The sequence below is a fragment of the Carassius auratus genome, unplaced genomic scaffold (genome assembly GCF_003368295.1).
Source record: "Carassius auratus strain Wakin unplaced genomic scaffold, ASM336829v1 scaf_tig00038440, whole genome shotgun sequence".
In the NCBI taxonomy this organism is placed as follows: domain Eukaryota; kingdom Metazoa; phylum Chordata; class Actinopteri; order Cypriniformes; family Cyprinidae; genus Carassius; species Carassius auratus.
The window spans coordinates 1-60,000 of NW_020526439.1; the positions used below are offsets into that span (position 1 = coordinate 1).

At 36.6% G+C, this 60,000-nt stretch overlaps 4 protein-coding genes and 1 long non-coding RNA gene across 8 annotated transcripts in view; 1 reads left to right on the forward strand and 4 right to left on the reverse strand.

Moving 5' to 3' along the window:
• Positions 1-3,023: 3,023 nt before the first annotated feature.
• Positions 3,024-11,413, reverse strand: LOC113083492 (RNA-binding protein 14-like). Of its 4 annotated transcripts, none has more exons than XR_003283282.1 (5): positions 11,321-11,413; positions 9,394-9,746; positions 7,268-8,261; positions 4,853-4,930; positions 3,024-4,445 (listed from the first exon to the last, which is right to left on the reverse strand). XR_003283282.1 is itself a non-coding variant. In XM_026254549.1 (4 exons), exons 2-4 carry the CDS (start codon positions 9,740-9,742, stop codon positions 6,684-6,686), a joined length of 1,650 nt encoding a protein of 549 aa, XP_026110334.1. In that variant the 5' UTR covers positions 9,743-9,746; positions 11,321-11,413; the 3' UTR covers positions 4,460-6,683. The 4 variants fall into 4 exon arrangements, 2 of the variants coding, with proteins under 2 accessions (XP_026110334.1, XP_026110336.1); XR_003283281.1 differs by having other exon boundaries at positions 4,853-6,990; XM_026254549.1 differs by lacking the exon at positions 3,024-4,445 and having other exon boundaries at positions 4,460-6,990.
• A 4,088-nt stretch (positions 11,414-15,501) lies between these two features.
• Positions 15,502-33,135, reverse strand: LOC113083491 (serine/threonine-protein kinase D3-like). Its single transcript, XM_026254548.1, has 18 exons — positions 32,975-33,135; positions 32,526-32,686; positions 24,310-24,448; positions 24,093-24,224; positions 23,153-23,307; positions 22,114-22,318; positions 20,789-20,866; positions 20,552-20,657; positions 20,338-20,461; positions 19,288-19,365; positions 18,956-19,169; positions 18,358-18,386; positions 18,081-18,260; positions 17,835-17,996; positions 17,482-17,580; positions 16,697-16,964; positions 15,890-15,975; positions 15,502-15,795 (listed from the first exon to the last, which is right to left on the reverse strand). Exons 1-18 carry the CDS (start codon positions 33,027-33,029, stop codon positions 15,610-15,612), a joined length of 2,457 nt encoding a protein of 818 aa, XP_026110333.1. The 5' UTR covers positions 33,030-33,135; the 3' UTR covers positions 15,502-15,609.
• A 3,387-nt stretch (positions 33,136-36,522) lies between these two features.
• LOC113083490 (uncharacterized) lies at positions 36,523-42,226 on the forward strand. Its single transcript, XR_003283280.1, has 4 exons — positions 36,523-36,542; positions 37,932-38,097; positions 40,390-40,474; positions 41,723-42,226. It is a non-coding gene; the product is annotated as an uncharacterized LOC113083490 (long non-coding RNA).
• Positions 42,227-43,075: 849 nt separating this feature from the next.
• Positions 43,076-55,362, reverse strand: LOC113083488 (kinesin light chain 2-like). The gene is made up of 14 exons (XM_026254547.1): positions 55,095-55,362; positions 52,748-52,988; positions 52,281-52,584; positions 50,682-50,898; positions 49,485-49,674; positions 48,438-48,611; positions 47,009-47,108; positions 46,653-46,702; positions 46,035-46,102; positions 45,849-45,957; positions 45,526-45,663; positions 44,897-45,021; positions 44,755-44,812; positions 43,076-44,426 (listed from the first exon to the last, which is right to left on the reverse strand). Exons 2-14 carry the CDS (start codon positions 52,973-52,975, stop codon positions 44,343-44,345), a joined length of 1,845 nt encoding a protein of 614 aa, XP_026110332.1. The 5' UTR covers positions 52,976-52,988; positions 55,095-55,362; the 3' UTR covers positions 43,076-44,342.
• Positions 55,363-56,629: 1,267 nt separating this feature from the next.
• The window catches only part of LOC113083487 (phosphofurin acidic cluster sorting protein 1-like), a 16,323-nt gene continuing 12,952 nt past the window's right edge, over positions 56,630-60,000 (reverse strand). The window contains exon 23 of the mRNA XM_026254546.1: positions 56,630-60,000. This exon is cut by the window's right edge and continues 411 nt beyond it. The gene's annotated coding sequence lies outside the window, so the exon portion shown is untranslated.

Here is a 60,000-nt window from a genome sequence, read left to right on the forward strand (position 1 = left end):
AACATTTAAAAAATTTAATGGTTAATTTTTTTTTTGTGTATATATATATATATATATATATGTGTGTGTGTGTGTGTGTGTGTGTGTGTGCCGATGGCAATCGATATTTAAACAATTTCCAAACATAACATAGCTTCCTAAACCAGAAGTGACCATTTGACAATTTTCTCAAAATATTAGCATCTGAAATACAAGGCTGATATATTCAAAGAGTCTTTTTCTGTCTTGACAAACATATCTGAGCTTGACACCTCGAATCTGTGGTTTGCAGAGATCAATCAGTTGTTCTTGACTGACGTCACCTCAGACCGTGGCACGAGCTCCACTAACGGCTAACGTCACCTGTCATTTTTTCTGTCAACTAGATGCTGTTCAAAAACGTCTTGTTAACCTAACTTCTCGGCATTCACACAGGAAAAACTCGAGTTTTAACTCTAAAAAGCGACTATTTTTCCGTTTAAAGCACAGGTAAGTTCAAAGCGTAGGCTACGTGTTTTCACATAGTACATTAGAATTACGGCGCGCTTTTCTGAGGTAACGTAATTTACAACTTTGAAAATTCAACGATTGTCTAAGGCAGTATCCGTGTTCCGTAAAGCGATTATTTATATTGGTTTTATAGACTCATATAACACATAGACTGATTAAAATTAGACCTAACTTAATGAGGGCGGGAGTGTGGTAAGACAACACGAGGAAAACTGCGACTGGAACCAACAGCTGTACAACATGTAAACTCGAAACGATAGTAAAAAATATTTTTAAATCGTATCCAAGCGTTGTATAGTTTATTCAGTACGATTTGCTTTCTTCAAATTTGCTTGGGTAATCATAAATTCAGTTGCAATACCAGTCGCTACAGTCAGTCTTACTATAGTGAAAGAGCTATCCTTACTATGGTAAATGAAAAAATAAAATAATAATAATAATAATTAAAGCAGTTGGAGTAGTTTAGTTTAGTTATTTCGTGCCCATATTGTTAAACATATAGTATTTTAGCTAAAATTTTCCACAGTAAATGTATCTTATTGGGTATGATTTAAAAATATATAACATGGTAGCCATCATTCACTCCAAAACTAAAGCACTTATAAACACTATTTTCATAAAGTGATACAAACTGTGTGTGTATATATATATATATATATATATTTTATATTTTAGCTATCAAAATAACTAGTAACCATTGAATTTGGTGGATCTATATTTGCCAAGTAATATAACAAAATACTATAAAAAAAAAAAAAAATTTCCCCTCAAAGTGACTTGATTGTGTAGCAGTGATGTTCAGCAGTCATATGAACATACCTTTCTCTGCTGTTTCTCCCAGGCAGGGTCCAGCAGAAGGTCCCTGTCCCAGTCGTCCTCCTGAGTCATGTAGCTTTCCGTAGTAGACATCATGTAGGTGTTGTTATACTGCACCTGCGTCTCAATAACAGTCGCCATCTTTTACACTTATCCGTCTAACTCTTAATATTAGAAGTTAAGTGCCTTGCACTCTAGATCATGAACTCTAAGTCCTGTCCGTGTGTAAGTGTATGACCGTGGAGGAAGAGGCCAGACTCCACTCGTCCGAGGTGCCTGTGTGGAGGTGCGAGCAGAACTTCTGCTGCCCAGTGCTCCTGTCCTGGTCAAAAGTAGCACACGTGACTGCACCCCAATAAATAAGAGATCTGGTTGTGTGGGTGTTGGGTTATGCTACCTAAAAGGTGTGAAAGGCGGGTCTAACTGTGCACTGGGCCAATAACTGGAGGCTCTTTTAGTGTAGGGCATGGGAATGATCTCATACACGCCTCCTGGTGCCCTCCACTTAGCTAGCACCTGTTGTCCTTGGCAGTAGTCTAGATCTTCTTACCCAAGCAGCAGTTCTGGGGCCTGCTGAAATGACAAGAGCTGACCTTATGGATTTAAAATAGGTGCCCAAGCAGATCCGGGCCTGTTAGAATCCCTGACTGTCTTCCTCTTAATAAATAGTAATGCCTGTATCATCTCTATACATGCTATGGTTACTACACACAATAGTCCTTTTTTTATATTTAAAACAAATAGAGACAAGTCTGTTACAATGAAGATAAAAGACCCATTTCAAGAAAAAAAAAAGTATTATGGAAAAATGTAAAATTATTTAAGAATACAACATTAAGAGATTGAGTGTGCAATAATTTACTTATTTAAAAAAAAGAAAATGAAATCATTCTTACTTTAAACTGATGACAAGTAAATGAGTACAACAGTGTATGCTGTCATAGTTCTAGTTTATTGCAGTAAGCATGCGATGCCAAACAGTGTTCATGCAGAAGCTGGTGTAGGAGAGTACACTTTACCAGTCGCAAGGTTTTTGCAATATACACACATTAACAAAGCATGCATATATTCATTAGAAGGTGGTAAAACATTACGACCAGCTCACATCCTGTCTCCTGCAACAGAAATTATTCTTGTTTCATACATGAATTATAAAAATTATGCACTTCCAAAAGTACTGGAGTAGGCTTTTCACTCAGTAGGGGATATCCTTTTATAGAATCAAAGGGAAAAAGGGAAAATAATAAAATACGTTTTCTAAATATAATACGATACAGACAAGAGAGGTTGTGTTATTGTTATATTGTCCAGTTTAAACAATAAGGTTGACGATATCTAGAGAGGAAGTGGACAGAAAGAGCATTCTGTTATCCAATGAAAATTTTGGAGCGTATCATCTATATTCTTAAGAGGAGACTTGAGCTGGAAGAGCAAGTATGAGAAGGAGGTAAGTCATTTGCTTACGAACCAAGAACCACATTTAATAACCACAATTCATTTTAGAAGCTTCTTCTTGAAAACCTGTGATAAACTATCTGCTGCAGACACCTGTCGTTATTAACGATGCTACGGACATCATGGAAATCTGTCAACTGCACATCTGCAAGCCAAAGATCTTAATACCGTTAACATTGGGAGTACCAGCTACTACTTCTCTCTGGCATAAGAGACATCTTATTTCAGGTAACGAACAGTTCCTTTACCTCCAGAATAAGATTTAAAACTGAGGTCATCTGTCCTTTCCCCTCATTCCTACAGGCAAAGTTAAACAGACACTATTGACAAGAAGCAATGCAGATGTGTGTGACAACATATGGGAAGATGCTACACATCATCAGAAAAATCAAGTAAAATCAAGAACAACAGCACGTTCTAGTGAAATAAGCCACACTTCACTACCATGCTCCCTCTAGAGGAAAGGTCCTGTAAGTATCCCTCCAGTAGCTCAGGTTCAGCAGTCATTTTTTCTCCCAGCGGAAGCTGCTTGTTTTCTAGGACATTCCTTTATCGGCTATGTAATTTACCCAGGTAGGCGGTCTTAATCTGTGCCACCTACTTATTATACAGACAGCTATTTCAAACACAAACATTATAACAGACTCTCATTTGAACAGGTAACGCAAGGTAGCTTTAAAATTAACTCCTAAAATTGAATGTCTTTTCATCTGACAAACAAAAACCAAATATGGTAAGTGGTTTGTCTATAACTAAGCTGCTGCTCAAGAATTGTTGTCCATCTAGGTAACAAAAGCGTATGTTTATGATAAGAATGCTTTGTTGGTTTACGGCGGAGCAGTGTATAACAGTCAAGCACTGCTTGATAAGGGTTTCCAGTGTCACTGAGCCCAAATGAGAGTCTTGCGAATAAAATTTTGGCCAGTGTCTCAGGTCCAGTCACAGAGCTTTTGGGGATGCGCTCAAGCAGTGGCTAACACTGAACAAACGTAACAACTAGCACTGGGGATGCGACGAGGGCGGCGGTGAGCTGGGCGTTAACGGCGAGTAAACTCGAGGAAGCCTGGGGGCAAGGGTTAAATCAAATTAACAACAAAAAAAAAAGGCACATGGAGGGGGCGCCAGGTGAAGTCGACGATGCTGACTCACAATCACTCACCTTTGTCACACACTTTTATCAGCCACCCTTGTGAACTTGTTTTAACACTCATTTTATGTCTTTCAATCATTAACCAGCAATCCCACACATTCATTTGCTTACGGACATTGTATCACCACACTCTCTCCAAAGCTAAACCAGCACATAAGTTATTAAAGCACCAAGCACCCATCCATTACCGAGACACATTAACCACAGAAGCAGTAAACGGTCACCCCCGCCGCGGCGCCGCCCCCCTTTTTGGCAGTGACAGAGAGTAGCATAACACTGGTGTTTAGAGAACCAATTGGCTATGGCAGTGGTAAGGAGAAGTGAGGAATCTACAAGAGGGGTGGGGTGGTGGCGAGGAGAAATAGAGTGGATACACGGTCAGGCGCAAACGCTATTGGGGAGGACGACAGGTAGAAAGGGGGCGAGGCACAGTGCGTTTACCTGTATGGAGAGAGACTTTCCCGTACACTGCGCGACGCTAACTTTCTTCCCCCCAAACCAGCGCTGCGTATGGTGTCCACAGTTCCACAGGGACCTAGTTCAGTTGGAACAGTCACATCAGACAGCGTTTGTTTTTGGGGGTAAAAAAAAAAGAAGATGCATGCACAATGGAAGCAGAAGTGAGCGAAGCCTTGTGGGAGAGATCTTGAATTTACAATTGCAGCCCAATCACTTACAAATAAAGGAAATACAAAAATGGTTTACAGTGTGAGTGCCTCCTGACACTCACACATAAACATGTTTTACAATATTCTTGCATCATAAAAGCATGTCAAGGATAGTCATCATTGTAGCACACTCCAGTTAAAGAAGCTGCATGGGGACTATGGGTGGTTAAAAAGTACCAAAAGCTGGGTTGAAGATTTTGCTGCTCCTGGGGAAGGGGTTCAGTATGGTGTGTGCAGCTGGGGGGGTATAGAGTGGGGTTGCCCCTAGACTTACCCCATCCATAGAGAGGGGTGAGATTGGGATCAGTCTCTAGTCCTTTAGCTTCTTTTCATGGCTCCGATTCATACGAATCTGGGCGTTTCACAAAGGAAAAACAATCATGAAACATCAAAAAGCAAGAACAGCTAAAGCTCCAAGCAAAAGCTCTTGAGTTCCCTCTTTAAATGATCAGGCAGGCTCTTTATTTGAAGGCTTTTTATAGTCGTAAAGATCATGTACAGATCTTTAAAGTCTTCTCTTCTGAGAACACTTGCGGCAAGAACAGTTACCGTGATATGAGCTACATACATGAATGTCGATGCAAAACGTTTTCTAAGGTCACATTCACATTCACACACTGGCATCCTCAGCACATAGGTGTGAACAGGGGCATGGTAAATGAATGAAATACTGTCACTAAATGAGAGGTAGATGCAAAGAGAGATGGAGAGAGATGCAGTGAGGGTCATCTATGGAGTTGCAGCAGCGAAATGAGCAGGAAGACTGAAAGAAACTGATAGGAATCTCCCAATTCATTTAATCCCAAATCACAGCACCACATTAATATACAGCACTTTCGTGTAGCCTTAATCCAGTTTCACTTTATAAGACTACAGATAAAAAATAAAAAAAAAATAGCAAAACTTTAATACATTTCTCCACTTAGGCATAAGAATCGTAGGCCACTCATAATTTTGGCTATTTGTCTAGAAAAAAATGAGAATTTTGGCTATAAACAGTCACTGCGAAAAAGCCACAAGAAAGAACATGTTCTCTCTCTTGCAGCTGTAAACAAAAGTTAAAAATTAAAAGTAGTATGTATCTTTAAATGGATAATTGAGTCCCTTATTACTGTTTATAAAAACATGATAGCATTAATAAAAGACACTTTACAAAAACAGATTCTACAATGCATCCTGGCAGTTAAGTTGGCGAGCTCAAAGACGCTCCCGTAAGACAGATCCCAGCAAAAGCTGACTAGCTACACCTTCCTCTGATTGGTTGCTTCCCATACATCACCATATCTATGGAAGTAGCTACATTAAAGTCGAAGGGGAGAGAAGTCACAGTGTCTTTCAGCTTTCAGGATGGGTGGACAGGGATGGAAGGGTGGGGTTAAAGGTCATCACTAATGTTTCTCCCATCTGAGGTGTAAGGGATGCATATGTATTTGCGTGTGGATCGAAGTCGCTTCCCTGTGCACATGTACACGTGTGCGTTCCTGTCTTGACAACCAATGGAAAGCATACACGCTACACCACAGTCCCAGAGAAAAACAAGAAACACACACACAAAGACACATAAAATACTGTCCAACCCTGGTCCTACACTTCACACACCTTTGGAGTAAACATACATTCAACTCATTTCAACATTTTTGAAATGCATCGAAATCTAATGTCTTAATAACTATATGTATACGTAAACTGGTTAAGTTCATATTAACTATAATCAAGCAGTATTTAAAAATATCAAGTCCAGTATTCATTCATAGACTACAAACACTTAGGAATATAAAAGTTAAAAAGCATTGTGGCTAGTGCCTAATCTACCCTTCAAAACTAATTGGCAATAGATTGAAGGTTTCTTAAAGAGACAATGTGTTACATTGGTTACGTCTGCAGGAATGAGAGCATGCAGTTTCCCTTTTCAGCCCTGACTACACTGGGTGTGTGTGAGATCAGAACCAAGGTTAGAGACTCCAGTCTGTAGTTAAAACCGACACAGCCACCGTCTTAAACCCAAGCACGCACACATCATAAACATACACCTGTGGCTTCTTTCTAACACGCACACACAAACACGCAGCACAAGGAAAGGAGAGGCAGAGAGGACGTGGAGCACACTATCGGAAGGGTGTTTCAGGGGTGTGTAGGGCGAGTTCGGGGCGGCGGAGGAGGGGCTCCTTGTGCGACGGCGGAATCGGCGGTGGCTCATACACGCGGGGTGTTGCCATGGCGATGGCGGCAGCGGCAGGCACGGGGGTGGCGGGCATCACTGGCCTGAGGGAGTCGAGCGTCGCCTGAGTAGGCACACCAGGCAGAGTCTGCAGTGCGGACATCGCTGCGAGGTGGTTGGCATGCGGATACGCATACTGGTACTGTGGATACTGCTGCAGCTGCTGGTACTGCTGGTAGTATTCCGCATAGTATCTGGGAAAAATGGAGGAGAGGAAACACACATGCACATCCACGCAGACAGGGAACGAGAGACAGAAATCACACAGACGTGCATATAAAGACATATACATACACACACACACACACCATTGGACAGGGAGAGAGAGACAAACACAGAAACACATTTACACGCGAACACACATACACACATCACCGCTACTGTAAATCGGTACTTCAACAGCCAGCATTTGAAAATTGATAAACTTCTGCTGTATTATCTATTGAGTATCTTTTACTGCAGTCAACTCACCTGGCTACAGCTTCATCCTCCTGTGCAGCGGCTTCCTCTCGACCCGCAGGCGTAGGCAACAAGGCTCTGCGCTTGGCCCTCTGGTACATAAATGGTTTCATAACAGGGTCTGGCAGCAGCGGGGCAGATCTTCTTAGCGGACTCCGGTCCCTCTCTCCAGACTTTGAGCTAGCCTGTTGCTGTTCAGCTAGAACTTGCTGTCCTTGTGCAAAGTAGTGTGCCCTTGCTGCCTCAAAGATAGCTGCTTGGTCAGCTGCCCCAAAACCCCCGTAAACCGGCGAAGTGGTGTAGAGAGTTGGTGCTACTGTATAAGCTTGGTTGACCGCAGCAGCGGACGGTACCTCCATGCCGTGCGCTGCAGCTAGGAACACTGGATTCCCTAGATGAGACGTGTAAACTTGTGGACCGTATGCAGCAGCGGCAGCTGCGACTGCGCCGTTTGTCATCTGCCCGTAGAGAGCTGGGTTAACGGAGCCGTACATCTGTGCGGCAGCTGCAGCTGCACTAGAGTTGAGTGCCTGATTTGCAACTGCCCCACTGTAGAGCTGATTGGAAACCGTCCCGTACAACTGACTAGCTAGTGCACCGTACACAGCTGGCGCCACTGCAGTCCCTCCTTCCGCCCTTGCACCAGCAGCTGTAAGTCCAGTCAAAGCAGCATACGTGGGGTCAAAGGTTGAGGTGTTGTACACGGAATTGTGGACACTCTGTTGAACCTGCAGTGGAAGGCCGGCAGCTGCAGCGGCGGCGGCGGCTAACACAGCCGCTTGGCTCTGGTACTGCTCTAGGGTGGGTTTACCAGCTGGGCATTCACCTGCATAATGACCCTGTTTACCACAGCTGACACATGGGATTTTCCCAGTTGGAGTCTGCTTACTTGGCTGAACTTTGGACAGCTCTACGGAGAGTGGTCTCCCTTTGAAGGAGGTCCCATGCAAAGCTTCAATTGCCTGCAGTGCATCCTCCTTGTTCTCCATGTGTACAAAGGCATAACCTTTACAAAAAACAACTTAATTATCATGGGGCACTGGTAGTAAATGTTAGAATAGTTCAGAGTGGCCAACCATGCCCTGGAGAGCTAACTTGTTTCGACACATCTGCCTGTCAATTTCCAGTAACCCTGAATACTTTTAAATAGCTGGTTTCTGAATATGTTTGGTTTTACTGGTGCATAGATCCGATACTCTCTAGTCTCCATATCGACTCTGATACTGACGGATCTGAATCAGTCAAACGAAACCGCTCAGATGTTGTGCGTATTCTATTCTGTGTTATTGTTAAGTCCCACAAAGGGCACAAAAATATTAGAAAGCCATAAAGCTTTGGTGCACTATATTTCAAGTGATCTGAAGCTGTTCCATTTAAATCTGGTAAAAGAAAATCTCTCTTTCCTTTGTGCTTTGAACTTTCCTATGCAGAACACTGCAACTCCGTGTTGCTTTAAGTAAATCATTCAGCGCACTGGATGTGCATTTGTGCTGCCCTGTACTTTTGAGCAATGAAAGATTATTAATAGTCCTTCTTGTTCTGTTATATCTATTATATATTGCTGCCTTCATTACTGTGCTATACATTTAAAATAAATCTTAAGTCTTAATTTTTATAGTATATTTATATGTAAATATAATTAATTGTTTTTCAATGTTTTTAACAACAACAGATGTAGTCCTACACTTACTAACTTTTATTTGTTCCCCAATAATTTTGTTTGACTAAATGTTTAGATTTTATAAAATTATTGTACGCTCAGAATTTTTCTAGAGTATCTATTGCTGAATTATTTTGAATAACTTCTGCTGTATCTTTTTGCGGAATTATCCACTAATTTAGTTTACAATAGTATTTCAATCATAGATTGTAATTTTATATATTTTTCCATTTGTTATTTTTCATAAAATTGAAGCTGTCTATATTTAGCAGATTGTGTTTAACACACAAAAGTAAAGAAATTGTACATTGATAAAAAAAAAATACCGCGCTTGTATCGGATTTATAGATATTCAGTATTTTTGGGTATCGGATGGAGTTGTTTGTCAGAAAATCCCTAGTTTGATTAGAGATAAACTCCAGGAGCAGGGCTGGCTACTTTTATGTTAAGTTTCAGAAGCGACTTCATACTCTCTTACCTTTCACCTTATCGCACTCCAAAACTTTGCCAAAGGTCTGAAAGAGCTCCCGAAGATCTTCTGTGGTGCACATACTACTCAGATTACCCACAAACACCTTCGTCGAGTGGAGCGGGCGTCCTCGGGACTCCTCGACCACAAGGTTGCGTCCTTTGAACTCTCGGCCATTGAGCTCCCGGATGGCACGCTCAGCAGAGCCCTCTCCTTGCAAGTGTACAAAAGCAAACTGTCTCAAGACGCTGCAGCTAACCACCTGGCCATACGCCTCAAAGATGGCTGACAGTTCTTCTTGCGTGGTGTCCAGGGCCAGATTCCCTACGAAGAGCTTAACCGTGTGGCCCTTATCCATAGCGCTGAAATGAGTGAAAGATGTGATTTTAATAACTGACATATAATGTCATATACATGTGCATACAATTTGAGAAGTGAAGGGTACACAATTCCAGGGGCGTATGCCATATTTGCGGCAGAATCATGCAGTTAATCAGCCAGAGACTCACCGCTCCTTCAAAACAATCCAAACGTGGTGCATAGGCCAAAAGAGATTTCCAAAAAGTAAAATACTTGGAGTTTGTTGCATCTATTATCACATGTCTTAATACTGCAAAGCTTGCTTTGACAATCTGTATCGTAAAAAGCGCTATATAAATAATGGTGACTTCACTAGATTTGACTTATGCAATACGGCAAGACATATTATGTGTTTTATTTAATTAATAGTGCATCATACACTTTGTTTAGGTAATGTGGGTTTATCAATCAGACATGTTGTCTTTGTCCATGTATGTCCCCCCACAGAGAATTAGGTAAACCCTAGGTTTTTGTGAAATGTTATCGTTATGCAATTCTCTTACAAAAATGTGGCTGTACCATGGTACAAATAGGGCATCAGATATTAAATATTATTCTATTGTCTTGTCTGAAGCATAGCGAATAGTGATATTTATCGTACTCTGGTGATTCGTACAGTACAGATTTACAGACACGTATAACAAAATAACAACAGTACTGTTACCTTGTACTTTTTCATTAGTTATCTCCCATTAATTGGGAAGAGAAATACATTTACACATGCAGGAATAGGGTAATTTTTAATAAAAAATGGGTCCCTAGTAAAAACAGCATATTGTTTGTGTGTTTTTTTAGGTGTGACCAACAAAAGAAAACCCTGAGGACACTGTGTTTTTCGTAACTATATAACTATAACATACATATCACACTTCATTTAACTAAGACAACGTAAAAGAAAAATTTTCAGCACACGAAAATCTAAGTAAAACATCAAGGAAACGTTTATTGAGCACAGATCAAATGAATTAGCTGCGGTCGTCACAAAGCCATAGCAGTCTGGTGACGCAGTGCACGCAGAGTAAACACGTTCACTTCCTCAATGTAGAGCTCACGGAACTAACACACACACAAACGTCTCTTTAGGTGATTACTGCTTAAAAGCAACCCTGAAAACGACGTAAACACGATTTAAACACCCGCTCGGACGAAATGTGTGAGAAACGCTGACTCGCAGCTCGCGCTTTGGCTTCGACAACGAGACTAGCGCGTGTCGAGTGATTCACTCAAATGTTACACTTCTGACACCAGATGTTTACATAAAACACTCCGGACGCTTCCGTCATCGACACCATCAGTGTCTGCTATCTAGGTTTATATATATCCATCATATACATGTGCGTATTTGCTATTCATCCCCTCCAGCCGAAATCTCTAGATGACTCATTTTGTTGGGATTTTTTTGGGTGTCCCCGCGCTCGCGCCCCAAACCCTTCGCGTTTCTCTATAAATCACACCGCGTGCTCGTCTATAGTCTCGCTTTTCATCGGCCGTCGTTAACTACTGATCCTATAAGATAAATTAAGGTATTACTTAAAACATAAACATATATAGAGAGGGAAATAATCTTCCATCTTACCTAAGCGGAGCGGGGTTTCAAAATGGTCGGTTCACTTCCGTTCTTTAGAATCGCTCTCATTCTTCAGCAGTGGGCACTGAACGCATGCTGATGCACACACACACACACTGAGACCGCGGACTGTGTGTGCATCTGCATTGCTTACACACCATGCATCATCTAGTTTTTTCGTTTTAAACAGGAATCTAACAAAACTTAACTGAAAGCATAGAGAGACCTTGCAGAAATGCTTTAAATGCGCCACAGATCTTCAGTTGTTTTCATTGTTTTATTTGCTATATATGCACAACCAATTCTAATTTTTAGAAAGTCAGATATAAATATGTGACGCTAGACCACAAAACCAGTCATAAGGGTCAAATTCTTGAAATTGAGATTTATGCATCATCTGAAAGTTAAATAAATAAAATTTACATTGATGTGTGGTTTGTTAGGATGAGGCAATATTTGGCTCAGATACAACTGTTTAAAAATCTGGAATACAACTATACAAGGGTGCAAAAAAGCTAAATATTGAAAAAAAAAAACTTTAAAGTTGTCCAAATGAAGTTCTTGGTAATGCAAATTAATAAACAAAAATTAAGTGTTTATATATTTACAGTAGTAAATGCACAAAATATTTTTGTGGCGGCTTACGAAAAATAACCATGGTTTTATTATAGTAAAACTGTAGTAACCCATGGTTTTTTGGCGTGTTGACTACCATTTGTATAACCGCAGATTTACTACAAATACCATGGTTAAACTATGGTTAATTTAGCAAAACCAAGGTTAATTTGTGGTTACCATTGTGGTTTTTTGGTTTTATTTGTAGTAAAACCATGGTTAATTTTCGGGGCGGAGCCAGACATTGTAAATATTCAGGACCACTGTTCATAACATAATATTCATAAAACCACTGTTGTTATACTATGGTGCAGTACAGTTCATAGAATTAACCCAAATTACCCCAAATCAAAGATGTTGTCATGTTGTTCCAGACATGAGGATGAGTATAGTTTGAAGAATGTTGTTAACCGAACGGGTGAAAGTAGCCATCGTCTTCCGCTGTATTATTTCCTGCTGTGGAAGTCAAATACGGTCAACTGGCTGATTACCAACATTCTTCAAAACATCTTCTTTTTAGTTCAATAGAATAAAGAAAATCATACATAGCTGACAAATGTGAATTTTTTTTTTTTTTTTTGTCAAAACTGATGCTTTTTAGTGGGATCTATCATATGATTTACATGTTACACCATATAAATACAATACAGTACGACATTATTTGATGTCCAAAAAAAACTTTTTGTTAGTGGGAACACAATTAAACAAGTGCTAACTTTATTTTATTCATTACAACTGATACAAAAATGACACTTTAGGTTACTGCTGAAGGTCTTGTTTATAAGAATGAGATATTCAGAATATTATTATTATTTTTATTTTGTAATAGCATGCGCTTTGTGAATAATTTATAATATTGTATTTTTATTAATATATTAGTTTATATTATCTATTTAAAAAAGACAATTTTGAACAAAAAGCAGCAGTATGTAAAATCAGACTAAAGTATGAGAGAATCACTGTGATAATTGCATTTACATATTTACACATGGTTTGATTTCTGTGGATGCATCAAAACATGCCTCAGAATCTCATTCAGTTCAATCTGAACGTACATTGATGACAGGCACGTTCTGGGTCTCTTATCATTTATTCATGTCCATCTGCGGTCCCTGATGTGTGGGAAGGTCTCCTCCTCACCCCATCACAGATCAGCAGTGTCCCAGCGACGGGCCGATCTCTCTCCTCCCACAGTCACACCATCACAGCCACAGATCAGTTTGGGGTTTTGAAGCAAGCCGGCGGAGCGGGCGATGACTCCACAGACCAGCCTGAGACAGCGGGTGTTAAGCAAACCATCACACGGTCCACTGAAGGACATCAAACAGCAGGGAGACCGCTCTGGACGGACTGAGTGATTTCAAACAGCTTTACACACACAAACACTCAACAAGAAGGGGGTGTTTCCCCTGCCCCAAATCATCCTCCCCAGAAACCACCACTGTAGACCGACCAATCACATCCCACACCTGGTCATGTGACACATGACATCATAACATTCCATAAAAAATATTGATAATACTATTCTTTGGTGAAGAATTAAAGCAGCATGTAACTCAGATATATATATATATTCTGTTTTTAATTCATCTAAAAAAAATTGGGGTGTTTTTGCCTGTTTTATTATAATTTTTTAATACACATTAAGTTTTTATTCATTTTATCATAGTAATAGTTATTTTAGTACTTAAAGTCAAACTAAATGAAAATGAGAAATGTACATGTGCCTTTAATAAATTAAGTCAATTTATTTTTAGATTTAAAAAATCATTAAAAAATAATTTTTTATGTTTTTGTATAGTTTAGTTATAATTCTACACAACTACAATATATGAATGCCCTTTTCTGCCACGGCCTAAAAAAATAAAATAGGTAGTTGTGACTTTTCATCACCCAAATCTGACTTCCCAGAACTAATCCCCCGACTGCGAGTTATAAAGTCAAGCCAGCTCACAGTTCTGATATTTTCCTACAGTTTCAAGTCAACATCTTGCCATTTTGACTTTATAATTTTAATCACAGATTTCAAAGAAAAAAAAAGTCAGAATTGTGAGATAAGTAACCTTTTTTATCTCATTTAGCAAAAACTCCACATGCGTGTAAAGAGCACCACTAGCATTTCTCTGCTCTGATCTCTGCTACAGAAAAACTAATGCAGTGTGCCTTTTTTGTGTGATATATTGACACGCTTAAGCAAAACAGACACTATTTTTAGAATCAACACCCAGAATGAACAAGCAGGAGGTGGTTAAGAGCTCAGAAAAGTGCTTGACTCAGCGGGTCTTTACTGCTTTAACACAGCTGTCACGTGACATCTGCTCACAAACTGCAGCTGCGCAATCACTCCAGTGACATGGACAGCTTTAAGAGCTGAAGAGAGTAGACATTTAAGTGTTTATTAGACACAGTACCATTTTAATCATCCTTTGTCAGTTCAATTAAATCTACAGCGTAACAAATGCCTCTTTGCTAATATTGAATGTAGTCTCTAATAATTAAATATATATGTATATTGAATGGAATTGTTATAATATATACTATATAATAACAATATATAATAACACTGAAAAGTACCCAAAAAACTACCCACTCTAATTTTCGAAGTTTAATTTGCTCATAAGCTGCATGCATAATAATCATTTCATGCCAGCTTCCTAAATGCAGACATTAAAAACTATAATGATGTCCAGTAATATTCCTGAATATGTTTGACACTTTCTATAAGTTTATGAATGGATTTCTATAAATTAATTAATATATAGTAAGTGCAAGACTAAAACTGCATGTAAAAATTATAACTGTGCAAATCATCAATGTTAACACGTTTTGTTGATTTTGCTGGTCATTTTGATTTTCTGAATGACGCTGCAAGTTACCCTACTGATATCCTTCTCAAATATATATATAACGCAATTAAAGCTCATTATTTAAATTGTTATTTAGCATTCATTATAGTTACTTAAAAACAAAAACAACAACAAAAAAATCATTATAAAGTCATATCCACACCTTTGCTGTTCTGTTTACAAATAATCGCAGGTTGATACTTACAAGCGGAAGCTCCGTGCTCAGAATTTTCTTATAAAATAAAAGTCCCAGGAAATGACATTAGTAAAATAAAAGTCCCGGATAATGGGTTAATTGGATATAACTGGATTATGTTTGATTTAAACATTAAATATAATAAAATGTAATAACAACAAATATAAAATCTAGAACTGACAGTAACAACTTCAGCTGAAAAGAAGTCTTGTAGTTAAAATGGTTAGCCAGAAATTTTATAATATAATATAATATAATATAATATAATATAATATAATATAATATAATATAATATAATGTAATATAATATAATATAATATCATTAAATGTAAAATTTAAATTTGTGCATTTAATATATGCATTTAGCAGACGCTTTTATCCAAATCGACTTACAGTACATTCAGGCTATTTTTTTCTATAATTATTAATATAATAGAATAGAATAGAATAGAATAGAATAGAATAGAATTATTAATTCTATTAATTTGACGTCACTTACAGTTTCTGAGAAAATAAACCCAAGATTAGCCTTTTTCTTATTTTATTGAAAAATATGTCACATATTATTAAAGCACACCAAAATAATTAGATTTACAACACAGCAGATTCACAAAGTTGCTGATATAATACAATATTCACAGTTATATATAAGTGGCTGATGGCTGTTGCTTCTGCTCTTCGTTTGCTGCTGCTGCTAAATGTTGTGGGAAACTGAGGCCTTTCTCCAGAGCGTAGGATCTCCAGCGCTCGTCATCCGCCTCATGCGTGAGATAACGATATCCCATCCGCTGCTCAAACTCACGCAGGTCACACCACATCTGGAAGTTCTGCAGCGGGAGAAACATAAATCACTCTGCACATCCAGTCAGTGCATTTGAATGCCAGTACAATGTGTTTTATTTCTGGAGTAAGTCAACAGACCTGAAACCAAGGATGACCCATGGCTTTGCCAACACTGAACCTGCGTCTCACCACCACCTGCAGCAGGTTATTGATCAGGTTCACCGCTGAGAGACAGACAAACGAGTTAGCAGGAAGAAGCTTAGGAAACCATCGGACATAGAACTATGGAGGCTTTGCCCATTTCTGGGAATGGAATACATTTTTTTTTTTTAACTACAGATTTTAGTCTCATACTTTTTTTTTTTACTTTTTTTTCACACAAAGTTCTCTCTAATACTTCTCAAACTCTCTTCTGCATCTTGCAATTCGGGAATTTTTTTTTTTGCCAAGTTGCAATTAACTTTCTATTTTCTAGGGTTCTATTAAAAAAAAAAGTAGGAGTAATTTATTAAGAGTCATTTATATACTATATTTTATTTCAATAATATTTACTCTTCAATATTTAATATTTTAAGGGGAATTCATGGTACTATACAATATTCACCTATTATGTATCACTTATATATATATATATATATATATATATATATATATATATATATATATATATATATATTTAATATTATTTTGAATTAATACAGTATTAAAGTTTTGCATTTAGCTGTTTAGACATCATTGAAGACTACATCGTTGCAGGTGATTTATGGATTGCATTTTTTCTTTTTTAAGCCATTTAAGCCCTTTTCTAATTAAGCTCAGTAAAAATAAGTAAAACTCAAAACGTTAAAAATTGCAAAATGAATTTAGTCTAAAATGACAAAAGGCTACTATGTATAGATGCATTTATGTATGTGTGTATATGTGTGTTTATACATGGTCTCTTACCCTCCAGGGAGATGAGGGACCACTGCTGGCGTGGATACATGAACGAAGCGTTGGTGATCTGTTGATTAATGTCCTCGTCCTCGTTGAAAGGGAACGTCCCACTCAGACTGACGTATAAAATCACCCCAACAGCCCACATGTCCAGAGAGCGATTGTAACGCTTGCTACAGATGACCTCCGGAGCCAGATACGCCGGCGTCCCGACGAGAGTGTGCCGAAACGACTTCTGGCCGATGATGCGAGCGAAACCAAAGTCACACAGTTTGACCTGAAACAGAGACATTGCATTCGATGCATTCATTTATCATTGCATTCGGTTTTTGCATTCCATGGCTGGAAATCAAAACATGATTATAGTATCGTGCTCAACAGTTAAAATATCTCGAATGGATTGAAAACTCATTAATTACTCACCCTCATGTCATTCCAAAGACCTCTGTTCATCTTCAAAACACAAATTAAGATATTTTCGATGAAATCCGAGAGCTTTCTGACCCTCATTAGACAGAAACACTACTGTAATATTGCCAGATCCAGAAACACAGCAAGTTTATTGATGTTCTGGGAACATTACAGTAGTGTTTCTGTCTAATGAGGGTCAGAAAGCTCTCGGATTTCATCGAAAATATCTTCATTTGTGTTTTGAAGATGAACAGAGGTCTTTGGAATGACACAAGGGTGAGTAATTAATGACAGAATTGTCATTCTTGAGTGAACTAACCCTTTATTAACCCGTAAAAACATTGACAATCTTGAGTAAAGAGCCATATAAGAGTGTGTCAGACCTGAGGAAATGGTTCAGGGGAAGCCAGCAGCACATTTTCTGGTTTCAGGTCACAGTGTGCAACGTCCCTCATGTGCAGATACCGCAGAGCCTCCAAAACCTGCAACACCAACCACAGATCAGCAACAGACTCAGACTTTATTACTCAGATTTGTTATAATATTACTGTATTTTTACTTTAAGCATAACATGAGCGTAACAGACTTATTAAAAAATTAAATGTAAAACAACCATGAGATACTGTTCTGGAAAAAAGCCACTTTCTTGGAACATTAGCTATGATTTTTAGGTAGGCTCCTCCCAAAAATGGGACTAGCATTATTCAGTGTTTTAAGAGCGAACGAGCTTCTTTACCTGAGTGACTAGAAAGCGAGTGGTGCGTTCAGACAGACGTCCGTTCTCGTGTGATAAAATCATCTCTAGCATGTCGCTGTGGAGCTTCTCCATCACAACGAAAGTGTTTTCCATGGTCTTAAACATCCCTTCAAGATGAATGACTCCTGGATGAGACAGTCTCTGAAACACACACACGAGGAGGACAGATATAATAACCACAAGTGTTTGATTTCTGGGGTGGGGGGTGGCATCTTGAACTCATACCTGCAATATCGAGACCTCGTTTCTGGTCTGTTCCTCGTGTTTAGTGGGAAATCTTGTTTTATCGATGACTTTGACCGCGACCGGACGTCCCGTGTGTCTGTGAGTGCCTCCGTAAACCACCCCGAACTGACCCGAACCCAACACCTCGTCAGAGAAGATCTGGTAGAGCTCACTGATGTCCTGCGACACACACACCAACACACACACAACATCAGACGCTTCGTTCTCTCTTTGAGACACAGTGGTTTCATTTTAATGATCAATAATGGAGTCCCACCTGGGTCTGGTCACCGTTCTCTCCGTCACCTGGCAAGAGACGAGGTGGCATTTAATTTGAGGATCAGAGAAGATGTGGAAGTTTGTTTCTTTTGGAGAAATGTAGCATTACATCAGTGTTTCATCAATGGGTGCTCTGCAGTGAATGGGTGCCGTCAGAATGAGAGTCCAAACAGCTGATAAATACATCACAATAACCCACACCACTCCAGTCCATCATTTAACATCTTGTGAAAACAAAAACTACATGTTTGTATAAGAAACAAATCAATCATAACAACGTTTTAACGTTAAACCGTTCAAAATATGAGTCCATAATCCATAAAAACGATCTTAATGATGGATTTTTTTAATACAAACATGTAGTTTTCGGCTTCTCAAGTCATTAACTGATGGACTGGAGTGCTGTGGATTATTGTGATGTTTTTATCAGCTGTTTGGACTCTCAGTCTGACGGCACCCATTCACTTCAGAGTACTGCTACATTTCTCCAAATCTGTTCTGATGAAGAATCAGACTCATCTACATCTCTGATGACCCGAGGGTGACTAAATGTTAATTTTTGGATGAACTTAGAGTGTATTTGATCTTTTACTAACCGGTGTTGTTAGTCGTGTGGCACACAGTGCCCTGCACCGGTCTGAGAGCCTGATCGAGAGCTGACTCCCATGATGGACCGTCCTGATCCGCAAACACACAGTACACCAGAGACACGGTCCCCAGCTCGAACGAGTGTGTGCTGTTACCTGCTAACACAGGAACAGTGAGCTGAGCCGGACCTCGAACCTGCAGCACCTCTGACAGAGAGATCTCCTGAAACCAAGCACATGCAACTAGATCAATAACTTCAGGAAAGCCCTAAGACTAATGTGTCTAACCTTGCTGTATTTTGCGTTGTGAAGTGATAAATGCATTCTAAAGACTTGCAAACCTTGTAGTATTTAGTGCTGATTTCATTCGGGTACAGGGTGATGCTTTTCCCGTCTAATACCCAGTAGTGACGTTTTCTCTGCAAAGACAAAAAACATTATAGAAATGTATATAAAATATACGAAGGATACAAATTTGTTTATTTTAATGATACAAAATATTTCTATTTCTAACAGATGATTTACTTCTGAATTTTAAATTCAAACAATCTTGAAAAACAAAAAATTAAACAGAAAGATCTTCTAGATCAGAAGGATCAATGATGCTGAAAATTCAGCTTTACATCGCAGGAATAAATTACTTTTTACAATATATTCATACAGTAAAAAGGTTAATTTAAATTATAATAATATATCAGAATATTTGACTATACTTTAGACCAAATGAATAAAGCCTCTGTGAGTAGGATTATTAAAAATTTATACTAATTAATAATTACAATTATTTTTACATTAAATACAAACACATGCATGTATATAGTTAAGAAAATATGTAATGTTTATATTAAATATATTTATGTATATTATAAGTTATATGAATATAAATATATACATTTAAATACTTTCAAAATATATACTGTATATATATATATATATATATATATATATAATAAATATACACTGAACACATACATACATTATGTAAACAAAAACTTTTATTTTGAATGCAATTAATCATTTGTATCACTAATATATAGACATATTAAAATAATACAAATAATAATAATAATATGACAATAATAATATAAGGATGACAAAAAACTTAAATAAAAAACAGTCAAAAGAAAAATTTTAACAAATTAAGTACATATAAAGACAAATTAAAATAATAATAAATAAAAACAAGAATGTCAAAAAACGTAAATATTTAAATAAAATAAAAAACGTCAAAATAAAAACAAATCAAAACTTTTGAAACACTACAAATGTTTTTTTTTGCCAAACCCCAAACATTTCACCTGTAGTCTATATAAATAAAAATAATAAAATAGAAATAATCTGCAAATAAAAATACACAATATTAATTCTCCATTTGAATAAGAGTCACTCACATGTGTGTCAGTGTTGGTGTGATGGATCAACCAGCCTTTCTTCAGCACTCCACTGTTTCTTCTCTTGCGGTGTTTGACTGATTGCACCACTCGCATCAGAGGAATATTACTGCTGAAACACGGCCTGACACACACACACACACACACACACACACACATGAGCTCAGTCTGCAGCGCTGCATTGATCAGGAGCAGGTGTGATGTGGATCCTTACGCGACGGATGGCTGCAGCGGTGTTATATCTATGGTCGGAGGGTCTTTATATCGCAGCTCCTCATAGAGATCATTTAATGTGACCACTTTTGTGTTCTCCTCAGGCTCTGAAAATACAGCACAATTTCATTGCTCTTTTGTTGATTTTGATTGCTTCCTCGTTTGTAAATCGCTTTGGATAAAAGTGTCTGCTAAATGACTATTGATTTTTGTCCCATGCATACACAATCAAACTGACCTTCTCCGTTTGCTTTCTCACCATTACACTCGGGAGGAACAAGAGTCATGCACCTGCGATGACAGTTGTACTTACAGTCTGCAGAGAAACAGAGAGAAAGCAAGAAGTTATTGCTCTTTCACAGCTCAGACGACTTAAAGCAGAAGTTTGCAGTTTCTGAGAAACGCTGTTGAAAGTGCAACAAAATACACTTCCAGCCAAATGCCAGTAAGGGGCGTGTCCACTCGTGATGGGGGAGGGGCCTGTTGAACAGAATGTTCATGAGTCTGGGGGCGGAGCTCTCAAGATAGGCGCGTGTCTGTTTTGGTAATTTCAAATATCAACAGTGTTTCTCAGAAGTCGCGTACTGCACCTTTAAAGGAATAGTTCACACAAAACTGAAAACTCATTTAATTTATTTCTCACCCTCGTGTCGCTCCAAACCCATAAAACCTACATTCATCTTCGGAAAACAAATTAAGATATTTTTGATGAAATCTGAGAGCTCTCTGACTCGACATAGACAGCAACACAACCTAAATATTCCCAGACCCAGAAACATAGCAAGGGCATCGCTAAAATAGTCAGTGGTTCAATTGTAATTTTACAAAGCTACGAGAATACCCTTTGCAAAATAAATATAATGACTTCCTTGCTACGTTTCTGGACCTGTGAACATGTCGGGGGGGTATTCCAGAAATACAGATAAACCTTTTGAGATATTTTGGATGAAAACTGGGAGGCTTGTGACTAGTGGTCGACCGATATATCGCCAATGCCGATATATCGGCCGATATTTGGCATTTTTCAAATATTGGCAAATATATATATATAATAATTATCTTTACATTAATTATAAAACATTATTATAACAAGTTAATGTTCAATCTAATCTAATATACTTAGATTTTATTGTCATGGATCTGTATTTTCTTTACTATATTTCTATAATAAAAAAATAAAACATATATGATATTTCTTCTTATATAATTAGCATCAAACAAACAATATAGTTCTTATTCTCAGTGATTAAAAGGATAAACAAAAAAAAATGGCAAATGATTGCACAACCATCAATTAAATGGCGATATGTGGTAAGATGGTAAGTTAACCCTGCTTTCTGGAATCCATCCCAGTTTTTTCTATGGAGGGTCAGAGAGCTCTCGGATTTCATCAAAAATATCTTAATTTGTGTTCTGAAGATTAACAAAAGTCATACTGCTTTGGAATGACACGAGGGTGAGCAACTAATGACAGATTTTTCATTTTTGGGTGAACTATCCCTTTATTAGTTCTCAGTATTAACTTGGACACTGAAAATGTTTTGAAAGAGATGTTGTTCTCACCGGAGCATTGCATGCCCTGTCTGAAGAGGCCCTTGAGCAGCCGGAAGCAGTGCATGCAGACGGTGGGTTTGGTGTAGGAGTGAATGTGGAAGGTGTGAGGGACTCTCGGTCGGGCCTCCTTCCCCTCCGACAGCCCCACAGACACCGGCACGTTGACCCAGGACGGAGGACGCGAGCGTGTGCATGACGGCTTCGACATGCTGATCTGAGGAGGAAACAAACCATTTCAGAGATCATTTTAAACACCTCACAGAAATCAGCTGCCATCTGTGAAACTCCTCTTGGTTATGCATGCACAGCTCCTATCTGTTAGAAAGAGGAAAACATAAAATTCTCGAAACGGTTCAAAATTTAATATGTGAAAACACCAATGAAATCTGACAACAACTGTATCATAAAAACAGCTAAAATTGCCCACAACACACTGCATGGTGGACAAAGATTCAATTAGAACTACAAACACGCATATAAAGTGTTTAAGAACTACAAACATGGCGGACATGCGAGACTGACGGACAGCCAGAGAAAGGGGTTTACGTGATAAATAGTGTTTCTCACCTGATTAAAATAATATTTATTTAATATTATGCACGTTATATTGCATCTGCAGCAACACTGGCAACCTGACTCTTCATTTCTCTCCAATACTTAAATGAAATGTGGATTTTCGTTTACTGTGATAAGATGATTGACAGTTGTGTTTAAACAGTGGCTGTAGATAACAAAGCCACAGAGCGTCTGTTAAAGACACAGTTATGACGTGTCCCAAAGCTTGCCTACTATTCTGCTACATACTCAAAAGCATGTACTTTTTCTTCACAAAAAAAAGTACATACTTTAAGGGCATAGTATAAGTAGGTGAACTGGGATGCAGCATGACTGTTTGTGACGCACTGATTTCACCCATCAGGGATTGGCTCTTTTTGCTCAGAAGGCGGGGCTTTGTTCGATAGAGCTGCCATACTGAGTGTTGTCCCCATTCAAACCTATTAGAGCGACACATCTTGGGTATTGTACAGTGTTTGGTTAGGATGGTCACCTCCTCCAGGCTCCCGCCGGTGTGACTGGAGAGCGTCGGGGTCCGGGGCCGACCGGGGGGGAACAGAGACAGACTCGGGCCGCAGCGGCGATACACACGAGAGCAGTCGTTGGGCAACTTATACGCACAGCGCTTGTGGAAATCCAGACCACAGCCTGCAGAGAGAAAGACCAAGAAAAACTCTCAAACACTTCCCTTTTTTAGATTTGTCAAAACTTTTAAGATAACAACATAGTGAAACATGTCATAGAAACTTAGCAATAATAAAATACGTGTTCAATATTGATAAATAATATCATTATAAATAATACATAAACATAATAATAAATATTAAATAAACAAATAAGCAATTAGGCAATAAAATAAAATGCAAATATCCAGTATAAGACTTGATAAATAAATATATTGTGTAATAAACAAATAAGCAATTAAGCAACAAATAAAAATGAACATTAAAAACTTTTTACAGAAGCTAAGCAAAACATCTAATAACTTTACATATTTTTAAACAAATAATTTACAAAATACATATTAAATAATAAATATATGTTGACTTAAACTAAGCCAAAAAACAGAATAACCTGATATTATAAATATTATAAAAATATTTATTAATTTACATGATAAACAATAAATACAAAATAGATTTTATATTAATATTGTACACAAGATAAATATTGTATAATAAACAAATCTCTTCATAACACAATAAATATAATGTTCTAAACGACATAATTTAACAAGTAATAACAAGTAATAAGTAAAATCAAGCATCATGTCATAGTAACTAAGTAACGTAAATAAATAGGCCTAATACATTTATAAAAAAAAAGTGAATTTATAAATATAAATAACAAGTGCTAAACAAATAAAGGCAATTTACCAACAACACATTGTAAATATTTTGTACATGACTTTTAAGTGTTTTGCGCAGTCGTACCTTCACATTTTAGACCCTGTCGGACGAGTCCCCACAACATCTCACCGCAGTAGTGACAAAACGTAGGAGAGCGATACGAATGGACGACCAGAGAATGAGGACGGTACTTCATCTCCGTCAGTGAAGCTGTTCCTGAGTGATCAACGTGATTGACAGCTGTCAGCATCACCTGCAGTGAGAATAGTGTGTGTGTGTGTGTGTGTGTGTGTTTACTGACCAGCCAGCACCACCTCCACCAGATCTCCGTTGCGTATGTTGTGTTTTTCAGTGAGTCTCTGTAAGATCTGCTCTGTGTTCGGCTCATGTCTGAATAACAGCAGCTTTTCACCGAGACCCACGACACTGCACTCTGGAGCCTTAACACACACACACACACACACACACACACACACACAGTAATTTTTATAAAACTGACGAAATAGCACAACAAAACTTAAACAATATTTAAAATATTATAATGCAAGAAAAGTAACAACAAACATCGTCATTAAGATATAATATATATTATAATAATTAGATATAAATATTGTAATATATGTATAAACAGTGTAATGCATATTAACAAAATAAACAAATAAAAAACAACAATAAAAATACTGTTAAACATCATAATGAACTGTGTTCCAATCGATTTGATCCCTACACAGTGTTCATTGCTCTCTACTCCCTGAGCCGGGGTTTACTTCACTTCAGAACATGGGCTGGAATTGGGAACCGCTGATGTAGCCTATTGTATTAATGTTGTCTCTGGTATTCTTGTCTGTGAGCATAAATGTGTTCAGGGGTTTGGCTTTGGACGGCGATTGCAGGGAGAGTGGGACGGTCGCTTTCAGTGCTATTAGGCTAATGCTAGCATTTTCCAAGATCTCCGATTGCACCTTTAACAATGACAGTAAACAAGAGGGAGAATATGAGCACGTTTTTAGTGCCATCAAAACAAAAGTACCACCTCAAAGACATCGGCCAAACAGAAAAACTTAGCGGCCGATGTCAATAAAATGCCAAATATCGGCCGATATATCGGTCGACCACCAGTCACAAGCCTCCCAGTTTTCATCCAAAATATCTTAAATTGTGTTCCGAAGATGAACAAAGCATTAAAGCATTTTAATGCATTTATTAACCTTTAAATCAAGTTGGTTTTAAGAGGTTGTACTATATTTGTTAAAAAAAAAAAAAAAAAAATTTGGCCTTTAAGAATACTGCAAACTCCTGAACCATCTCACGTCGAGATACTGTGCATTTGAGTAGTTTTTCAGTGTTCGATTGTGTCTCGATGTGAGATGGTGCAGGAGTTTGGAGACCATTGATTACAGAAACACTTTATAATGTCTGTTCTCTTCTACAGTGCATTTCTTTAGATCTAATATAATCACAACCGCACACTCACACACACACACACGCTGGACATTAACACCACTTTAAGAAGCATGTACAGTGGATATAAAAAGTCTACACACCCCTGTTAAATTGGCAGGTTTCTGTGATGTTAAAACTATTTTAGGAAAGGAGGAGTAAGAATAAAAAACTAAAATAATGTGATTGCATAAGTGTGCACACCCTCTTAGAACGAAGGATGTGGCTGTGTTCAGAATGAAGCAATCACATTCAAACTCATGTTAAATAGGAGTCAGTATACAGCTGCCATCATTTAAAGTGCCTCTGATTAAACCAAAGTAAAGTATAGCTGTTCTACTAAGCTTTTCCTCACATTTTCTCAGTAACATCTTACAGCAAAAGCCATGAGCCAGAGCTTCCAAACACCAGAGGGATCTAACTGTTACAATGTATCAGTCAGGAGATGGGTACAAAAGAATTTCAAAGGTATTAGGTATACCATGAAACAAAGTTAAGACAGTCATCATCAAGTGGATAAAATATGGCTCAACAGTGATAGTACTAAGCACTGGATGTCCATCCAAATTTGATAAAAAGATGAGAAGAACACTGTTCAGGGAGGCTGCCAAGAGGCCTATTTGGTACTTTTTGGTCTAATTCTAAAATAATTCTAATTCTATAGTTCTATAATCATTCGAAAACGCATGTTTGGCCAAAAACAACACTGCACATCACCGAAGGAACACCATAGCCACAGTGAAGCATGGTGGTGGCAGCATCGTGCTTTGGAGCGTTTTTTCTTCAGCTGGAACTGCAACTTTTCTGCAAAGAAGAGTGGGCAATATTGCTAAGTCAAGATAACCAAATGGACTGAGTGGTGTAATAAAATCAAAAGGTGCTTCTGCAAAGTTTTAGTTTAAGGGTATGCACACTTATGCACCACATTATTTAAGTTGTTTATTTTTACTTTCTCCATTCCCAAAAGAATAATTTTTTATTGAGTTGTACAGGTTATAGTTCACTTTAAAGATGATTTATCTTGGTTTGATTGTATTTTACATCACAGAAACCTGCCAATTTAACAGGGGTGTGTAGACATTTTATATCCAGTGTACGTTCAGTCTGTAAGAGTCTGAAGCCGCAGATCTTATCATGATCAGCATCTTCAGACGAGGCTGAGTGTGCGTCAGATCACGATGAACCACTGCGTAACTGATGGCTCTTAATGTCAATCATTGGCTTTTCAAATCTAACGGATGTGAGTCAAACTGAGACTCTCCTCAATAACTCGATAACACCTGATACTCCAGGTCTCTCAACTCTGCACATGAACAGTGCGAACTGTATGCACTAATTGATCAGCAATATTTTTAGCTAATTATATTGAGACTACAAATCACAGAGTGCTTTAATATGAAATATTAAAAATTTTCCAAATTCCATTTTTTGTGTGTTTACATTTTTCTAGACTCTATTTGAAAGGTTAAATACAATTTTATTAATCAAAAGACCTGTCTAATTAATTAAATTTAATACAACTTACTATATTAAACAGCAAGTTTAACAAACTAAAATTTTTAAGGCCCTATAAAATTTTTTTGTTTTTCTTAAATTCAGTTTTATTTTGAAACAAATTCCTGTTTTCCATTAATTTTCTGTATTCCATTTTAAGTGGTTTTATTGCATATTAATAATAAAAAGCATCTCTTATTAATTGATGTTTAGAAAAAAAAAGTTTTATTATTTTGTTTCTTATTTTTTCTTTCCAGAAATACTGTGTTGTGTATTTACATTTTTCTACTAAACAAATGTCAGGGAAATCTGTTTTCTGTATATTCCAGTCTGCGCCATTCATTCACACAAAGACAAGCAGAACATGCAGGATTCATAATTGAATGGTATTTTGGTGGCTAAATATTCACATACACTAGTCTATATCATGTTTTAAATGTACTGACATACTTTTATTTTTTAGATCCATCCAAAATTTGGCAAATTCCACTTTATACATTAAATTTAGTTTTTATGACTAGATTCTGCGTTTCTGTCTGCGTTTTCTGTCACATTGCAGAAATCATTGGGCTCTAAAATTGCTTAGGCCAGGCCTACCTAAATAAATAAAAATGGGGATCATTTTGACAATATTCTGGTCTTTATGCAAAACTTCTCAATAACAAAAAGGAAGCAATTTTGTTTTAATACATTTTTCATTTCCATTATTATGTATTATTGATTGATTGATGTGAATCGGAGCACTTTAGGGGCAATCCTTCAATGATAGCGCCAAAACTGCACATGGGATTTTTAAAATAACCGTTTTTTGTTTTCCTGTTTTAACGTCTACTTACTTTAAATACCACAACATTTCACAATCACAGTAATTACTTCATCAGCTCAGTATCATATTCACTTGGTTCTGCCAGTTATTTTTTTGTAAATTAGGCCTTCCTCTTCCACATCGGCTTCAAACACATTCAACTTCCTGTTTGAGACTTAAACACTCAGAACCTCGGCAAGCAAACTCCCTCTCAACTAATACTCTAGTCAAACAGACAAAAAATGTGAAACTAAAAGCACATCTAGAGGGAAAAATATTTTTTTCTATATGATACATTAACGGTAAGGGTTCAGGGTGTTAAACCCACTTGAAAGGTCTGAAAACGTAACGAACACAAACACGTGATCGAGTTGCATTTCCGTTCCACCGGTCGCTCGCGAGCTGGTCAGGGTGTCGCTTTGATGTGGTGCTGGCCAGGAGTGAGGTGTTTACCTCGTTTTCAGATCACTGGAGCTTTTGGAAACACTCAGGATGAAAACTGTCAAGATAAAAAACTGGATACGCTTCACATTCACCTGCAGAAAGGTCGTTCATAAACTGCGCATGCGCAAGATGCTTCATCTCTGACATTTACGAGTTTCGTTTCCTCAGACGGATCGTAGGTAGATATCACCTCATCCGGCGGTCGTTTTGTTCTCGGTTTCATAAGGTATCCAGTTATTACGACGTGAGAAACCGCTGGAAACTATTCATGTGTCCGTGAACTGTCCGAATGAATCTAACTTAACTGAATCGCGAACATTTTTTTTTTCAAAACCGTTTGACCGATTAATCTGATTCGCGATTTATGAATCTCGACTGGTACGATTCTTAACAGCTGACTGAAAACACTGGTCATATATCGTCAGTTAAAATGATTCTCAAGTCATTATACAGTATATGTATCAAGGCTGTAACCCTGTCTGGAACAGGTCTCACTTTATTTAGATTTTCTCCATATGAATAGAATACAGCATACAATTACAGATACCACTGATATATTTGGTTGATACACACACATACTGTAAGACTTCCATATCTCTGGTTGATCAAGGGTCCATGCAGCAAATAGAAACAAAACCAGATTCAAACTGAGGTATCAGTGCATTTTTTTATGATTTTAAAAGTTGTTTCTTTCATCAAGGCTGAATTTATTTGATCAAAAAAAAAAAAAAAAAGTTTCATATTTTAATATACTTTAAAATATTTTATATTCTTGTGAAACAAAGCTGAATTTTCATCATTATTACTCCAATTATTACTATGCTGATTTATGATTTATCAATGTAAACAATGTTTTTTTTTTGTGAGGAAGACTACCGTGTTTGAAACCGTGTTTATTCAAAATAGAAATTTTGAGTTTCAATTCAGCCTACACTACTATTCAAAAGTCTGGGGTCAGTAAATTGTTTCTTCTTTAAAAACAAAAGAAAATAAAAATAAATTAATACTTTTATAAAGCAAGAATGTGTTAAATGGATAAAAAGGTATAGTAAATACGTATATTGTTAGAAAAGATTACTATTTTGAATAAATGCTATTCTTTTTATCCTTTATTCATTAAATAATAAAAAATAAGTATCACAGGTTCCAAAAAATAATTAAGCACAACATTTTCAATATAAATCAGCATATTATTTAGAATGATTTCTGAAGGATCTTGTGACCCAAATGGCTGGAGTAATGATGCTGAAAATACAGCGCTGCATCACAGAAATAAATTAGATTTTAAAATAGCCTTAATGGGTGTTTTTTTCTGAATATTTGATCAAATAAATACAGCTTTGAAGAGCATAACAGACAAAAAAATAATTAAATATTTAAATGATTTTGAACAGCAGTTTAGGCTATATATATAAACTGTATTAATGCGCCACACACAACTCTTGTTGTCTACAGCACGCTGCCACGCAACCTTTCTAATAATAAAATAGTTTTGATACTGGATCGAAATATTATATTACTCAACAACGATGAGGTAAAATCGCTGTTTTTAAACTCACAGCTTAAAATGTTTGTAGAAAAGGTATTTCACAAACACAACTTTCATCTCTCTCTCTCAAAATGGCCATATTTAAAATGTAAAAAAACAGCTGACTAATATTAAATGAGTTGCAACTTCCATATGTTACATTGCTGTCTTGTTTCAACGTTAAACTGACGCTTCGCACTGGAAATCACTTTTAATAATTGGGGGGGGAACTTGTCCCCCTCAATGTCTATGGTGGTAACGGCCCTGATTTGTATATTATTAGGCTATATGGGACCCTGGACTGCAAACCCAGTCATTAGGGCAAATTTCTAAAAATTGAGATTCATACATTGATGATTAAGGGTGCCCTGATTGATATGCTACCAAACACAATCAGCTGATAAACGTATTGGGATGATTGATTGGCGGTCTCTAAAAAGACTGATCTCCGTCTCAATCTCTGTCTAGCTGAGGTGAAATAATTGTAATGATTTAGGTGAGGTACAATTCATATTTTTTAATTTAATAACTGATAAAGTAATTTGAACTAGTTTCTGTGAGACATAATTTCACATAATTTTATCATCGCACACTCTCTCTTTATTCAAATCACATTGTGTTTGCTCTATAAATGCTGCGCAGTGACACAGGAATTGTCACTTGCACTATCAAGGCAGAGATATTACTTATTGAACCAATAAAAACTACAGTTTGCTACTAGACAGATGTACTGTTACTTCCTCTGCAGACAAAAATCTGGGTGTTATATTAGACAACTTAGACAACTTAGAAACATTGCTAAGCTACGAAAAATGTTACCATTGTAATGCACTTCTAGGTGGTTGTCCTGCTTCTTCAATAAACAATCTACAGGTAGTCCAAAATGCAGCGGCTAGAGTCCTTACCAGGTCAAGAAAATATGATCATATTAGCCCAATATTATCCACCTTATTTTGCAACACAGAAGTAAGTAATTTTTTTTTTGAATGTGTGCGAGACTTTCAGTACATTAGTCGGTATTGGTAAAAAATAAGAAAAACAAATAGTGGTAAATGGTAAAACTATTTGTGCTACAAACCAGTATGTTTATGTTTATGATGGTATATTAAAATAACATGATAACAAATACAAGTTTGCAATATCAAGCAGCATAACGGACTGTTTTTGTGCATTAATTGATACCAAAAGATGCACACATTCAAGTTAATGGACGTGTGCACTTGCATTAAAAATAAGGCGGATGGTGAAGCCCTAGAAAAAAAGGGTGTAGCGAAAACCTGTTTCACAGTTAACAAGTATTCTACATCCTAAGGCCAATTTTACAACCAGTGCACATCCCACACAACTGCATTTCACAATGCAATGCACATGCCTTGATCTTACATTTTCAATGAGCCGCTAGTGATAAATAAACCATGTTTTATTTATTTCCTCTTGATTGTGTGATTAGATATAAGATGCTTTTAGAAAAATCAAAAATAGAAGGAAGTGCAACATTTCTAAATACATATTTCAAATAACCATTTCCATACAGCCACATTTCTGAGATAAATTAATCATGCAGTGTAACGGGGTTATGTAAAATATGGCTTGTACTAGTAACATTTATCATTGCATATGACTCATAGAAAACAGCTGGAACGGCAACGTATGCGGTAAGTCTCAAAATGTACATGAATGATAATAGGTGAGTTCGGTGAGCATTCATGCATTGATCATTCATACATTAAATGAATGATCAGTGTGTGTGTGTGTGTGTGTGTGTGTGATGATCCTGTCCCTCTGCAGTGGAAATGGCACCATAACAAGGTCAAGCAGAGAAAAAGGTGTGTGTGTGTGTGTGAGTGTGTGTGTTAGGGGAAGAGTCTGTGGTTGGAAAGTTACATGCACATGCTGTGAACCACAGAGGACAAACAGAGAGGCATCCGGAGGGGGAGAGATGTTGCAGGAGGGCGCCGATACTGAGTGTGTGTGTGTGTGTGTGTGAGTAGAACCTAATTCGGTAGCATCTTTACACACACACTCTCTTTAACTTCCCCTGCTTTCATAAACACACAGAGGTGAGAATTCTTCAAATTGTTTTAAAAAAAGTTTTAGAACAAAAAACACACACAAAGGAAAAAATCCTAAAGAAATCAAGACTGCATGTTCATTTTAGACACCTGTTTCTGCTAATTCAGCTAACAGAGAAATGAACAATGTTTTTTTACGCACTATAAGGCTGTTCTGATGAATCTGTGGGTCTTGCTAACGAAAAGGTGCTTTTGTTGTTGTTGAGTGGAGAGAGAGAGCGCTTTCCCTTTTATATATATATGTATAATATATTTCATGACGTAAAAATGGGCGGCGCCATTTGTAAATTCTATGGGTGTATCTTCCGGTCTCATATTATTTTAATCTGTTATATTAATTAAGAACACACTGGTCTCGCTAATATAAAAATATGCTTTTTATAACGCTATTTGGAGCAAAAGAAACCACATTTTTTTTAGTTGTCAGATTTCTTTGGTGATTTTAAATATGAAATTTAATCGTAAGCTTAATTAACAGTTTTGAAGAATTGGATGTTTCCCCATTTAAAGAGATAGGAGTTGCACTTGCATACTTGAGAGGCGTTTCAAAGATGCTGCCAAGTGACATGATTTGTCTTAAAGAGACTTTGTAATAATGCACAAACTCCCTTTATAGTGCTTTTTGAGCTTGACTGCCCCATTCACTCAAATATATCAGAGTAGATCTTTTGTAAAAAATGTTTCGACATCACTACGCCTCAGAAAGTGACACGTTTGTTGAACTTGAGCAGTACCTTTCTCTCAATGATTTCGGCTGCGAGATGCTTCGCCTCTTGGAAGCTGAGGTGTCCCTCAGGGATCCGTACATCTTCTTTATGGAGCCCGATCTGAAAGTGGACACATTTGGGCCCCTGTTTGGAGGACTCGGGCCCCATGGACAGCACAGAGAAAGCACCTGAGAGAAAGTAAGGGGTTAACCCTCATCAAATGGTGCTGCTTTAGAAGTTTAAAGGTTCACCACAGCTTACCCAAAGCATTTGTATAGTGATACTGCAATCATTTTTTTTCATTAATTGTTTATTGTTATGTACATATCATCATCAGAAAGCCTTTAGGTGTTTGAAGGAAAGTCCCACAAAGGCTTCTTCAAGTGCAAGGCAACAACTGGAACTAGCATTAACCTGCCTAAGATTAACTTTAAGATTAAAGCTTAACATAGTCGAGCTCCGAAAGAGGAACTTACCAGAGACATGACTGATGTCAAGGCTTTTTGGGCGGTGGTTTGAGTTGGCTGCCATTTTCTTGGCTTTGGAGCTAGCACATTTCGCAGCCCTGTTTCAGACACTTCTGCCGCTGCTCTGGTTTCCTTGTGCGAGAGCTTCAGCAGACGAACGACAGGCAGCCGAGGCAGGAAGTTGACACTCAAACTGTTTGTGTGTCTGACGAACTGCCCACCAAACACAGCAAAACACATCAGACCTTATCTGATCTCAACTTTAAAACTGGCAAATACAGCAGCACTGGGGGCAGTATCCCTGTCATTTAAAGATGAACATAAACATAACATAAACCACACACTCTGAAGAAGAAAAAAAAGTTGATTGGATCTTGATCTTGATTGGAAAACTTTGGAAAAATTAGGGAGTTTTCTTTTCTGGATGGACAGATAGAGAGAAAGATAGACGGATGGATATCAGACAGACAGACAGATAGACCAAATTATAGATAAATGAATGGGCAGATATAGATAGATAATCAAATTATAAATAGATCAAATTATAGATAGATAGATAGAGAGAGAGAGAGAGAGAGAGAGAGAGATAAATTCATAGAAAGATGGATGGATGGGCAGATAGATAGATATACAGATAGATCAAATAATAGATGGATCGATAGATAAAATTATAGATAGATGGATGGATGGGCAGACAGATAGATAATCAAATTATAGATGGATGGATAAGCAGATAGATAGATAGACAGATAGATCAAATTACAGATAGATAGATCAAATTATGGATAGATGGATGAATGGGCAGATAGATAGATAATCAAATTATAGATAGTTCGTTGGGTGGATAAGCAGATAGACAGATAGATCAAATTATAGATAGATAGATAATTGTCTGATTATCAAGATCATATAATAATGAGACATTAATTTGGTTTGAAAAGCAGAGTTTATTCCGATTCTTTATTAAAACACAGAGGAGGTTCTCCTCGTTCACAACCCAGACAGCAAGCAGTGTCGGCCCAGATCTGGCACGCATGGATTTCACGCGGGCCAGATGTGGGCCGGTTCTGGGCCGAAACGGCTTGCTGTCTAGGAAGTGAAACACATCTCTGAGGAAAGACTACATCAGCAGAGCCGTGTTCCTTCACCGCTGATCTGGGGACGACGAGCTGCTTCTAACACCGCCGCGCGCTCTGAGCGGGACAGGGGGCGCTGTTCTGAGATCAGTGCTAAGGTGTGCACTCTAACCGCTGAGACCGTTAATAACGGTCATGTGGCGAGAGGAAGGCATCACAAATCATCAGAAAACATGACAGACAGCCAAAGGTGGGTCACATTCATAAGTGGTGTAAACACGGCGTTATTACAAACTACACACCTGTCTGTGCTAGCATGAGGAGGATACACAAGTGTGTGTGTGTGTGTGTGTGTTTGTGGTCGCGAGTGAGTCAAAAATTCAGTATTTTACAATCATTTGTATCTATCGGACTTTCTCTCATCACTCGAGCGCTTTCTAGAACATTTGTTTTTGTTCAGCTCATCCAAACATCATCATCATCAGCATCAACGCATTACTTTTTGCTAATTCTGTGTTAGAAAATCTCACAAACTTGTGTCATATTTCACAGCAAAACCAAAAGTAAACAATTACACAGAATACAGTATATTTTAAGGAAAACTGAGCATAATAAAGACGTTTAGCATTGTGACATTAATTACAACCAAGCACATTTAAACTCTTAAATTCTCAATAATGTTACAAAATCACCCCACAGTGGCAAATAAATTACATTTCAATGAATTATTAAATCTAATAGTAGTTGTTGCATTCCTTATTTTGGGGCTTTTAATGTATAGCTATCCCAGACAGCACATGTACGTCTGGCCGATGTCGGCCCAATATCGAAACGTCGTCCTCTATACCTAAAACATCTATTAAACATCGGCCAGGCGGATGCCGATATAATTCGGTCAGTGCTCTGTTCTCCAGCTCATCAATCGTCGTCCCTGAGTTGGTTCACGACCGCGGGCCGATGCCGCTCTTATCTGTGTGCGCGTGCCCAGTTATTCATCTATTTTAGCCACACAGAGAGAGAGAGAGAAGAGGATAATCCCATCGACATCTGTGACTTTCAGGTAACGTTACGATTTCACTTCAGCTCATTTAGACAAAAAATACTACTTGGTTAATTCTGTGACACTGAAAAGTTAGGCACGCGGTGTGTTTTCAGTCTATGGGCAGCTGAAGAGACTGGCTCATTTTCAAATAATGTTACCGTTAACTTATTTAGCCAACGGTCACGGTAGCGATTTTTTTAATGGATTTTTTTCTAGATTTTTTAATGTTAACGCCTTAATGCATTTTCAGAAGTTTCTCGGAGGGAAAATAAAAGCGGATTATTAAAGAGAAGTCCTGACTGCTTTTTCACCGTGTTTTTCACTCTTTTACAGGCTTCCAGAAATAATCCGTCTATATATGGTGAGCTATTGTTGCTGTTGCTTCTGAACTACAAAATGATTTTTTAATTAATTATTGAATGAGACTGTACTTTATAAATGTAATGTTTTAACTCTAACGTAGATGTTTGTTTGTGTGAATGCTGTGTGTGCGGTGAGTTCCGCGAGCGGGGAGCAGAGTTGCCATGGAAACGGGGCGTCAACACAAAAACCGTTACTGGCAAGCAGTAATCTCCGTCTCTCGGTGGGGTTTACACTGTTTTAGGTAAGTTTAGTCGCTAAAATCACACAAATATTACATACATATGTTCCTGGCGCGTTTCTTACTTGTTATTGACATGTTTAGATTAAATTTATTTTACAGAAATGGTTTAGTGTCTTCGAAAAAGTCCGTTAGCATCTTAGCAGTTTTCAGGTAGGCTAACTTAACTCTATAGATTTAGCTCTTGTTGATGAAACTCTGGGCTTTAAATCAAATCTTCGTGTGTGTATGAGATATTTTGATGGCTCTGTGAATGTTTTGCTGGTGATTTGTCAGTATGTTATTGGAAAAGGCTGACTTACTGAATCGATGACGTCACTTACAGTGACAGTGTAATCGGCTGAAATCAAGTTCACATGAGTTTTGATATTTCATGATAAACATATATTGATACAAATTGTTCTGTGATTTCAGGAGGACAGAAATAAACTCTACAGAACAGAAGTGAATCTCCAAGAATTCAACATTTCTGAAGGGAGATAACGTTACTGACTTAGAAATACAGGTGACCTGAAGAAGATCATGAAATACATTAATATGCCTTTTTCAGAATACATTTCACCAATTGTAAGAAGTCCCTGATATCAAAACGTAAGTCTCACTCAACCTAAAACTAAAAATATAGATTCTGTTATTTTAAGATTATATTATTAGTAGTAGAATTTGTATATTACATATGTTATTATAATTGTTATATATTATTCTGTCTTTTATCTCCATTTCACCTCTACTCTAGCTTGTTTCCTTCTAATGAACCTGGAACTGCTGAGTAAATATTGTTGTCTCTGTGTCAGCTTGTTTTGTTCCTGGACTCTTCAGTGATGACGATCAGAGTCTGAGTGAACCTGCTGTCAGACAGTGAGTACTGTGGGGTTTCAGTCAGGGCCTTCAGTAAACAACTGTAAGATACCTGTACATATCTTACACATCTCTGTTACAGCTAATGCAGTATGTGTAATGCACTTATTATGCCCCACACAGGCTCTCAACAACAATGATGGCTGATCAACAACTTCAGCAGTAGGCTAGATTAGTGTGGGTTAACGGGATAGTTCACCCCAAAATGAAAATTTGCTGTTAATTTACTTTTTGGTAACACTTTATAATAAAGTTCAGTTGTAAGTCACTTTTAAGTGATTAGTTAATGATGAACTAATCATTTACAAAACATTCATAAGCACTTAATAAGTGATATACTAATAATTTGTGTACTTTTTGTAAATTAATTTAAAAGTCATTTACAAGTAATTCGATTATGATTAACTAATTATTTACAAAACATGACTGTGTGTTCATAGAAATAAATGATGTTAATATTTTTATCTATGTTCTGTAGATTAAGTTATAAATAATTTACAAGTGACATGAATATACATTCACTAATGATTAAGTAATATGCTATGATTTAAACATCTTTCATAAGCAATCTTTAAAAAAAATAACATCATGAAAAAAATCAAACAGATCCTTAATGGTTAATAGTTAGTAGTTAATATATTATGAATCACTTATAAATCATTGAAATGTCAACATTGTACTATTATCTCAATAAACATTATAAATCATTTACAAAGCTTTCTGCACCCCCCAATCTAAAGTGTAAACTATTCATCAGTTGTAAATGTTTTACAAACTTTGTGGTTTCCAGTTGTGTGTGCGTGTATATATATATACATACACACACACACACACACACACACATATATATATATATATATATATATATATATATATATATATATATATATATATATATATACACACACACACCAACACACACACACACACACACACACACAAAATCAACCAACCTGTAACCGGAAAGTTTACATTTACAACTGATGAGTAGTTTACACTTTAGATTGTGGGTGCAGAAAGCTTTGCAAGTTATTTATAACTTAATCTACAGAACATAGATAAAAATATTAACATCACTTATTAATCATCTATGAACACATAGTCATGTTTTGTAAATGATTAGTTTATCATTAGCTAATTACTTTTACTACATGGCTCTGTGGGTACTTGATTCTGATTGGTCAGTTGCGACATTCCGATGTATGTTATCCCTGGATAAAAACCTGTAAAATGTAATAACACAGGCTCATCCGGGTAACAGCAGTTGGTGCTGTACTCTTGCTTTAACTATTTTTTTCTTGGTGGAAGCTGTGCATTTGTTTAGCTAATAAAATATAAAAACTTTATTCAAAGTTGTGTACAATTGTTTAATTATGTCATCCTGGTTAGGGTTGGCCTGATTGACGATGCCATCGTCCATCGCCAATGGCTTATAGACATCACCATGCTGCGCCGGCAAACAGCGTCATCAGCTCCAGTATCTCGCCCGTGCATCTGTTGTCATGCGACAGTTGTGAACATGCTGACAGCTGGTTGCCCAGGCTATGGATTAAAGGTAATACTGTTGTAAGTAGTGTTCATTTTCTCCTACATACCGATCATTTCGCTTCATTATACCTCAATGTATCACCAGGAGCCACCGGTATTGATTTGGTCTTGTTTTTTTGTTTGTTTGTTTTTCTGGACATCCACACAGCACCACAGTATTATCAACTAGAGATCGACCGATAGCGGATTTTACCAATACTGATAGCTAGTTTGGACTACACTGGCCGATACCGATTTATAAACCAATAGTTTTTAAAATGAATACTGAACGAAATGTATACTGAACGAGAGCAGCGGTCTGCGGTCGCGCTGCGGGTTCCCGGGTTTGTGTCCGTTCTCGAACCATTCCATGTATTTCAACTGTAGAAACTTTCTTTCATATTTGTCGACCAATATACAGAAAACTACATCAGTATATCATCATAAACACAAACTTTTTTGTCTTACGTGAACGTAAACAGATGAACAGATGAGAAAGAAACACACACGTACAGTATTTTTGTTTAAAGAGACAACGTCGCATCGCGCTGCCTGTCATTGATGTTAATCAAAGAACAAAAGAAAATCATTCACTGATCACGACTGAATATATTTAATAACTTTAATTGATTAACCTTTATTTTATTTATAAAAAGAAAACTATGCAGTGTTTTTAAACTTTTAATTACAGTTTCTGTACCTGAAATTTTGTTTAGCTGTATTTATGATATTGCTAATTGATTTGTTTGTTCATATCTTACTACTGACTGGTTACTTGTCTTTAACACTTTAATATTTTATTAATTAATTGTTTTTGCTATGGTATTTATTATTTTTTTTTTTTAAGCACAGGCAAAATTCCTCTTGCAGTGTTTTGTAAGCTGCTGATTTTTGCTCGTGTTATTCAGCTGCAACAGAATGCTTTGTAAAAAGACAGAAACATGTTTGACATCTAAATGTTTGAATTAATTTTTTTTATCTTATTGGAATCAAAACTAAAAATCGATAAGCAGAATCTGAATTGGAATCGCTAAAATTCAGACGATACCCAACCCTACACACCGAACGCATCACATTTTATTTGCTGCTATTTTAGAACAGTGCATGATTATCTAATCATGCGCAGCGTCTTTGAGAAGTCACAGTTATCACACACACCGGATGCGTCACATTCAATTCAAGCAGCGGTCTAAAACTGTTTATTTAATCACCAAACGGACATAAGTTTGCTTCAGGAATGAACTATGTGGCATATGTGTTTAAAGTTCAGTGTTTAAAAAAAAAGAGCAAACGGAAAGAAAACGCGCAATCTGTATTACAGCTTTCTATATGAAGCATACAGACTGTATTAGAGCCACAGAAAGACCAACGTTTTGCTGTAAAATGCACAATACATAATTTATAGCCTCGGGTGAAGTCATTATGTAAATTTACAATGATTTGAGATTAATATAATGTTATTTAATAGAAAACTATGTGAACGGCTGCATTTAAATTCGCGTTTGAAGTTTCCCACTCTGTGCAGCGCACAGTGTCACATGGCAAAACAAACGCAACATGGAAAAATATCTCCATGGATTTTGGCGATAACCGAGAGTTCTACAAATCAACTATCGGTGCCGATTAACCAGCAAAACCAATGAATCGGTCGACCTCTGTTATAACAATGTGCATGATACAATACTCATCAAATAATAAAGAACTCATTTCATGTCCCTTGACTCAGATTAAAAAGTAATCACGGCCAACAAAATAACTTGTGCTTGGTGTTAACTGTTAGTCACTTATTGCACTCATAGTTGCAATCTTTGCAATGGTGCATAAAAATGTTGCTGGCCTTCAGTTTAGGTGTAGGTCTTCCTTTCTCAGTTGTAGGTCTTCATTTCTCAGTTATTCTATTTTGTCTGAAAAAGAGCACCTTAAAAAAGCATTTTAGTAGATTGGCAACCAGATCTGTAGGCTGTATTTTCTTTTCATTGAATTTCACTTTCGTACTTTGGAAATCCCTGACTAAAAGGGCAGTCTAACGCTGGGGGTAGCACTGGGCACGTCTCTAGACCCAGAGGGTGTGCTGTCATTGAACGTCAAAATTTGATTGGCTTATGATTCCGTCACTAATGCTCGTAACAAATCAGATGTGACTTATTTCATCAAAAGGGTAGCACCATCTGTAGTGCTGGCCATAGACTTTTTTTAATGTAGGATATTCCAGGTCAACCTCAACTAAACTAATCACAAGCAATTTGTGAACATTACACAAATGTAAATGATAACTAAATAGTCTGTAAAAGCATTTTTCACACAATTTTGTTTTTTATAGGGCCAGAAGAGAAGGCCCTGCTGCCCCTGTCGGCCCACCGCAGCTGTCAGACAACATCTCCAAGATGCTATAAACTGCAGGACTAGTAAGTACAATCTTGAACATGCACAACTGTTTCATAAGTTTGGGAAGGTATGTTTTTTTTTTGTGTTTTTGAAAGTCTTTTATGGCAACCACAGTTTAATTTATGAAATGAATACAATTCACTACAATTTAAAATAATAGTTTTCTATTTGAATATATTTAGAGAAGTAATTTATTCCTGTGATGGTAAAGCTGTATTTTCAGCATCATTACTCCAGTCTTCAGTGTCACATGATCTTCAGAAATCATTCTAATATGATGATTTGCTTCTGAAGAAACATTTCTGACTATTATCAGTGTTGAAAACAGCTGTGTTCCTTAATTTTTTCAGGATTCTTTGTACAGTGTTTGAAACAGAAATGTCTGTTTTAACTTTTGATAATTGATAAGACAGTGATAATAATTAAAAATGTTTATTGAGCAGCAAATCAGAATGATTTCTGAAGGATCATGTGACACTGTAGACTGGAGTAATAAAAATTAGCTTAGATCACTGAAATAAATTACATTTCACGATATATTCACGTAGAAAACTGTTGTGTTAAATTGTAATATTTCACAATATTACAGTTTTTTTACTTGCTTTTGATCAAATAAAGGCAGCCTTGGGGGGCAGAAGAGACTTTTCTCAAAGACGTAAAAAAAATCGTACTGACCCCAAACTTTTAACGGTAGTATAAATTATAAATTACAAATATAATGTTCCACCTACTGAAATGTGTATTCCATTCTAAATAGATTCCTGTTCCACAAATATTACATTTACAGGGATCACATGAAACCCTTCATCAATAAATTGATTTTTGAGAGCATTAGTGGCAGTGTGTCGATTTTTGTTTATTGATTGGTGAATTGGAAGTGGATGCGTGTTTATTAAACCTACTTGTGATTAAATCAGATATATATAGCAAAATAAGCTCAAATTGAGGCAGCAGCATCTATGGTGCATGGCCTGTAGTGAGGTCACTAAATTCTAATACCAAGAATTTATCAAAGTCCACTAAAGGAAGCAAAACTTTTTGGTATTTTACTTGAAATAGCCTTCCTAATAATATTTGGGGCTCGGACACACTTTTTTTTTTTTGTTTAAATTAGATTAAAATACATAGTTTAATATTCACACAACACATCTAATAACCATGCACTCCAGTTATATGTGATTAAATAAATAATATTTTGTCTGAAAAAATATGAACAGCAGCAGCTATGCTAAACTTTCTTTTCTTTTTATTTCCTGTTTCTATCTCAGGATGGCCATCGCAAGGTTACTAGAGATTACACCAGCTCCAGACTGAATCCAAACTCACTCATGAAGACTTCACATGACGCCAACGCTCACAAAGACTACAGACGACGACAACTGTACATGAACACACAAGATCTTATCCTTATTTTGCCTATAAGGGTAAATTTGGTGATTTTCAACCTGCTTTATTGCAATGTCTCTAATATCTGTAAATGAACAATATTTACTCTCTGAGTTATGTGGACCTACATGTCCCCTTTTATTTGTAAGCAGCAAAATGAAATGACGAGTTTTGACGAAATTACACAATGCAGCATCTAAATGAAAACATGCTGTTTTGTATCAGTTTTGCTGGCAAATAAACGGTATCTAAGAGAAAGAATAAACATTGTTCTTTTACAAATGTTACCAACAATATAACAATACAAAATGGATTGAATTTTTTTTACTTACCCTTTAAAAATGTTGAAAGATAATGTTAATGTTAACTGAATACAAAACTAGAGACTTGTTTAGTAAGATTTTATCAGAAAATATTTTTGAAGTTTTATCATGCAATTTAAAACATTTTAATTACTTAATTATTGTTTGCCTGGTTTTATTTTGTGTTTATGTAACTCTTTTTAAAAAGTTCTTGATATAAAGTTAACCTGCGATGCTGACAGCACTGAACACATGACTTTTTATTATGAACTAGATGGTCTTCCTAGTGAGTCTCAGTTATCTGGGTTTTTAAACTGTAACCTTGAAACATGCATTTCCTGTAAACCTACTTTGAAATAAATATTGTGAAAAAAGTGCTATACTCATTACATTTAACATTTAACCATGCAAGTACTGTAGGAATTGTTATTTTTGTTTTACTGCAAAAGCTGTAGTAAAATCATGGTGATTGTAGTAAAACTATGGTTGATTTTGTTTTTTCTATGGTTTTACTGCAAAAGCTGTGGTAAAATCATGGTTAATTTTCAAAAGACTACAAATAATCCCGAATTATCCACTTTTGATCAAAGCATCTGGTAAATGTTAATGTATTTGTACATGTAATATGAAATAAACGAAAATATTAATAAAGTTGCATCGGTTCTTGAGAGTGGTGTGTATTGTTTTATTATAAACCAGCGGCGGTAGCCGTGGGTGATCCGTAATGATGAGCAAAACGCCGGTGAACCGCGTCCACGCAGAGCGGCCGGGATGTATCGTCCCAGCATCGGCCGGAGAGCATTTCCGATCAGAGGCCGACGTCGCCGAGACATCTTGCCTATTAGCAAACGCTCCCTGAGCGATATCGTCCCGATGGAATTTTGTAGATCGGCTCGACATCGGCACAACGTATGTGTGCTGTCTGGGATATAATGTATAGCTTTTGTAATTAGAAATTGGAGGAAAAATGTGCTTAACTAATGAAAGTAATCTGACAATACAAAGAACAAACACCAACAACAAAAATCTTTATGCAAAATGTGATTGCATATGATTTAAGGTGAAATATGACATTTATTTATAAGATTGGCTCATTTGTATGGCTGGTTCCCAAAGCTAGTGTCGTCTGCACATACAGAGATCACTCGCCTCTGATGAACACAAGAAAAATCGAGCAAATAAACCAAAAATCAAACACACACATCCTTAAATCAATGTAAAAAATGGGCAACAGAGTCACAAAAAGGTGCAAACGTTTACATACAAGTACACTTATAAGATATTTGTTGTTCCTGTTAGGATTGGCAATGTATGAACATGAAAAGATAAAAACAAAAACAAGAGGATTTGTCTGTTTTACTCACATCCTTATATTCCAGTGGCTGGAAAATCAAATAAAATGAAAAACTCATAAACTGATGGAAAATTCCAGTTGTATAGGTTTGGCCTTTTCCACCGATTTGACCGACAGAGCTGGAGGAGTTTGCCTCGCAATCAGATAAAATGACTGAGCGTTTGTATTCTGAATCTAGATTCGCTAATAAATAAGAGCTCTAGCTCGAATCAGCTTTAAATCGTAAAGCAGAAATCCTTCATTGTAACATTCAACGCGATTTCCAGTCGCTCCAGGACAGACGTACAACTACAGTGTAAACGAAATCCTTGTGCACTAATTTCGCGAAAACAAAAAGACCTTAAATAATTTAAATCATCATATACATTAAACTCAAAAGGCAAAAGTGAGGTCGTACCAGTCAGTGCTCTCGAATTTCAATCGTAAATGCATTCGTAGTAATTTTTCGCTCCATTTCAACTCAGTGAGGTCGTTTCGTTGAAGCTGTTAGCATCTACTATATATGAACTTTATGTTTTCTAAATGGCAAACGTATGCTTTGATAACTTGATCATTGTGTGCTAAACTTCGCGATTTTGACGCCATGCATTGATGTAATTTCACCACTGGATGTCTGTGGTTTAGTAGGCGATATCGTGCTACATTGCGTTTGATCTCACTAGTGGCGAAGCAGAGAGACAAATCCCAGATTTTTGCAACCAATGTGAAACTAAAAGACGTGTTTGCTTTTAAGATCTTTTTCTTAGGATAACGTTTGTAATAAGTATCATTTAATGGTATTTTCGATTCAAGTAGGTAGCAAACAGCCTCTCTGTTTGGTTCCTTTTTCACGTTCAGACGTCGTCTCTAACTGATCAGAGAGCTGCGTCTGGTCAGGTCCACATTACTAGCGCTCAGTCCTCTGGATTCTGACAGACCGCTGGTAGATTCCTGAAGACACACAAACACACAATCTTTTTATCATGCAACAATACAATGGAAATACACCATTTTAAACACCACATGGATAATGAGTGAAAATATACTGCAAACAGGATTTAAAAGCATAGCATGAAAATCTTAAAGCTTAATGTTCCTAATCTTACTGTGGAAAATTTGTGTGCATGTCAAAAATATAGTAAAAACATTAAAAAGTGTGAAATATTATTACAAATCAAGACAGCAGGTTTCTATGTGAATATATGTTAAATTATAATTTATTTCTGTGATGTGCAGGTGTATTTTCAGCATCATTACTCTCCAGTATTATTATACACACCTGTGAGGTTTCTTCTGCACTCTTGTTGAGGAAATTTAAGGAGCTCGCCCTCTTCATCCTTTTAAACCAAACAACATCAGCAGTTACAGGATCATGTCTGATCTCTTTGGAGGAGATTGAGGGTGACGTGCTGGGGTCTCACCCGGGGTTTCGTGGCTCCTGAGGGCCGCTGCCCTGCAGCTTCTTCACCAGCATCTCACTGCTGCGCCGCAGCGCTTCCCGAATCTTCCCGAACGAGCCGCTCCTGCGCAGCCCGCCGTTACCATCCTGCGCCAACAATACATGATCAAACCTCAACACACACAAGACCAGTCAGAAATGATGAATTAATGAGATTCATAGATCTTCTGTTCACCAGGGCTGCATTAATTTGATAAAAAAATAGGAAAACTGTGAAATATTATTACAATTTAAGTTAACTGTTTTCTATTTTAATATTTTTTTTTAAATATAATATATTTCTGCGATCTAAGCCGATTTTCAGCATCATTCCTCCAGTCTTCAGTGTCACATGATCTTCAGAAATCATATTAGAATGATTTCTGAAGATCATGTGACACTGAAGACTGAAGAGTAATGATGCTGAAAATTCAGCAGGGCATCACAGAAATAAATTATATTTTAACATATATTCACATAGAAAAATGCTTTTCTGAATTGTAATAATATTTAAAAATTTTACTGTATTTTTTATTAAATAAATGGAGCCTTGGTGAGCATTACAGAACATTTGCATTAAAGATTGTAACAACACACAGTGTCTCCACTGACCCCGCTCCACTCGGCTTCGTCTCCATCACAGTCTCCTCGGGCGTTTACTATATCTCGACTCTGACGTCTGTCTCCTCCAGCACATCCTCCATCCTTCAGCAGCTCCACCACCTTACTCTGATTGATGGCATCGATGCCCTGACAGACACAAACAGCCTTTACACGGCCACCGTCTCATTTCTAGAGTGCTCAGTCAGTTCAGATAATGAATGACAGAGAAGTCAGTGATGTTTTCCTAACAGCGTTCTCTTCCTGTATGAGTCATCTGCGACAGGAAGTCAGCCTCGAGTTTAGCAGGTCGAGTGTCAGCATGCGTGTCGTACCTGTTTGCGGTTTTTCGTGGCACACTCCTCCAGCGTCTCGGCGGCCTCCAGCTTGCCCTGCCGACGGTACAGAGCACCCAGACTCTTCAGCGTGGTGTTAACAGTCGAGCTGCTCCAGAGAAACATCCAGAGTCACTCCAAAACACTCTGATACCCAGAATCCTCTGGGGGACACCGGACACTCACCTGTCCACTTTACAGGCTTTGTACCAGCTGCCGTATTCACCGTACGGACCCGGGTCCTTCCTCTTACCCTGGATGAGCAGCAAACAAACTCAAATCAACTCGTACTGAACACACACAGACAAATATAATGAAATGAGAGCATTAAAATGAAACCTGGTAAAAAAATCAAATCAAATCAAATAGTATAAGAGAATCAGAGAGTTGCTGTATTGAAAAAAAAAATTGTGTACTTTAAATGTCATATAGTTTAAATATAATTAATATAGGTGTGTTTATTAATCATGTTTAATATACATAAAATACATGCATTATTGTTTAAATGTTTGGGGTCGGTAATATTTTTTAATGTGCTTGAAATTAGTATTTTTTGCTCACTAAGAATGTATTTATATGGTAAAAAATACAGTAACGTTTCTCTTTTAAAAATGTAGTTATATTTCTGTTATCAAAGCAAGTGCAAATATCAATTCAATGCATCCTTTGGGTAATGCATACAAATTTCTTTAAAAAAAGTGTGTGTGTGTGTATATATACACACACTTTTACATTTAAACACATTCATACAAATATGTACATTTAAATATATTTTTGTAAAATACAATTTAAAGCCTATAATACCTTGCTTTCTTCTCTTTCCTCTGCATGCATCCAGATTGGTTTGTTATCATCTGAGGAGTATACAAATAGATTCAATGTTGTTACTTGTTTTCTGACAGTTTTCCCTGTATGGCCTCAGACAGCAGAGTAGTGCCTAGTCGTAATCCTGGAAGCGTCTGATTGGCTTAAATGGCTGTGATGTCACAATAGACGGATTAGACATAACGTCTGAAAGATCAAACATCTCACCACATCATCCTGACAAAAACTGAGCATTAATGTCCATTCTTAGAAAAACAGATGATTAACATGCAAAGCGAGTCAGATGAGATGAACGTGTGTATGAAGGTATGGTTTGTGTAATGATAAATACACACTGTTGACAGATCCGAACTGTTTCTCATGCGCACGGGTCAGGATCTCCTTGTAAAGCGTCTCTGCGTCTTTGAATTTGCCCTGTTTCAGGTAACACGTGGCCTGTGGAGGAAACACAATCACAATCAAACAGAGCAATGCTCTCCAGTTCAGAACAAGAATATTCACCCGGAGGACTTGGGTGCATCTGCGGTTTCTTGAACATTTACTTTCACAGATAAACTCAAGACGTGATATAGAAGAAGCAAACAGAAAGACTGTTTATTTGCTCTCAAGAAGCTTCACTTCTTCACATCCTGTTTGCACTGGGTTCGTTTGGATTCAAGCATTTGAGAGAATATAAAATCAAGTTGTGATGGCAGAATAACTGTACCGATGTGCTCAAAAGACTTGACTGTGACACAATACTCAGCGCTGCAACCTTCAATGCAATGTGATGAGATCTAAAAACAATGAATCAACACATTTCATGATTCGTTAATCATGCCAGGTCCACACATAATACTTATTTCATATGCGAAGATGTTAGCCAATCACAGTAGTGGGTGTTTACATTAAACCTTCAGATAGACACGCCCCTTTAGGCTGCTGGGATAAAATAAGGGTGGAACATGGCCATGCATATTATTCCTGAATTACAAATATATTTATTTATATACATATATAAACAATGGGTTAAAATTAAAATTTCAAATTATAAAATAAATGTTCAAATATACAGGTAGGAGTAAATCAAGAAAAATAAGAAATAATAATAAGATCTATTACTATAACTAATATCATATATTTAACATTTTCAAAATAAGATATATTTATTGCTTGTGTAACTGTTGTGCATTTACATTAATATAAACAAATATATAAAGTCTGAAATCCATATAATGTAAAATCATACTAACATTATAAGTGCACCTCAGGAAGCATTATAAAATAATAATAATAAAATGTAATTCATCACCCGTTTTTGAGGGGATGTTTTTATGTTAACGTTCCCAGTTTGGTGTATAACCTGATGACTTTACTCAACAACCTAAAACTTTCTGCACTTTCTCTGTGACACTTGTGGTGTTCCTGGTCAAAACTTACTGGCCTACAAAAAATTGCTTGCATTTTGAGGTTCAAATATTGTATTCAATCTTTTTTTGACTTGTTTTCTTCAATTTAGCACAGGTTTAATGCACTTAATATTTTGACTGCCGAAATTATTCACAAATAATGTTTTTTTTTTCACTCATAAACTGAGGTTTGTGAGCCTAAACTAGACTGAATCCAGGATTCGGAGATACTACAGCATCAAAACAGATTCACAAGCAATTTTTAAAAAAGCTGGTCATTTCTGACCAGAAACAGCTAATTCGGTGAAGATTTCCAGCACAGATGAAGAGTTGAAACCCTGCTGTCTCAGTTGTGGGTGTGTGGATCCGGCCTCACCAGGTTGTTTTTGGTCTTGGCCACATTGGGGTCGTCGGCGCCCAGTTTGTTCTCGTAGATCTCGAGCGCCCTGCGGTAATAATACTCCACTTCCTCATACTTGCCCTGATTCTGACACAGCAGAGCCAGATTATTGAGCTGCTTCGCCACGTCAGGGTGGAACTTACCCAGAACCTGCAAACACAGGAGCACAAGTGTGACCCTGCACCGCAAAACCACTCGTAACGCTCAGTGTTGGAGGAACAGAGATCTTACATCAGCTGAGTAAATCAGCTTTCCACTGATGTATGGTTTATTATGATCGGACAATATTTGTCTGAGATGCAACTATTTGAAAATCTGGAATCTGAGGGTGCAAATAAATCAAAATATTGAGAAAATCATCTTTAAAGTTGTCCAAATGAAGTTCTTAGCAATGCATATGTGACTCTGGAGCACAAAACCAGTCTGAAGTCTCTGGGGTGTATTTGTAGCAATAGCCAAAAATACAATGATCCATTTTTCTTTTATGCCAAAAATCAATAGGATATTAAGTAAAGATCATGTTCCATGAAGATATTTTGTAAATTTCCTACCGTAAATATATCAACACTTAATTTTTGATTAGTAATATGCATTGCTAAGAACTTTATTTGAACAACTTTAAAGATGATTTTTTTGCTCCCTTAGATTCCAGATCTTCAAATAGTTGCATCTCTTTCTTTATAAACATACATCACTGGAAAGCTTATTTATTCAGCTTTCGGATGATTTATAAATCTCAATTTCAAACGTTTTTACCCTTACCCTTGGTACAGGGTCACATATTGTCAATCAAAAATCAAGTTTTGATGTATTTACACAGTAGGAAATTTGCTAAATATCTTCATGGAACGTGATCTTTACTTAATATCCTGATGATTTTTGGCATGAAAGAAAAATGATGCATTTTGACCCATACATTGGTCTATTGCTACAGATAGCCCTGATCTACTTCTGACTGCTCCAGGGTCACACAGCGGCTCCAGGAGAGCAGCAGTATCAGTCTGACAGCTGTGTGTTCTCCACCTTCTCTCGGATCTCCAGCGCTCTCTTGCAGAGCGGCTCGGCCTCCTTGTGTTTCCCGCGCTTGCCGTACAGCACGGCCAGGTTGTTGAGGGTCGCGGCCACAGCGGGGTGATCTCTCCCCAGAGTCCTCTCTCTGATGGCCAGAGCGTCGTTCAGCAGGTGAGCCGCCTCTTTATACTTGTTCTGGTCCCTGGAGCCACACACACACACACACACACTCGCTAGTTATGCATCACAACTTCAGCCGCCAAAACTGTTTTAGAGGATCTTTGAGTGAAACAGTGATGTTTAAGCTGCTCTGTGTCAGTGTCGTTTTCATTTTGATGAACGGAGATCTTTCTTTCTATGAATTTGTATTTGGAGCTCGTCATCAAATTATATAATTCAGAAATAAAAGTCAATAATCTACTATGATTTTAAACTTTACTTCTGTATTCTTTATATATGTAAATACATTCAACTTTTTAAATCAACTTTATAAATGAATATATCATTAAACAAGTTTAACAATTATTTATTTATATTTTCAAAATCATGTTAAAACAAGAGTATCAATTATGATCCATCGTTTAATTGTTTAGAATTTAACAATAAACTAATATTTAATTAACACATTAACAAAGCTGAATTAAAAACATAAATAAAAAAAAAAAAATATATATATATATAAATAACAAGTCCTAATGTGGACTTACAGAATATAAAAAAATGAAATCTAAATCTGTTATCATTTAGAAATAAAAGGCTATTTTTCTGAATAATTAATCAACATCAGGTAATTAGATTAAAAACTATAATTGACTGACAGTCCTAATCTTAAAATATTCCACTTTTTAAATGAAAATGTATCAGTTTATTAACTGAAAATATCATAAAGGTTTATATAAAATGCATTTAAAATGCTTCTATTTAAATTATACACAAAAATACATTTCTATTTCAAAAAGAAATATATTTTCTTGAGCTGAACTTGTAATGTTTTTACATCAAACATTGTCATAATTTAGAAATAAAAGGCCATTTCTACCATGATTTTAGATTTATCTTCTGTATTTATCTGTAACTTTTAATGACATTTAATCAACTTATATAATACATTTGATTACGTTCTTCATTATTACATGGCTAAATTGAAATTTTGGCTAAATTGAAAAGGAACGTTAATCTCGGTGCATGGCGAGTGCAGTGACCTCTGACCTGTAGACCAGGGCGAGGATGTTGAGCATGGTGGCCACGTCTGGGTGGTTGTGTCCGGAGGTCTTCTCCAGGTCCTCCAGAGCCTGTTTGCAGAGCGGCACGGCCACCTCGTAGCGTCCCTGAGAGGCGTACTGGATCACCAGGTTATGAAGCGTCCTGAGACGGGCCGGGATCTCGTAGCCCCCCTGCTGCGCCGCCGCTTCACCGCTGGGCTGAGCTGGACACACACACACACACACACACACACACACACACACACACACACACAACATGCCCATTTTAAAATTATGTTAAAATTATTCCAAATAAAAATCTCAAGTATGAACCATCAGGATTTCAAAGAATGTTTATTTGTTCATTTCTCGATCGTCATTGCTTTGGATGTTTTGAAACTACAGAGCTTTAATATATATACAGTACAGACAAGTTTGGAAGCATTACTATTTTTAATGTTTTTGAAAGAAGTTTCTTCTGCTCATCAAGCCTGCATTTATTTGATCAAAAATACAGAAAAAACTGTAATATTGTGAAATATTATTTTAACTTAAAATAATAGTTTTCTATTTGATTATACTTATTATAAAAATAATTTATTCCTGTGATGCTGAATTTTCAGTATCATTACTCCAGCCTTCGGTGTCACATGTAACATCAGTCGATCACATGATCATTTAGAAATCATTCTAATATTCTGATTTATTATGAGTGTTGGAAACAGTTCTGCTGTCTAATATATTTGATCAATAAAAGGTTAAAAAGAACTGCATTTATAAAAAAAAAATAAAAAAAAATTCTAATATATTTTGTAATAATATATTTTCTTTACTATCACTTTTGATCAATTTAACTCATCCTTGCTGAATAAAAGTATTGATTTTATTTTAAAAAAGAAAGAAAAAAAAATTACAGACCACAAATTACTGACCAGTAGTGTATATTGTTATTACAAAATATTTATATTTTAAAAACATAGCTTCTTTTTTTTTACTTTTTATTCATCAAAGTATCCTAAAAAAGTATCACGTTCTGAAAAAATATTAAGCAGCAGAACTGTTTCCAACTTTGATAATGAATCATCATATTAGAATGATTTCTAAAGGATCATGTGATAATGATCCCAAAAATTCAGCTTTGCACCACAGAAATAAATGATAATCTAAAGTATAATACATTTAAAAACAATTATTTTAAATTTTAATAATATATCACAATTTGATTTTTTTCTGTATTTTTGATCAAATAAATGCAGGCTTGATGAGCAGAAGAAACTTCTTTCAAAAACATTAAAAATAGTAATGTTTCCAAACTTTTGGTCTATACTGTACATATTAATATATAATCTTTTATGATCTTTAAAACAATATTTGGAGATAAAGAGTGATATTATATAATATTATTTACACTATACTGTTATAAAGACTTTTTGTCCATATAATGAATCTGCATCTGCCCCCAGTTGCAGATTTTTGCACAGTTTGAGCCTCTTATAAGCCATAAAAGCCTGCTATAAAATATATATATTTGGTTATTCAGTTCTGACTTAACTTGGTGTGTGAGGTTTGACAGGTTTAAGGTGATCTAGAAGAGCTGGTCTCTCACCTGGCCCCGGCTCGTCATCGTTTGGAAACAGGTCGTCCAGATTGTCCTTCTCCTTCTCTCCCGTCTTCTCCTCGGAGGGCGAGGCGTCCCCGTCCAGCTTCCGGATCTGGTTCATGAACTCCAGGTGCTTCTTCTCCTCCTCCAGCTGGGCCACGCTCTGCTCGCTCTTCTGCAGCTTGTGTTGAGTGCTGGCCAGCTCGTCCCGCAGCCACTGGTTCTCCTGACAGAGACGACGCACCTGAGCACGCAGCTTCTGCTTCTCTGACTCCACGGCGCTCAGGTGAGCGGACAGAGCGATGATCACCTGAGAGCAGACGCCCCATCAGTCCTCTCGCTGCATTACACTGATCAGGTGACAGCAACACATTTACAGTGCTCCTTGACCCTCTAACAAATCAGCAGATCAGCATATGATAATGATTTCTGAAGATCATGAATGCAGTCTAGACAGGCAGTGTTTGAGATACCTGCGCCTCTCCGAGCCCCAGCTCGATGTCCTCCAGACTCTTTCGGAGCAGGCTGGACCTCTCCTGTGCGACGGGAGGCTGAGCACAGTCCAGGACAGAGTTTAGGAGCTGAGTGTGTTCCCCTCGCAGCGTCTCCAAACCTTGCATCACTGCTTTAGTGTTCAGCACGATCTCGTCCTGCGTCAGACGCTCCAGCGCCTCGTCTCGTGGGTACACCATGGTGGACATCACCCGCGGGACGCTGAGAACACAGCTTTATTACAAACTGATGCCTTACAAATCCTGCTCTTACATGGCTTCGGTAGAATATAAAATACAATAAAGGTTGCCAAGTCAATGCAACATTTCAATTTCATTTAGTTCAACTTGATAACTCAAACTGAAATTAATTTTTTTTAAATAGAACAATAACTAATAAATGTTTTTATAAAAACAAATAGCAATTTTACCAAAATGTAATCTAATAAAACTAAAATTATTAAATGCAATAACCTAAAATAAAATAGGCTAAACATTAAGTGAAACAGAATAAACTAAATAAATCAAACAAATAACAAAATTATTTCTGCATTTTGGCAAAGCAATATTTCCCATTTTCATTTGTTTAAATAAAAGAACAAAAACAACTAAAACTGAAAAAAAAGACACTTAAAAAGAACAATAACAAATAAAAATGATAAAAAACTACAACATTAGTAGACCTTCGACTTAAAATAAATATAAAGCAATAAAACATTGTAACCAAAATAAAATAAACATCAAATGAAGGGGAATGCAATAAAAACTTGAATAAAAAAAATTCATTCATTTTCATTTAGTTTGAACTGATGTATTAAAATAACTAAAACTGAAATAAAAATGTATAAAAACTATTTTAAATGACACACAACAACAAAAAAAAGAACAAAAATAACTGGATCTGAAATAAAACTAAATAAAAACAATACAACAACTTATAAAAATGCCAAACACGCACACAAATAATAAACAAAATAAAAATTGCTAAAACTATAAATTTTAAAATAATAATTAATTATTCGATGTAACCGGATCTTCTTGAACCAGTTCACCAAATCGAACTGAATCGTTTTTAACGTTATCTGGCTCGGCTCGGTGTTCATCTTCAGTTCTCTCTTCACAGCAGTTCAGTCAGTGTACTGTTTGAGTACATGAATTACTCCGGGATATTGGTTTGTTTTAACTCCGAGGGAGTGTCAGCCACATTAAAAAAGTTAACAGCTTAAGTAATTTGTGAATTAATGCGTATTGGAGACACAAATGATTCAGTTTGATTTGGTGAACTGGTTCAAGAAGATCCGGTTACATCGAATGATTCATCCGTGAACCGGATATCACTAAACTGCAGTGTTTTGAACTAACTCACAACAGACACGGAAGAGAAGACAATAATGAATAAAGTCATAGTTTGTGCTATTTTTGTACCAAAATGTATTTTCGAAGCTTCAAAATATTCCAACGGACCCTCTGATGTCACATGGACTACTTTGATGATGTTTTTCTTTCCTTTCTGGACATGGACAGTATACCGTACACACAGCTTCAATGGAGGGACTGAGAGCTCTTGGACTAAATCTAAAATATCTTAAACTGTGTTCTGAAGATAAACGGAGGTCTCACGGGTTTGGAACGACATGAGGGTGAGTTATTAATGACATAATTTTGCTATCTGGGTGAACTAACCCTTTAACTTCCCCTGCTTCGCCTTTCCTCACCCATCACAACTACTTACTGCAATGCAGCAACAGAGAAAGAGAGAGAGAGAGAGAGAGAGAGAGAGCATCTTATAAACACACCAGATCAGACCACAAACCACCTTCTGATGCTCATCACTCTTCATAAACTCAAAACTCAATTTCACAATGACTGACAGCTGGTGACCCACAGGACAACACAACACGAGTTACCTCCTCCAGACAATCACAACATCTGAGCCAGAAACAGGCCCTGCTCTCAATATCAAACACTTATTCCCATCACGCAAACTCCTCTCATCCTCTGTTTTGTATTCTCATATAATAACATTTGAGAATGAATCATGCATATTTGATCCATAACCCCAGAGATATTCAACGCACCGTCCCTGAAGACAAAAATCACCAGATGCATCATAAACCAGTCATGCATTATCTGGTTTACACTTTCAGACATTTTCAAAACTAATTATAATGGCAGAATTATTTGAATGAACATAAACACAGTCTATTCGGATATTAAATATGAGCTATTGTTTTTAGGCTAAACTTTCCCATTAAATCAGCCTGTAGTTTAGCATCCTATTGTATGATCAATGCATATCAGAAACCTGCATTGCGTGCGAGATAATTACCTTTAATAATCCGCTTCTCCTGAACTCAAGCGAGTAAACTAATTGATGTGATGGATTCACACTCGCTCCAATAAAACGATATGAGACGTGAATCGGCGACGCGCTCAGCAAAACAGACGCCCGTGTGCGCGCTCACCCGCTTCCGCTTCGTCCATCCTTCTCGTCCCTTTCAGTGTGATAGATTGGCAGATATTTGTGCTGGAGTGAGGGAGGATGACCACAGCAAACTGAAAATGGCTGATGTTTGTGTTTGTGCTCCCAGAATCCAAAGCCCTGCGCTGACATCATTACACCCGCCCCAACCGGGCGGTGACCATAGCGCTATGCTAATATTTTGGGCTACATTTGAGCTATTTTGAATTTTTGAGTTATTTTGCTTTCATAACACCTCGTCTTACAGACTATTGGAAAGAGAAAATTAAAAATTCACATTTAGTTGTTTTATTTTTTGACACTTTATATGCTATACTTCTATATGCGTCTGTTGATTCCATTTATAATACATTGTGCTTTGACAAAAAGAGATCTATCTCCACTTCAGGAGAACTTGCATGCAACAAATTTTACAGTTTTAATCCTAACTATATTCTGAAGATTTTTACCGAGGGGTTTGTTTATATAACATTCACATGACTTTTTATATGACATTTTATTTCTAAAATTTGGTGAAAATTTACTGTTTTCTGAATTAAGGAAAAATAAAAACAGATATCTAAAATCGCTTCTGTAAAAAGCTTAACCTCTAATGTCTCAACAAATTGAAGCAAGAATTTTCAACCTGGCCTTTCACAATATCTTGAAATTTATGCAAATTGCATTTTCATTTTAAATGGCCTTAACTTCTAAAATAGTTGTAAAATAGAAAATTTACTGGGAAAATGAATATACAGATATCTTGGGCTATTTGGTCGCACAATTTGTCTTTCTACTAGTGGAAAACCTAAGGTTTTTAAAACATTTAAGGGTTTTGTTTTATGACACTATCCATTTGTGTCTGTAGATTTAAATTACTTTATTGATTTGTAAAAATATGTTTCTATCTCCACTTCAGCAGAATTTACATGAAACAGATTTTACAGTTTTACTCCTAAATATATTCTGAAAACTTTCATAACATTCATATTTTATATAGCATTTTATTCCTGAAATATGAAAATAATGCGACATTTTCTGGAATGAAGCAATAATTCTGAAAAAAAAGTATGCAAATGAGAGAATTTACTGTTGGAAAATGCCTTAACTTGTAAAATACTTGAAATACAAAACAATAGTTTTAATGTATAGTGAATAAACAACTATGTAATTATTGAAACATACATCAGTTGAACTTTTTACTCTATTCACACAATTATGGGACGTTTTTACAAGTAGAGTGTTAAATCTATCAGAAAATATTTAATCAGTATATTAACATATCTATGGCCAAGTAAAGCAAGTGACAAATAATAGTTCCACAAATAACAGTTACACTTATTTTGTTGTGCTAAAAATCCACAAGATACACAAGAGAATTTACAAATCAGGTGTTTATTAAATAAAAAAGAATACAAGTAACACGTCCACTGTCCATACCACATTTATTGATTGACAACTCAGTTATGAAAAAGCATTACTACAAAAACATGTCAAATAAAAAAATAGCACACAATAAAGGAACATGATTTCATATTACAAGCACTTTGGATATGTACAAGCGTTTTTTGTCTAAAGGCAAAAAGGCAAAGAGCTGAAGACTGCTAAAAGATAACAAACGCATGTGCAAAAATACTCATCTCCTCCACAAGCTCGGTTCTTGATCGTCCACGTCTAAATACTACGCAATGATTCACTTTACACAGTAGATTAACTTTAGGTTTGAATCCGAAGCTTGGAATTCAGGCATTTTATCTCTCCAACAGATTACATTGACAAAAAGTATTTGAAGCAGATGAGCGCCAATCTGATTGGCCGTTGGGATAATTAGTCGACCAATCAGAAATTCGAACCAATCCGCTTTATGTTGTCAAACTTTCACATGACAATCAACACAGGTACATACAGAGGTACGAAGACCAGACTCCAAACAGCACACGCATAAAGAGACAGTACATGTTCGAGTGAAGGAATGGAAATTGGAAACTTTCTTTTCATACTGAAATTAATTGATTGGAAAATTCGGTACTTCGGTAACACCGCTCCATAAATACTGAAAATCATTTTCCATACATACAAAAAACACAAACAAACAAAAAAATGTAACAGATGACACTCTTTGGCAGTGACCATTTTTTCCATATATCCATATAAAATTTGAACCTGGACGCCAAAATAGTTGCCATTATTTTGTATTTTTTTAACTCCAAACTCTTGTTTGAAGGTTGCTGCAAGTTTTTGCGCGTTTGCTCATGCAAGCTTAAAACACGGACAGCAAGTTTAACAACAGTACAGACATTTTAACTAGTTAGAAATAATATTCAGCGTGGGTTTTTCTCTTTTTATGCTCAGCATCTGTAGAAGGTTTCTAAGCTTTGGTGAACATGCCGACCCTCTAAATCATGAATGATTTTCAGATCCGGTGAGGAATGATCAAAGCCTTGACAGGACCCTGTAGACACAATAGCTGACTGAAATATTAAAAGCTTTTCTGACATAACTTGCAGCTTTTCATGACAGCCAGAGTATGCATCTTTCTATGAGCCTTACAGGATTTAAATCGCAAAGATATTCATAAAATGCAAAAAAATGCAATTCAAACAGCTTTATAAAAACATATTAAGAACTTATCTGCTATAGACACATTATTAATGTGTGGATATTTGTATAATAGTGCAGTATTGATAGCGAACATTAACTTGAAGAAATTATGTTTTCACTGTTTTTTTAAGAATACGGGCAAAAAATGCAAAATGCACAAAATTTCTTTTGATGTACACAAAAGAAAGACACTCACACTTCAAAACTATTGATAAATATTCTCTGTAAGAATACAAATCGAATTGACCCATCATGACTTTAATACTTTGTTGTTCTTAATACTTTTAACCACAGAAAAACTGACACCTTCATTCCAGAAAACAGAAAGATTTTGGGTGAATCTCACATCCAGCTCAACAAACAAAATAATCATTATATTACAATGATTGTTAATGCAAATATCTGTTTTAGAAATCAGCCTAAATGAACATAATTACAACAAATGATGTATGCAATTATAATTTTTGCAACATTACTGTAATAAAATCATACCAAATCACGTCACAAAGCAAAATCCTAAATGTTCCTAAATTAGGCTGAATTTTCTTTAAGTAAATCTTATTTTTCTTTTGATTTTGTTGTGAAATATGACGTTTTCTTAACAGGTTTTTGTGAGATTCACTCTTTTGGTTTGAAAGTAAATTAATAGGAGTTCAACAAGTTAATCATGTAACAATCATTGTATATTAATTAATAATTTATCAGCATTTAAAGCTGCGATGGATATAAGTCGGCGGGGTAGAAAGATGCCGAATCTTGTTCTGTGAAGAACGTACAGTTATCACCACAGATTAATTAAACCAGTGAGCACTACTGTCCACAACACACACACACACACACACTGGCTTCACTCTCACTGTGGCACAACACCATTTCACACATAGCTTTTTTTGTCGTGTTTTGTTATTATTGTAAAACATTTCAGTGACATTTTGTTAGTTGCATTACCTACCACTCAAGAATATCTCACAAAACGTCTAGACGAAATAAAAGCACGCTACTTCTGTGAAAGCTGCCATCAGCAGTAATGTAACAAGCTCCAGCTAGAAAATAAAGGGATGTTGTAGCTCAAGATTGACTGATCTCAGATCAGTTCAGACGTTTTGTTCACAGCTGCACTGCAAAAAAATGATTCTCGCAGCAATTTTGTCCTATTTTGCATTTCATAGTATTTTCAAATAGCTAAACCTTCTTAAATCAAGATTTATGATAATGTTTTAAGATATTTAGCTCAGTTTTTTGAGGAATGATCAAAATTAAGTACATCTTAAGTCATTTAAGTAAATGTATCTTGATTTAAGATTGCTTAGATATTTGTACTTGAAAAGACAAAAACAAAATAAGAATAAAATAAAATAAGACAATCATGTGTTTGCAGTGTGTAAAGGTAGTGTTTGTGAATCGTGTTTTAATTGGGCATTCTGTATGAGGAGCTGGTCGTTTCTTCTTGTGCTTTGGACGAAGATATGAAGAAATGAAGGCGAGTTTAAGTGCATAGCATTCGACAACTGATGAAGATGAAACCATTGATGTTCTCCCCAAACCCGTTTACAGCTGCAAAGCAATAAAACTACATCTTCCCCAATTCTGCTGGGTTAATCTGTGACATTTTCACATCCAACCTCGTGTAGGCTTTATCTCAGTTCTTGTGCTGATCCATACGACGTATTTCTTTTATAAATCGAGTTCGCCGTTGCCCGTAATGTTAAAGGCGACTGACTCAATCTGTCCCGTAATTTTACATTCTGAGATCTTTGGAGATGTTTTATGAAACAAAATAAAACCTGTAGATGAGCTACATATTTAAGCTAAAAGGACACTTTTAAAAATAAACAATAACGCACACATAAATGCGTGTTTAAAAACGAATATAAAACTAAATTGGAATTGTTTATTCTAGTTAACAGAGATGTGAACTAATAACCTTCCGTGCGTCGAGGGGAACGCGAGGCAATGCAATGTCTTTCCCAGTGCATCATGGGTAATGTAGTTTAAGACATGCAGGATGGAGTTCAACAACGCATTTCCAGATGTGGCCAACTGAAAGGATAAAACAAACTATGCAAAAGATCTAAAAACTCCTCAATTGGCCGATGGGCACCTTGTAGCCCCGCCTCCAATGTAAAAATTGGCATTTAACTCCGCCTTCTTACTACAGGTGAGAAATCTGCTA

What these genes read in the sequence shown, in the direction of transcription:
- LOC113083488 (XM_026254547.1), bottom strand. Translation starts at nt 52,975, where the DNA reads ATGTCCACCATGGTGTACCCACGAGACGAGGCGCTGGAGCGTCTGACG. An exon ending in CCAAGACCAAAAACAACCTG is followed by an intron (nt 47,109 to 48,437) that starts GTGAGGCCGGAT and finishes TTTCCTCCACAG; the next exon opens with GCCACGTGTTACCTGAAACA. An exon ending in CCACGAAAAACCGCAAACAG is followed by an intron (nt 45,664 to 45,848) that starts GTACGACACGCA and finishes TGTGTCTGTCAG; the next exon opens with GGCATCGATGCCATCAATCA.
- LOC113083492 (XM_026254549.1), bottom strand. Translation starts at nt 9,742, where the DNA reads ATGGATAAGGGCCACACGGTTAAGCTCTTCGTAGGGAATCTGGCCCTG. An exon ending in GGAGTGCGATAAGGTGAAAG is followed by an intron (nt 8,262 to 9,393) that starts GTAAGAGAGTAT and finishes TTTTTTGTAAAG; the next exon opens with GTTATGCCTTTGTACACATG. An exon ending in GAGGATGAAGCTGTAGCCAG is followed by an intron (nt 6,991 to 7,267) that starts GTGAGTTGACTG and finishes CATTTTTCCCAG; the next exon opens with ATACTATGCGGAATACTACC.
- LOC113083491 (XM_026254548.1), bottom strand. Translation starts at nt 33,029, where the DNA reads ATGGCAGCCAACTCAAACCACCGCCCAAAAAGCCTTGACATCAGTCAT. An exon ending in TGAGAAAGCAAACGGAGAAG is followed by an intron (nt 20,658 to 20,788) that starts GTCAGTTTGATT and finishes CTGTATTTTCAG; the next exon opens with AGCCTGAGGAGAACACAAAA. An exon ending in AGAACGGTGACCAGACCCAG is followed by an intron (nt 18,261 to 18,357) that starts GTGGGACTCCAT and finishes TGTGTGTCGCAG; the next exon opens with GACATCAGTGAGCTCTACCA.